Here is a 70611-nt window from a genome sequence, read left to right on the forward strand (position 1 = left end):
GACGAGGTCTGCTGCACCATGTGGGTAGCTCCCTGGCCAGGGATTGAACTCTTGCTGCAATGGCTGGGGACAGCTCCACAGTGCTCAACCTAACCCCTTGCAGTACCAGGGAGTCCTCTTATTTGGTTTTTTTTTGAACATTCAGGTTGTTCTTGTTTGGGGCCCCCTGACTTTAACCAACTTTTCCTCATTCAGTTTGATAAATGGGCTTTGGGGGCCCCTGGTGCTAACTGCCTGCCTGTATGTAGCGGCAGGAGGGCACAGAGCAGGATCTCTATGATCCAAGCAGACGGGATAAGGAGAAGTCCTTGCGCCCTCGGTGCCTTTTGCAGGCTTTTATTGGGATTTGCCAGGTACACAGCAGGCTGGGGTGCTGGGGGGCCGGGAGGCTGGCAGGCCTCCAGCAAGTCTTCACTATCTGGACTCTCCGGCCTTCTCTCGTGGCCATTTCTTTTCTTCTGCTCCTTTCACTCTTTCGTTCTCTTCTGCTCTCTGCTCTGCTGGCGTCCCCGTGACGCCGCCCTTAAAAGCCCAGTCTTAGCCCAGGTGAATCCCATCTACATGTGCCCACACCCTACTCCAGGTGCCCGCCCTCAGGCGTGCATTCAAGACCGCAAGGATCCACCATCAATCCTAATGGTGGGAAGGCAGAAAAGCCTGATACTTTTTCACTTACCCTGCACTGTACCCACCTGCCAGCTGCCTCACTCGTGTGCACATTGAAGACTTGTAAGATTGAATTAAAAGTGGGGGGATCCTAATGAGAAATTGCTTGGAATAAGATCAAGTCGACTGTAAACTCATAGAACTGTTTGGAGTCTGCGGGGACTGTAGTTTGGGCCATCTGGGGTCAGTGCGGGCTCTCCCTGGACTTTCCCCTGGCGAGTCTGGGTCCGAAGAGCTCACTGTAAAGTTTAGGTGTGCCTCTCTTGCGCTGGGGTGCAGAGAAGTGGCCCAAGCTAGCAGCTCTTGTCCAAAGCTCTCAATTCCACTTCTCTGGGAGAGGTCCAAAGGTCTGGGGAATTTCCTTTTCAAATGTACAGAGGGGGAGAGATGATTCCCTCATCCTGATCCTGGCCAGCCAGAGCTGATAAGGGACAGAGACCCTGAGCGACCGCGGGACACCAGGCCCCACAGGATCTGATTAAGACCCTGCAGACCAGTGACCTCATCCTGTCCTGCCCAGAGGTCAGGGTTTTAAGAGCCCCCCTTCCAGCCTTTGGAGTCCCCCTGATTCTCCCTCACTCACTTCCTGGTGAACTCTTGATTCTCGCCCTGGGTGGCTAGTTAATGGCCTCAACGTTGCCTTTTCTTTTTAGCTGTTGGTCTTATTTTTAACTGCATGTTTGTGTTTCAAGTGAAACCGAAAGTGAATTGTTCCCACTCATCCCTCCTGCTGACATCCTGCAGGAGAGGAAAAGAGGCCTTTTCTTTGCCTTTTTTGGTCAGTGTAGGGTAAAGAAAATGTCAAGCTTTTCTGCCCTTCCGCCATCAGGATAGATGATGGATCCTTGTCCTGAATGCATGCCTGATGGCGGGCACCTGGAATAGGGTGTGGGCATAGGTAGATGGGATTCAGCTGAGCTAAGACTGTGCTTTTAAGGGTGGCGTCACGGGGATGCCAGCAGAAGCTGAGAAAGAAGCCGATGAGAGAAGCAAAGAAGCAGAAGCAGAGAACGCCAGAGAGAGTGTAGATTTGCTGGGGGCTGGGAGGGCTGCCAGCCTTTCGGCCCCCCAGCACCCTTGCCTGCCATATGCCTGGTGAACCCCAATAAAAGACCCGCAAAAAACCACTGAGGACTCTGACTCCTCCTTTTCCCGGTCTGCATGGGATCAGAAAACCTGCACTGTGGCCTGTCCTGCCTTTATAGTCAGGGATTAGAAAGTTGGAATGCTGCCTCTAATCTTATGTATCCCAGTGTATTTGGCTGGTCTCTGTTGGGCTGGCTTCACCAGCCTGAGACCCCACAGCCAGAGGATCCCATGCAAATACCAGCAGGGACCCCACTTGTGTTTTGCACCCGGCTCCATAAAGAATGGCCCTGGCCCAGGTGTCAGGTGCTGGGGCCCATGTGCTTGTAAGGCTGCTGCCTTCAAGGAGTTTCAAGTGTTATGCAGAACAGAGGTGTGAATGGCTCGTTTTATTTTATCATAAATATTTATGCATACAAGAACTGGGGGTACAGGCCAGAGGTGTGGGGGTATGTGTGAGAGGATTCACCAGAGACAGAGTGGGGACAGAACAGGCAGATTTGCTGAAATACCCTGTTGAGAGTAACAGTGGGTGAGTCAGGAGAGGTCTGCAGTGCCATGTGGGTAGCTCCCTCGCCAGGCATCCCACTGGTGCTGCAGTGGCTGCAGATAGCATCACAGATTGTATCTTAACACCTTGCACCACCAGGGAGGCCCTCATTTTTTTTAAAGATTTATTTATTTATACATACAGGAAATGGGACATGGGTCAGAGGTGCTGGGTGAGAGGATTCACCAGAGACAGAGTAGGGAGCAGAACAGATGGATCTACTGAAATACATTGCTGAGGGGAGCAGCAGATGAGATAGGAGAGGTCTTCTGTGCCAGGTGGGTAGCTCCCTGGCTGGCCGGGGATCAAACTCGTGCTGCAGAAGCTGTGGATATCTTCACAGTGCTGTGCTTAACCCCTTGCGCCACCACAAGACCCCCTGAATGGCTCATTTTAATTCCTACATAAAATGCTCTGCTTTGTAAAAGTAAGCACATGGGTTGTATTTAATTTACAAGAATCCATGAAGGCTAGTCACCCAGCAAAGTGGGGTGGGATCCTGGGGAGGAGTGAGAATAAGGGGCGTCTTGGTAGAAAGTGCAAAGAAACAGAGGTAAGACAGAGCTTGCATACTCTGGGAACTCCAAACAGGTCACGTAGGGGTGAAGACTGTTCTGGAAAAATGGCAAAGGATGGACAGGAGGGTGATTTTATGTACAGGCTGTTGCAACAAATAAGTAACCTGGGGCGTGGGGCTTAAACAGAAAAGTGCTGTCAGTCTCGCAGTCCTGGAGTCCGAGTCAAGGTGTTGGCAGGAAGGGTTTCTCCTGATACCTTGTTCCGTGGCGTGCAGGTGGCCACCTTCTTCCTGTGTCCTCAACTGGTTTTCTCTGTGCACATGTCTCTTCTTATAAGGACGCCTTTCCTACCTAGACCATGAAGGTTGTCGTGAAATTACCATAATTCAGGCGTCCGTATTAAAGACCAGGAGACGAAGGATCATGACCCGCTGTGTCCCCAGCGCTTTATGCTGGGTTTGGCATGTATTGGTGATTGGTATCAAAAAAGAGAAAAAAAAAATTACATTAGAAAAAAATTTTCTCTAAAACCTAAGCACTGGGAAAAGTGTAAATAGAAAATAGCAGCATTTACTATTTAGTTTTTTTAAATATATATTCATGCATTCAAGAGCTGGGGTTTAGGCCAGAAGTGTGGGGTGTGGGGGGGGCAGGGGTAAGAGGATTCACCAGAGACAGAGTGGGGAGCAGCAGGCAGATTGAAATACACTGCCCACGCAAGGAGAGGGCCTGTCTCACCTGCTGCTCCCCTCAGCATGTATTTCAGTCAACCACCTGTCCTGTCCCCCGCTCTGTCTCTGGTGGATCCTCTCACCCCACCCCCCACACATCTGGCCTGTACCCCAGCGGGGGGTCACAGAGGTGCAACCCCTATGGAGAGCAAAACCGGCCACAGAAGAGAATGCTGTTGGCTTTGTTGTGCCTGATGAAGAAAAGAAAGGGGTGGTCGGCGCAGAACCGCGGCTCATCCTCCATGCAGCATTCCACCACCACCATGGCTGAGGCAGCTGCGGCCTCCGTGCCTTTCTCGTTCACCTCCACAAAACTCTTGTGCACAAACTTGGACAGACACAGGTCTGTCTCGGTTGATATCGCCGAAAAGTCGGCCTGGCTCTGCTGAAAGGCGTCCACTACTCCCAGATGCTGAAGCACAGATTCCATGTCGTAATCCTCTTCCAGTTTAAATTTTGGAAGGAAAACTTCAATGTCGGTACGCGTCATACGGTGTGGCTTGGTCCAGGTCATGAATTTCTTGAAAGTGAGATTTTTTTCCACCTGAAAGGTCAGAATCAGTGAGGTCACACAGGCATCCCTCCTCCTCTCGTGGGTGGCTGCTGACGGTCACCCAGGACCAGGGGCATCTGACACGCCAGGAATCTCTGAGCTCCCTACTTGTGCCATTACCTACAGGGGCTTTGTGCCCAGCTGGGGCAACCTCCAGCAACCTGACACACAGAGGTGGTCCAGTGTCCTGTCCTCTCCTTACCCAATTGCTTCTACGGCATTTCTCGTTGTAACACTTGCCGACGCCCAGAAGACTGGATTCTTTCTCTTTACTGCGCTGTTTTGAAGACCGGACACTGGCAGCAGGAAGAATGGCTGTAAAAGGGCTCTCAGGATAGCCCAACCCCGAAGGGCTTTCTGCCCAGATGGGCCACTGTGTGCCTTGTGGAGAGCAACCTCAGATACAGCAGAGGTGGGAGCTGTCCCCCAACGTAGAATCTATTCTGCCCTGGGTGACTTCTGGCTCCGCCTTCTAGTGCTGGCTCCTCCCCTTCCCTTTGTTGTGTCAGAGTTTCATTTTCTTGTTCACTGCTTCAGGTTCTAAACTGAAACAATGGTTCTTAGATATTCAATAATATTACATGAATTTATAAGCACTGTATATATTTCTTTAAATATATACATCTTAAAATTTTTTTAAAAAGTTTTATTTATTTTGCATGGAAGAACTGGGTTATAGGCCAGAGGTATAGTGGAGTGAAAGGATTCACCAGAGACAGAGTGGGGAGCAGAAGGGGTGGATCTACTGAAACACACTGCTAAGGCGAGCAGCAGATGAGATAGGAAAGGTCTGCTGAGCCATATATGGGTTAACTCCCAGGCCAGGGATTGAACTCAGGCAGTTGTGGTGATAGCCCTGAGACTTAACCCCCTGGCCACCAAGGAGGCCCTAAATATATACATTTTAAAAAATTATGGAATATACACTCAATGGAATATTATGCAGCTGTGATAAAAGATGAACAAGAGATATTTGGAACAAAATGGCTGAACCTCAAGGTGATTATGTTAAGTGAAATAAGTCAAAAAGTGAAAGACAGATAATTGGTTGGTTTCACTCGTTGGTGGAATATAAATAACCAAAAAAACATACACAGGCAAGGGTCCTCCCTGGTGGTGCAAGGGGTTAAGATGCAACCTAGGAAGCTCTTGGCAGCCACTACAGCACGAGTTCGATCTCAGGCCTGCCAGGGAGCAACCCACATGGCGCAGCAGACCTCTCCTGTCTCCCCGCTGCTCCCCTCAGCAGTGTATTTCAGTCAGTCTGCCCGTTCTGTTCCCCTCTCTGTCTGTAATTAATCCTCTCACCCCCACACCTCTGGCCTACACCCAGTTCTTGCATGCATAAATTTAAAAAAAGCATACTAAAGAGAAAGAATCCAGTCCTCTGGGCATCGACAATTGCTAGGATGAGAAATGCCACAGACTGTTGGATAAGGACAGGAAGGGACACTGGTCACGGGTCACTGTCTCTGCTGCTTGACTGCCCACATCACTCATGGACAGGTACACACAGGTGGAGGGTGTGCTGTGTCCTCCAAGGGAGTACACAGGGGGGCATCTGCGTTCATCTCACCGAGTCCAGGTCCATGACTTACGCTCCCGGTCAGCGTAAGGCAGCTCCAGCACCTGGGCGCGCAACTCCATGACATAGGCAAGGTTAAAGCTGGACTCCTGAAACATCATCTGCACGGGCCTTTGCTCCTTCTGATGGGAAAAACAGATGAGCGTGGAATGCAAGCTAGGCTGCTGAAAGAGGCTCTCATTCCTAAGTGAGCTCCAGTGGGCTCCAGTGAAGAACGTACCAGGCTCTAGCCCACACCTCCCGATTGCCCCCAGCTGCTCCCCAGCATCAGTACCAGGCATCAGCAAATAAATGGCTTTTTCCAGAAGAAAAAGCCAGAGTTTCCTCATTTAAAATGCCCTGGTAAGGGCGGGCCTCCTAGGTGGTGCAAGGGGTTGAGCACAACACTATGAAGCTATCCGCAGCCTGTGCAGACGAGTTCAATCCCAGGTCAGGGAGTTAACCACATGGCGCAGCTGCTTGTCTTGTCCACTGCTCCCCTCAGCAGTGTATTTCAGTCCATCTGCCTGTTCTGTTCCCCGCTTTGTCTCTGGTGAACCTCTCACCCCGCCCCCCACTTCTGGCCTGCAACCCCAGCTCTTATATGCATAAATAAAAAAATCTTAAAAAAATAATAAAATAAAACACCCTGGTTGCAAGTATAAAAGAACCACACATATCTTCATGCATTTGAACACAATCGTTCCAATTCTTACACTCTCATCCAAGGAAACTTTTTAAAAAAATACAGAAGAGGTTTAGCTCAGCAGAAATTAATTGAAGCATTAAATATTACATTTGCTTTTTAAAAGTTGATACAGCCCCTGTATTATTAAAACTTGAAATAGTTTCTGGGCCTCCCCGGTGGCACAGCGGTTGAGCGCTGGGTTGCAAAGCGGCCCGCAGCCTCTGCAGCACCAGTTCGATCCCCGGCCACCAGCGAGAGTCCCACATGTCGAGCAGACCTCTTCTGCCACGCCCGCTGCTCCCCTCAGCAGTGTTTTTCATCAGTCTGCCTGCTCTGCTCCCCGCTCTGGCTCTGGTGAATTCACTCACCCTCCCGCGCTTCTGACTGTACCCAGTGCTTGTATAAATAAATAAATAAATCTTTAAAAAAAAACAACAGAACTTTAGTTTCTAAAATCAGTGATAGAAAAAGTTCTCCCCCACCCTCCTTTGCAACTAGAAGATTAATTTTTTTCAGTTATTTAAAGTATACCTTATCCAAAAAAGGCTGTTTTACCTGTATGTTTCCTAGCTGCATTAAATGGGATTTTTTAGGAGTAGGGAGATCTAGCGGACTATTTAAATGCAAAGTTATACCTCAGCGTTGACACTAAGGAGATTGGCAGTTTTAATACAGAAAAACTATAAATCCTAAATGCACAACAGTGAGTTAATTCACAGCAGTTCAAGTCTATACTTATTTTAATTTTAAAAATACCTGATTAAAGACATACTTTTTTGTATCCTCTCCCGCTACTCCACCCAAAACACACACGTATCTCCTGTACACCTGTGTTTGCTTTCTAGCTAAGCAACATGGGCTTAAAGGAAAATCCTCAGTTTTCAGAACTTGGTAGCTGCCATGAAGGTCTGGAAGATTAACAGAGGTTGTAAGAGCAGTCATAAAATGCAAAATATCCTGGATAGCAAATTTTCATTTTTTTTAAAGATTTATTTATGCATACAAGAGCGGGGTTTTAGGCCGGGGGTGGGGGGGTTGGAGGGTTGGGAGAGAGGGGAAGTGGATTCACCAGAGACAGAGCAGGGAGCAGAATAAGTAGACTAACTGAAATACACTGCTGAGGGGAGCAGCAGGCAAGACATGAGAGGTCTGCTGCGCCATGTGGGTCACCTCCCTGGCTAGGGATCAAACTTGTGCTGCAGTGGCTGCGGACAGCTTCATCATGCTGCATCTTAACCCCTTGTGCCACCAGGGAGGCCCCAAATATTTATTTTTCCATTCAAGTTTCCAATTACTTTTGAATCTATTGTTTATGCTTTTACAAATAAAGATTTCTCCATTTAATTTCTTTTTTTTCATTTAATTAATTAAATTTTCAAGAACTCCCCCTCACCTCATTTATTTTAAAAGGCATTTCCATCGTGTTCTTTTTGTCAAACTCTTGATTCCACCTTCCTTTGAAGTAAACGGCGTTGACAGAACCAGCTTCGTCTGGGCACTGATGGAGTTACTCTGCAACAGGTCTTGAATTTTACCTTCCAAGAAAACCATAGTACATTCCGTTGATTTTTATAAGAGCATGATAAGGCTTATTGGCTGATTCAAGATTATCAGTCAAGAACCAAACACAGTTTTTAAGTTTGCGGTGTTTGGATTGTTAAGTACGGAAATCAGAAACAACATATACAAGTGCTACCCATGATTACCGGTAGCTGGAGACTAACCACAAAGGTGATGTTGGGGAGAGGTTCCTAGTCTACTCAAGGAAAACCATTGCACCGGGTCAGAGAACAAGTCAGGCAGGAAAGAGAGAGACAGAAGAGGCTTGTTATTTCACAGGGTTAAATGGGGCTGTGACCTAATGCTCCAAGGTAACCTCCAGGGCTGATGTTCCACAGTCACATGTGCACACGGAGGAGGCATGTTTCCAAAGGAAAAAAGTTGACCATGGAGAACATGGGGCATTGAGGAACATCTGGAAGTTTCTGGAAGAGATTTTATTTATTTGGTCCTCTAAACAAAACACCAGACGTTCCTGCAGAAGGCTAAAGGGGCAATTGAAAGATATTCCTTTTCTTTGCATGAAAGGTTGCACCTTTTCATCACTGCATCCTGACGGCTAAGTGGTGACCATTCCAAGAAGAAATGGGAAAATAACTACTAAGTCTTTAAGGAAAGGCAATCTCTTTTATTTTTTGTTTGGAAATCTAACATTTATTGTATTTAATGTTGTTTGTCACATATATCCTTGAGGCAACATTGGTTTACAGTTACAGGGCCACACCTCCTGTATGTGATCACACCACCCCCACCACCAAAACACACATAGTTCCCCACCCTAGACCACTGGGCCCCGCCAAGGCTGGGTGTGGAGAGGAGGCCCATCTGGTGAGATCATGAATTCACCCAACGTGGAACTGCTACAGACCCCAGGGAAGCAGAAGTCAGTAAGTCATTAAGCTGGAAAGCTGGCCTAGGCACTTGCTTTGACATCTATAGCCATCATCCGGGTCCTGGAGCGGGGAGGACAAACTTAAGTCTCTGTTGTTGGAAGCCTGAGCATCTGATCAGAATTTCAAGAGTCTGTTAAGGTTCATTTATTTATTTTTAAAGATTTATTTATTTTCCTTAGAAGAACTGGCCAGAGTTGCAGGGTGGAGGAGAGGATTCACCAGAGACAGAGTGGGGAGCTGAACAAACAGATGTACTGAAATACACTGCTGAGGGGAGCAGTAGGCCAGATGGGAGAGGTCTGCTGCACCGTGTGAGAAGCTCCCTGGCTGGGGATCAAACTTAGTCCTAGCATGAAGGCACTAAAGCTTACTCCCTAGGCCACAGAGAGGTGCTCTGATAAGGTTTAAATATGCCTTGAGGTGGGCCTCCCTGGTGGTGCAAGGGGTTAGGACGCAACCTATGAAGTTATCCACAGCCACTGAAGCATGAGTTCAATTCCCGGCCAGGGAGCTACCCACATGGCACAGCAGACCTCTCCTGTCTCGCCGCTGCTCCCCTTGTTGTAGAGCAACCCCGATACAAAACGGGGTGCCTGACTGTGGGTCCTCACCCTCACGCTTAAAAGGACTTATCAATGCTCTACTGCAGGCACACGTGAAATGTTAATAAAAGGTTTATTTACAAGGAAAGGGGAAATGAGGAAATGTACAGCTCTGGGAGAAAAGTGGGAGACAAAGTTTTAAATGAGTCCTACCCAATCCGCCGATCAGGTATCCCAAAATGGCTCTTTGAGAGCTGGCCGCCAGCCAGGAGCGGTGAAGCCAGGAGGCGAGCGTTCGCGAGCCAGAGAGAGCCCAAGGCCCACGTGTTTGGTTTTTTATATCCAACCTGGCTGCCCAACTCCACCCTCAGGTCCCAGCCACCCTCCCTTGATGGTGATGGGATTTGTCTTTCCCAGAGTCTTGATGGCTTTAGTCTGGAGTGGGGGTGGAGTCCACAAAGCCTGTATGGGATTAACTCAGGACATCATTTCCCCCTAACACCCTCAGCAGTGTATTTCAGTCTATCTGCCTGTTCTGCTCCCTGCTCTGTCTCAGGTAAATTCTCTCAACCCCCACCCCTGCACCTCTAGCCTGTACCCCTGTCCTTGTATGCATAAATAATCTCTAAAAATAAATAAATAAATACGCCTTGAGGTCCAGCCTGACTCTCTAGAGCAGCAGGGAACAGGGGAGCGGGACGGGAGGAGGAGGAGCTCAAGGGAGGTGAGAAGGCAGGGGAGGAGAAAGGAGCAGGACAGGAGGGAAGGGAAGGGGAGCAGCAGATGTGAGGACCCGGAGGATGACGGAGGGGGACGTGGCTTTCAGACCTTCAGTCTTTTCTGAGACCCAGTTGTTGATTCTCTCCCGGGACTGCTCGGCAGCTTCGACGAAGGGCAGCTGCTCCAGCTCCGCCAGGTAGAACTGGAGACAGGATTCCCGAAAGGCCTTGGGGCGGGAGGGAGTTCAGTGAGGCTGCATGTCCAGGTAAAATGCCAACAAGGTTCAGAAAATCCTGAATGTCCTGAGTGTACGTCTTATCACACGCTCGCCTCTTAGCCCACGGGCTACTGCCGTGAAGGAGTTTAGAAACAGTAAGTACTTAGCCGGGAATTCCCAGAACTGGAGACAGGAATTTTAGAGTCACATGTTAAATCCTTCAAGGCATAGTTAAGAATTACGATTACAAATACCAGTAACGCTGATTCTAAGTGTCAGTGCCCCAGAGTTTCTCTGGGAATGTATGTTCTGCATGCCTCTTATGATCCCACTGCTGTGACTTACGGAGAGGAATTCACGAGACTTTTCTCCAAAGAGCCGGTTGGCTGTTCTCAGCAAGTACTGGGTGCCGGGTCTGTTCACTTCAGTGAGAAGCGACTGGAAGCCCCGGTGAATGTCTTTCTCTGTGTTGAAACAAAGCGCCTGTTGAGAAAATAATGAAAGTGGGGAATAATGCTCTTCACGGCAGATTTTTACCTCAAATGCTCCACAGCATCTTCTTTTTCTCTTTTTCTTTTTTAAAATTTATTTATTTATGCATACAAGAGCTGGGGTACAGGCCAGAGGTGCAGGGGTGGGGGGAGGATTCACCAGAGACAGACTGGGGTACTGCACAGGCGAACTCTGAAACACACTGCTGAGGGGAGCAGCAGGTGAGACAGGACAGGTCTGCTGCACCAGAGCTCTGTAGCGCCCTGGCCAGGGATCAAACTCGGCCCAAACTCATGCCATAGAGGTGATAGTGCTGAGACTTAACAGGGAGGCCCTGTTCACTGTTCTCACATGTTTACTGGAGGTTTGTTAAACTAAGCTCCCCAGTACCCTTGCAGTCTGTTCAAGTAAATACAAGCTTTTGTGTCCATTTGTGTGTGACTCTGCTTATCCCCTTAATTGAGTGAACAAAATATAAAATTTGATGAGGACCCGCCTCCATCCCCGGTCCTGCAGACAAGAGAGCAAAACCATCTGTGCAGAACTAAGTGAGAACAGGTTCCACCCTGTATTGGTGCCAGGATTCACTGCCTGAAGCTAGAGTCAGTCTTTTCAAGCTCACTGCTCCCCGGGGCTGGAATCCTCACTTTAATTACCTAATAAACTCTGTAACTATCATCGAGATTTTATTTCCAGCTAACAGGAACCAGGAAGACCTGTTGGTTTATCAATAACTTGAAATAGATATGGATAATTATACTCACCAATGAATAATTACACTCACAAAGTCATTTGTTCCCCAACACAAGAGACCCTAGCTGTTTTGATTTTATATAAGTTCTCCAGACCAGAGCCATCAACACACTGGGAACAACAAATCCCATGATCACCAAAGGGAGGGTTGCGAGGACCTGAAGATGGAGTTAAGCAGCCATGTTTCTTGTTTGGGTATATAACCAGCCTTGTGGCCCAGGTCGCCCTTTTGACCCCACGGCACTGGGCTTTTAGCCACCTTTGGCAAGTCATTGGGATTCCAGGTCAGAGGAATGGGTAGGACTCTTTAGGAATTTATCTCCCTCTTTATCTCCCTGAGTTACTCATTTCTTCATTTCCCGTTCTCTTGTAAATAAACCTTTTATTAACCTTTTCTGTGTGCCTGCAGTTTAGGATTAATAAGTCCCTTTTAAGAGCACTGGTGAGGACCCACAGAAATGCAACCGGTTTCATATTGGGGTTGCTCTGTAACACTAGGACCAAATTTTGGTAGTTCTCAGTCAGGTTATACATTGCAGAGACTTCACCAAAAATGCTTCAGGGAAGGAGACTCCCTGTCTTGCACTTTGCATTTTGCTCCCCAGGCAGCTCCACTTCCCTGAATGAGCTACTATGGGTGGCTGCACTCACCAAGTACTCCCCCCTTCATTGACAGCCTTAGATCAGATGGCATAAAACTGAGAGACAGGACTTAGTAGCCAAACAGCCAGTCCCTCCTCTTGAGTGACAGGTGAGCTTACCTGGGCCATCTGGGCTGTAGTTTTTCCCTTTGTCCCAAGGAAGACCATGGCCAGGGCAGAGGAGATGCTCAAAGGAGAAAAAAAACACATTCTGAGAAGGCTGGTCTTGGCACAGTAGCTTTAGAAGGTGGAGGGCAAAGGTGCCATTGGCTTCAGTAAGAGCATCCATGGTGGAGGGTCTGGAACCAACAATAAAGAGAAAGTTCACGTCAATACATCTCCAGAATGTTACTGACCAAGTACATGGCAATTCTGAAATTGTATTTTTTTAATCTTTGTTTTTTAAAAGATTTATTTATGTATGTATATAAGAGTTGAGGTACAGACCAGAGGTGTGGGAGGTGAGACGATTCAGCAGAGACAGAGTCGGAACCAGAACTGGCAGACTGCCTAAATACATTGCTGAGGGTAGCAACGGGTGAGGCAGGAGAGGTCTGATGCACCATGTGGGTGGCTCCCTGTCCAGCCGGGGTTCGAACTCATGCTACAGAGGCTGTGGATAGCTTCGTAGTGCTCTGTTTAACCCCTTGTGCCACCAGGGAGGCCCTATCTTTGTTTTTTTTTCAAAGATTTATTTATGCATACAAGAATTCAGATACAGGCCAAAGGTGTGGGGGGGTGAGAGGATTCAGCAGAGACAGACTGGGAACCAGAACAGGCAGATCTACTGAAATACACTGCTGAGGGGAGTAGAGGGCAAGTCAGGAGAGGTCTGCTGCACCATATGGGTAGCTCCCTGGCCAGGGATTGAACTCGTACTGCAGTGGCTGTGGACAGCTTCATAGGTTGTGTCTTAACCCCTTGCTCCACCAGGCAGGCCCCTTTTTTTATCTTGAAGGTCATAAACATTTCCAGTTGGATGAAAGTCCATTTCCAGTATCTCTCCATCCAAAATAAGTCCAACTAAAACAATTAGCTAAGTGTGTTCATGGCAGCAGATCAAACCTACTGGGAGAAAGCAGTGGGCCTGGGTTGCTGGCACACACAGCACACCACCGCCTGGGAGTGCTCGGGTTCCATCCTTTCCCATAAGGAACAATCCTCCCACCTGAGCCGCTGCGCAGTGTCAGGGAAGAGGAGCAGAAAGAAATCAGGAGTGAAAGTTTATGGCTCTGGTGTCCATGACACAATCTCAGTTCTGTGTATGAAGAACAGAAAGTGGAAGAACTGAAGGTGGGGAAGTGGATCTCCTCCCCGTCCTTCCTGAGCAAAGGGCGGATTCTTTCAAGAGGTCAGTCAGAGGGCTTGGCCTCAGGCTTACAAGAATTTTTTTTAATTCCCTTTACTCTAAAAGAATGGAAGTTGAGGGTATTACCCAGAATTGGGTTTTTTTCAGAAATAGCCTTTCTGTTGGAGAAACCCTCTATACAACAGGCGTCATCCTCTCTTTATGTTGGGAGCCAGATGACATGAAGAGCCCCACGTCAGGCGCCATATATTGTCGTTTTTGGAGTCAGCGGGTTTGGAGTGTGGGGTCCTTAGGTTCACTCTGGGAAAGGTGTTGTAACAGGGTGGTCCCCAGGAAAGGGGGAGGTTCCCTGCCCCACCCAAGGGAGGGTGGAGCTGAGCAGGGAGAGGAGAAGCTGCAGAAGAGACTGAGGAAGGAAGGAGCAGGATGGAGCCAGGAGACCTGGAGGAGGCGCATGGAGCCTAGAGACATGTGAAGAAACTGCGCTTGTCTTTTGGTCGTGGACTGGGTGACACAGATGTGGGTGAGACCCATGGGGAGGTGACAATGGCAGTTTTTATCTTGATGTTAATTTTGCTCTTTTCCTTCCGGGCTTGTCTGGTTGTTTGTGACCCTTTTTTTGTGGGTCCCCACTGGAAGATGCTTTAGACTTGTGGCAGGCTTTGGGGCCTTGCTCTGGGCCGATCCCATATGGATGGAGTTTTACCCACGAGGGGACGGGTAACTCTGGATGCTTCATTTAGAAACTAGACTCTTTTTTTTTTTTTTTAATAGAGGCATGTTTTTATTTATTTATTTTTGTTTGTTTGTTTGTTTGATTTGTTTATACATGCACTGGGTACAGTCAGAAGCGCGGGAGGGTGAGAGAATTCACCAGAGCCAGAGCGGGGAGCAGAGCAGGCAGAAGGACCGAAGTACACTGCTGAGGGGAGCAGCGGGCGGCAGGAGAGATCTGTGCACCATGTGGGACCCTCCTCCGGTGGCCGCGAGCAGCCGGGGATGGAATGGCGCCGCAGAGGCCGCGGGCAGCTTCGCAACCCAGCGCTCAACCGCTGCGCCACTGGGGAGGCCCTAGAAACTAGACTCTTTGCCTTACCTGTATTATTTCCTAGTTTTATTAAAGTTCCTTCCCATTAAAGTCTCCTATGTTTTGTGTTGATGCGGCGGATGGCAGAACCCATTTAGAACAGGCAGGTTTGTGGGGTTTGGGCTGCCCCTCTCCGTGTCCTATAACAGATTTGGCGCCCAACGTGATTTAGGACAGAGCCATCCGTGGTTAGTCAGCCCACTGGGTGACACAGATGTGGGTGAGAACCATGGGGAGCTGACAATGGCAGTTTTTATCTTGATGTTAATTTTGCTCTTTTCCTTCCGGGCTTGTCTGGTTGTTTGTGACCCTTTTTTTGTGGGTCTGTTATAGGACAGGGAGAGGGGCAGCCAAACCCCGCAAACCTGCCTGTTCTAAATGGGTTCTGCCATCCGCCGCATCAACACAAAACATATGAGACTTTAATGGGAAGGAACTTAAATTAGGAAACAATACAGGTAAGGCAAAGAGTCCAGTTTCTAAATGAAGCACCCAAAGTTACCCATCCTCTCGTGGGTAAAACTCCATCCATATGGGGTCGGCCCAGAGCAAGGCCCCAAAGCCTGCCACAAGTCTAAAATATCTTCCAGTGGGGACCCACAGAAAAGGATCAGAAACAACCAGACAAGCCCGGAAGGAAAAGAGCAAAATCAACACAAGATAAAGGCTGCCGTTGTCACCTCCCCATGGGTCTCATCCACATCTGTGTCACCCAGTCCACGACCAAAAGACAAGCGCAGTTTCTTCACATGTCTCTAGGCTCCACGCGTCTCCTCCAGGTCTCCTGGCTCCATCCTGCTCCTTCCTCAGTCTCTTCTGCGGCTTCTCCTCTTCCTGCTCAGCTCCACCCTCCCTTGGGTGGGGCAGGGAACCTGGAACCTCCCCCTTTCCTGGGGACCACCCTGTTACAGGTCCCCACTGGAAGATGCTTTAGACTTGTGGCAGGCTTTGGGACCTTGCTCTGGGCCTATCCAATATGGATGGCGTTTTACCCATGAGGGGAAGGGTAACTTTGGATGCTTCATTTAGAAACTAGACTCTTTGCCTTACCTGTATTGTTTCCTAGTTTTATTAAAGTTCCTTCCCATTAAAGTCTCATATATTTTGTGTTGATGCGGCAGATGGCAGAACCCATTTAGAACAGGCAGGTTTGTGGGGTTTGGGCTGCCCCTCTCCCTGTCCTATAACAGTGTCACCACAGCTCCCCTTTCAGCAGCAACAGCAAGTTTCCCAGGCAAGTTTCCCCACGAGACAGAGACGTTACTTATATATAAAGGGCAGGTTTATTAGGGCACGGGACTAGGAGCAAAAGACACTTGCACAGACACAAGTGGGCAGGAAGAGCTACCCCGAAAGGGACAGGTTTGCTGAGAGGTCTGCATGGTTGCAGGCGGGCAGCCTTGAGGAGAGCTGCCTCCGCTAAGGGAGATGAGTGGAAAGTCCTGGTCTAGTGCAGGTCACAGGCGGGTTGGGAGGCTGCTGCCCTGTGGAGGGAGAGGGTTGGTGAAAAGAAGCACCTGCATAGTCACAGGTGGGCAGAGGGAGTGCTGCCCAGAGCCAGGGCAGAGACTGCACTGATACAGTCTTCTTCTGTTTGGGAGGGGCAACTCCTTGTGAGCCTGTGCTTAGTTGCTGATTTTGGATAACTTTGCAGAATCTGAAAGGGACATGATAGTCCACAATGGGCTCAATCTCCATATCTTTACCCTTGGGCCTGTGCTCTAGACACTCCCTACAGCTGTCTTATACCTGCTTGAGTCTTATGCTTTGTCATCTAGGCAACAGCAGCCTAAGAATTTGGTTTCCACAGCTGGGTCCATGGTTATGCTAATCCCTTGTACCCCCACCTCCTTGTGTGACCCAGGTTTCTGGTCTTGTGGTGCCTCCTTTTCAATTTTTTTTTCTATTCCTGTCCTCCAACACTTATATGAGTCCCTGTCTTCTCACCTTGAAGGCCCAGGCCTCTACCCATTCTTTAGTTCAAGATCAAATGCCCTCATTTTGCTGCATTGACTTTAGAATCTACATGCAACTAGAGTCCCCCTATGTATGTAATTATATGTGTTCTTTTCTCCTACCGGTTTGTCTGATAATAATTTGGTAGCTTGTCTAGCCCAAGAAGAACCCAGAGGGGAAGGGCAACTTTCCCTTCTGCTCCCACACTGACATTTATGAGATTCCCCATGACGTTTTCAATTATGCACCAGACCATGGTCAACTGGATGAAAAATATATGAGACTTGACTAGGACCCGGAGACAAATTTGGGATCTTTACTCATTAAGCCCAACTAGAACTACTCAAGTAAATTGTGCAGGAGAGGGAGTTCACCAGTCCTTGCAGAGCACAGAGTGAAAAGACAGAGAAGGGTCCAAGTGTTACAGGGCAGTCCCAATATAAAATGGGTTGCCTGGCTGTGGGTCCTCACCCACGCGCTTGAAAGGGACTTATTAATACTCCACTGCAGACACACACAAAAGGGTAATAAAAGGTTTATTCACAAGGGAAGGGGAAATGAAAAAATGTGCAAATCAGGGAGAAAAATGGGAGATAACATCTTAAATGCGTCCTACCTGTTCCACTGACCTGGAAACCCAAATGACTACTCTGAGGGCTGGCCAAGAGCCACAAGCCTTGAAGCCAAGAGGAGGGAGAGAGAGAGAGAGAGAGCCCAAGGCCCATGTATGTGGTTTTTATTTATTTTTTTTAAGATTTATTTATTTATTTATTTATACAAGCACTGGGTACAGTCAGAGGCACGGGAGGATGAGAGAATTCACCAGAGCCAGAGCGGGGAACAGAACAGACAGACTGAGGACACACTGCTGAGGGGAGCAGCAAGCGAGACAGGAGAGGTCTGTGCACCATGTGGGACCCTCGCCCGGTGGCCGGGGATCGAACCAGCGCTGCAGAGGCTGCGGGCAGCTTTGCAGCTCAGCGCTCAACCGCTGCGCCACTGGGTAGGCCCGTGTCTGGTTTTATACCAAACCTGGCTGCTTAACTCCACCCTCAGGTCCCAGCAACCTTGTCTTTGCTGGTGATGGGATTTGTCTTCCCAATGTCTTGGAAACTGACCCTTTCAGAGGACCCGCTTATGTCTGTGCGAGTGTCCTTTACTTCTCTTTTGGTTTGTTGTTGTTGTTGTTGTTGTTGTTAAAGAGTTTTTTATTTATGCATACAAGAGCTGGGGTGCAGGGTAGAAGTGCAGGCTAGTGAGAGAATTCACAAGAGACAGAGTGGGGAGCAAAACAGGCAGAGATCAATCCCTGCTGGCCAGGGAGCTACCCACATGGTGCAGCAGACCTCTCCTGACTCGCCTGCTGCTCCCCTCAGCAGTGTATTTCAGTCAATCTGCCTGTTCTGTTCCCCCCTCTGTCTCTGGTGAATCCACTCACCGCGCCTCACTACCCACACACACACCTCTGGCCTGTACCATAAATAATAAATCTTTAAAAATAAATAAATAATAAATAAATCAATAAAAACAATGTACTGTAGTGCTCAAATACATATGAAAACAAAAACATCTAGACTAGCAGAGGAGAAATGGAAGCATATTGTTATAAAGTTCCTGTACTAGAAGTAGAGTGATAAAATATCATTTGAAAGTAAGGGACAAGTTAAAAATGTATACTATACACCCAACCACTATTGTAACAAAAGAGAGATACGGCTGCAAAGTAGATAAAAAGAAACAACAAAAAGTGCTCAAGAGTAACAAGGGAAGAAGTAAAGATGTTTAACACAAAAAATAGAAAACAAACAGTAGGATGATAGACTTCAACATGATCACACTTACAGTTATTGTCAGGGGAGAAAATGAGGGTGACGCCAGTTTCAGAGATTGAAGACTTCACCAGAGACAGAGTAGAAAACAGAACAGGTGGATTTACTGAAATATCCTATTAAGGGGGGGGGGTCCTCCCAGGTGGTGCAGGAGTTAAGTCTCAGCACTATGACTATGTGCAGCCACTGCAGCATGAGTTTGATCCCCAACCAGGGAGCTGATCCTGTGGTACCAGAGACCTCTCCTGTCTCTCCTGCTGCTCCCCTCAGCAGTGTATTTCAGTAGATCCCACTGTTCTGCACCCACTCTGTCTCTGGTGAATCCTCTCACCCACCACACGCACTCACCTCTGGACTGCACCCCAGCTCTTGTATGCATAAATAAATAAAATAAATCTTTCAAAAAAAAATGCCCCAGACCCTCACCCATGGTTCCAATCTTATCAACAAGGTGTTGCACTGATCAGTCTCCGGGATGCAAAATCATACCTCAGTCAACAGCCCCCGGGCGTCCCCATCTTACCTCTGATGTGTACCCATTGTCCCTGGGCCATCAAGGGGGCTGCTCTTGTTTAATTTGAAGGGAGCCTTGTAGGGTCTGGTATTTTACATTCTGCTCGGTCATACAACTGATTAACTGGGCCGTTCTGCCTTGCATTGGAGGAGAGACCACATGCAACCAGAATGGCAGCCAGGCAGGCCATTCAAATAGCAGACCCAGGCCTCCCCTGGTGGCGCAGTGGTTGAGCACTGGGCTGCAAAGCTGCCCGCAGCCTCTGCAGTGCCGGTTAGATCCCTGGCCACTGGCGAGGGTCCCACATGGCGCGCAGACCTCTCCTGCCTCCCGCTGCTCCTCTCAGCAGTGTACTTTGGTCCTTCTGCCTGTTCTGCTCCCTGCTCTGGCTCTGGTGAATTCTCTCACCTCCCGTGCTTCTGACTGTACCCAGTGCTTGTATAAATAAATAAATATATCTTTGAAAAAAAACCCAAACTAATAGCAGACCCACTAATCTCCCCATCCAGGGGTGCCAAGCAACCATCCTGAAGGGCCCTCATTGTCCACTAGACTGGATGACACCCCCATCCCCTGGGTGTGATGTGCTTGGTGCTCTCAGCTCATGCAGTGAACCATGAAAGTTGGGGCATTGGCTATGTACCCCAAATTCCATCCTTCCTAGCTTTGGGTATCCCCATGAGTCCCCCTTCTGCCAGGGGGGGCCCAGTGTAATCAATTGTGATGCTTCTCATTCCCCGGGTGATTATCCTAGCTGCTGGTTTCTCAAGACACCAGGGCATGCTGATACCACATTACCCAAGTCAGTGTGTCTGGCTCCGTGGGGATGAGCCATCCCACCTGGGGGCGTTCTTCTGTGCACAAACCTGCTTTAGCTCCTAGAGGCTCAAATCCAGGGCTCCCCATTGACTAGAACACCTGCTTCCTGATGCCAGGAGAGGACAGGAGCCAGGGACAGCATTTGGTTTTGGACAGTAGTTTTATTGGTGACGCTATATCTGCATTAAAAGTCAGATGATTAGGGCCTCCCTGGTGGCGCAGCGGTTGAGCGCTGGGTTGCGAAGCTGCGCGCGGCCTCTGCGGCGCCGGTTCGATCCCCGGCTGCTCCCCGGCCACCAGAGGAGGGTCCCACATGGCGCGCAGACCTCTCCTGCCGCCCGCTGCTCCCCTCAGCAGTGTACTTCGGTCCTTCTGCCTGCTCTGCTCCCCGCTCTGGCTCTGGTGAATTCTCTCACCCTCCCGCCCTTCTGACTGTACCCAGTGCATGTATAAACAAAACAAACAAACAAACCAGCAAACAAATAAATAAAGCATGCCTCTATAAAAAAAAAAAAAAAAAAAAAAAAAAAAGTCAGATGATTAAACTCTATTTGACCATATATTTCAACAGCATCTAAGGGGAACACAGTCTGCCTAAGAACAGGATGCTGCCAGAGGGGTTGTGACAGATCAGGAAGATGAATGGATGGTTGGCAATGAAATCTTCATCTGGCTTTGCCAGTAACCTCATGACTATGACAGCTGTGGCAGCTGCTGACTCTGTGCCCTCCTCACTCACCTCCTCAAAGACTTGTGCATAATTTTTTATTCGAAAATTTCCCTTGCTGCTGTCATGCTGGACAGGTCAGCACCATTCATTGAACAAACTTTCTTTGCTCTAGTGCATATTCTTTGCTCCATTGTCAAAGATTAGTTGACCATAAATCTGTGGGTTTATTTCTGGATTTTCTATTTGGTTCCATTGGTTTGTGTGTCTGGTCTTGTTCCAATACCTTGCAGTTTTGATGATTATGGCTTTGTAGTATAGTTTGAGGTTTGGGAGTATGATACCTCCATTCCCTTCTTTTTTTTTTTTCAGGAGTTCTTTGGCTGTTCGGGGTTTTTGGTGCTTCCATATTGTGTCAGCTCTTAAAAGGCAAGCTAGCCAGACCTATATAGAGAATCCACGCTCTGTATATATACCAAACTCTCTCTCCCTAAGGAAATTTAGCACCTCTTTCAAAGTGGAAAGAAAAGTCCCGCCAGAACAGCAAGAAACAGAGTCAGCTCCAAACAGCACCCTTGATGACACTTAGTGAAGATGTCCTTGCTACCTTTCAGGTACCAAATGGAGTTCAGACCCCAAACTCCCCCACAAGGCTGAGTGGACTCACCAAACACCTTGATGATTCACAAATGTGTGAATGAAATATTTCTTGACCATTGTCCTAAACTCTAGGCTTACACAATTTTTACCCCCTGTATGTTAACATAGAATGTTTAAGCTTGACTGTTAATGTAACTGGTGGGGAGATGATGTTGACTTGCATCATCTGGTCTGAACTGCCAGGGTTTGCATTTCACAGAACTGCATAGGACTTGAGGTGTGAAGTAATTCCGCATCCATCAAAACTTCCTCCCTGCTCTCATGCAAGTTTCAGTTTGAAAAGGGAAGGAGAAGACCCTTTATAAATGCAAAAGGGCAAAGAAAACCACAGTAATGTGTTGTACAAATGCTCTCCACAGGTTAAAAAAAAAAAGTTTAAACCTGAGACTGTAGCTGCCTGTGAGTATGTGGGAAGAAAGAACCAACATGTGTGGGAAGCGTGTGGGAAGCGTGTCATAGTTATGTGGAAGTCCCTGGAGGAAATCATCTGTTCCTTGTCCAGTATGTCTCACAGCACTAGAGACCCATGTCCAGGCTTCCCTAGGAGGCTAAAATGACAAAGTCAGGAGCTGCCTGGGAAACTTGTTGAATGTTGATCTGCATGAATAACAGTCACAGTGTTCTACGTTTTTTAAAGATTTATTTATCTATGCATACAAGAGCTGGGGTACAGGCCAGAGGTGTGGGGGGTGAGAGGATTCACCAGAGACAGAGTGGGGAGCAGAACAGGTAGACTAACTGAAACATATTGCTGAGGGGAGCAGCAGGGAAGACAGGAAGTCGTTGCACCATGTGGGTAGCTCCCTGGCAGGGGATCAACTCATTATGCGGTATCTGGAGATTTCTTCATAGGTTGCATCTTAACCTCTTGCTGCAGGGAGCCCTGTTCTGCATTTTTATTTCGCCCTGACATGAATGTTTGTGCTCCAACGACGTAGGAATCTGGGTCCGAGGCCATTCTATTTTGGAGGACAGTTTTGCTCATTTCAGTGTTGTTGACAGCAGGCCCCGCTGCAGAGCTGGGAGGCAAAGACAGCTCTCCTGCCCCTGGCTGGTGGAGGGAGCTACTGGAAAGGCAGTGACCATTTTCTGTCCAGCCCCAGAAGCTGTTTGTGGCAATGCAAGCAACAGCAGGTGGGGGCATTTCACTGCCCGCCAGTAGTGACCACACTGGCACTGAGGCTGCAGGCAGAGGTCAGAAGGGGTGGTGGGCGACCCTGGTTCAGGGCCACAGGGAGGAGCATGGGGCCCCATGGGGCCAGCTGCAGCCCTGAGGCTCCTCCAGCTACAGGCAATGAAAGTGCCCAAGCCCCAAATTGCTACAAAAGTCTCACTCTTTTGAAGTTCTTAGGTCGTCTCCCACCCTCTCCTCTCCCTGACACATTCCTGCCCCCTTCACAGTAAAGCTGGGGCTCAGCTGCCCTGGCCCAGAGAGAGGGGCTTCTTTGAAAGGAAGGCTGGAGCCAAGTCTGCGTCTCATGTGTTACAGGATATACCTGGATCCCTGTGGATGCAGGGACATGGACTAGAGGTCCGGCAATTGTGTCCTTAAACTCATTGGAATGAGATTTAGAATAGGTTCTGAGCGGGGCTCTTATTAGCAAAATTCACCAGGAAAGTTAGAATGTGGACGTTTTAGCACCTTAGGGGCCTGGAGCTCTTCCTCTGTGATTCCCCCTGCCAGTGGGGCAGACAGATCAGTGTTTGCATGTGAATTTATCCAATTTCCCTCTTATGGAATGTGCTTTTGGGGTCAGAACTAAGAACTCTTCACCTAGTGCTGGTCATGACCATGTTCCCTTGCGTTACTCCAAGAGTTTAGGGTTCTACATCCTTCACATAAAGCCACGATCCACTTGCAGTTTCCCTTTGTGTGAGAGGCCTTGGGGTCAGTCCCAGTGCCCAGGGTGGGGCTGGGGTGGAGCTGCAGGAGCTGGCAGGGCCCTCACTGGGGAGATGCAGCTGTACCCGAAATAACAGAATGAAGTGAGAATGAAGACTATAAATGAGGTCATTGGGGACTCTCTCACTGGTGTGGACTGCAGACATGAAGTTCTATCTATTAACTAAATCATAGTATCTCAGGTTTCCCTGCACAGATGACTTCTTTGTCAAGAATCTACTCATCTGGGATGTTTGTTTGAACTTGATGCTTTCAGAAACAACCTCTGGAATTTTTCAGTATAAAAGGAGTAATATCAATACCCTGCCAAAGTAAATGGATGTGTAGACCCTACAGGGTTGCACTTACAAAGGAAATTAAACATTTGGTTTTGGATAGTAGTTTAATTAGTTATGTTATTATCTGCATTATCAGTCAGATATAAAACTCTAAGAATGACCTTATATTTCTGCAGCCTCTAGGGGAACACAATCTGCCTGAGAACAGAATGCTGCCAGAGGAGTTGTGATGAATCATGATGAACAAATGATCGGCAGCAAAATCTTCCCCTGGCCCCCGACTGCAGGTCTTGGAAACAAGTGCTCTGGCCTCTGAGCCCTCCTCACTCACTTCCACAAAGGACTAATGGATAATTTTTATACAAAAATATCTCTGGTTTCTGTCATGCCAGACAGATCAGCCTTGCTCCTGCTAAAGACATCTTCCAACCCATGTGACACAGGTGAGATCGTAGGTCTCTTCCAGCTTGAATTTGGGCAAGTGGACATGGACATCTCTATGACCCATATTCTCAGGCATGGTCCACTCACACAGGTTTTCCAGAGTCAACTGCTGCTCGATCTGGAATTAGAATGTGCAAAGAGAAAACAATTTTATATAGGCAAAATACCAAAGCATTATACAAATAACAGACTCAGACCCTCATTGCTAATTTGTTTAGTTCATATTGTGTGCCAGTGCTTTCCAGCATTTGTGGTAATGAGAGAGTGATGTATTCCAAGTTATCAAGAGCCTAAGTAAGAGAGTTCATACATCAATCCATCAACCACCCACCCACCAGTCTCTCCATCCACTCACCTGTCCATTGATACACGGGCACACCATTCATACATGCACCCAGCCTTACAAGCACCCTCACAACTACCCCTTCTCTACCTACTCGTCCATGACTCAATAACACCCTGCCATACTGGATCACTCTGATGGACCCTGCTGGCTATAATTACCATGAATGTGATATTACATATTATCTAATAGGTCAAGTGGTACAAGGGAAAAAAAATAAATGTTTTCTTCTACTACTTCTAAAAAATTTATTCTGAACCCCACTAATTATTGTGGTAATCTGTGAACCACACAGAGCTGAAATAATCTCTAACATGTTCAGCTCAGAGGTAAAAATAGAAAAGATCCTAATTCCTCATCTAAAATGGGGTTCACGGAGGATGTCATCAACATGGTGGCAAGGAAACACACGAGAAAGACCTCCCATAAAAAAAAAAAAAAAGTTAATAGGGAGGAAAAGCGGCAGGTCCCTGAGAGAACTGGGACACGGAAGGTAAACAAACGGGTGACTCTGGCAAACTGCACCAAGAAGAAAGTTGCCATAAAGAGGACTAGAAGAGAGGAAAGCTCAGAACCCTGCTACACTCCCCCACACACAAGGTCGGCACTCTCCAACCAACAGAAAGGAGATTAAAAAAAAAAAAAAAAAAGCTAAAGGAACCAACAAGAACAAACTACACATCAAGAGGGACTGTGAGTGGAAAGGAACTCTTTCGGCCACCGCACCCTGTGAATTGGAACTTTGGAGAACCGTTCAGGATTCACCAGGGAGATGAACAGCTCTGGGCACCATTGGAGAAAAATAAAGACTCCCAGGAGACCTACAAACAGCCCAAGGCCAGCTGGTAAGCTTGTGCGGAAAAGCAGCATGCCTGAAAAGCATATGCAGATCGGGGCTGCCCAGATCCCCTCGCCTGCGACCTAGGCCTGCGGGGACACACGCGGGGGCCCTCATTGAGGTGAATGTCCCTCACTGAGTAATCAGAAACCAGGCGCCCGGACTCGGGAGCAGGGTGCAAAAGGCGCCATTTCTGCGGACACTGAACTGGGCTACAGTCTGCGTCCTAAACCTGAGGGCTTTGGGAACTGAGACCCAGGGCACGAAATTCGGGGCGTGGGATCCCCACAACGGTGGGGTACAAGGCAGACACAGCACCCCCACGCTGTTGAGGCTCTCCATGCCACTCCCACTCTGTTCCTCTGACCCACAGGATTAAAAACAGTTCCTGAAGGACACTAGGAAAGATCTCTGGCACCACCTAGCAACCAGAAAAAAATCACCAACACCCTATAGTTGGAAACAAAAACACCCTCAGGCGCTGAGAGAGGGTGGGCCATGCAAACAGAGGGGGGAGGAGGGGTGTAAGGAGGGAAATAAGGCATGGAGCAAGACCCCATCCTGGAACTGAGAGCTAGGCACAGGATCCGGGGTGTGGGACATGCCATAGCTGTGGGCACTGTACAGGGTGACAGTCAGTGTTTTGAATCTGATAGCCCTGGAACTGAGACCTAGAGTGCAGACTTCAGGGCATGGGATCCACACAGCTGCGGGCACAACACCTGGTGAAACAGAGCAGACACAGCATAAGAGCTTGAATAAGAGCCCCTGGCTTGAAAAGAGCCCCTGAGTTGATGTGCTCCCCTGCACCCCTATTCCACTACTCAGAGAACCACTGGGAAAAAGCACAGGTCAGCAAGTACGGGTCTCTGGTGTCACCTCGTGACCAGAACTAAATCACCAACTAGCTGACTCTCTGTTGGAACTGAGTAAATACAGAGGGAGGGAACTGTAAGGGACAGTGCCCAGCAACACAGCATCAACACCCTGTGGAGTTTTGGCCTACCAGTGCTGGTTTCAGTCTGGTAAACAGTTTCCAGCACCCCTAAAGGAACACTCCAAAGAGATGCCCACCAACACCAGTGGCACAGCGTCCCAATGCATAAAACTAATTAGAACACAAACAACAGGGAGAAGAAAAAATATAAATAACCAAGCAAGCCAGCAGGAGGACACAACACAAAAAGAAACACAGTCACCAGAGCTCAACGATGACATGGAAGAACTTCTCAGTCTATCAGATAGAGAATTAATAATCATCCTGATTAAAAAGCAGAAAGAAAATGAAAAGGAAAAAAATGAGTTGAGACAAATAATCACTGAACAGAAGAATGAAATTGAGACCTTAAGAAAGGAAAGAAAAGAAATGTAGGAGATAAAAAGATTACTAGAAGAGATAAAGAACTCTGGGAAAAGCAACAAAAACAGGATTGATGAAATGGAAGAACAGATCAGTGCTATCAAAGATACAGAAATAAAAAGAGCCAAAAGAGAAAAGGAGAGAGAAGTGCAAATGAAGCAGTATGAGGCGACTCTTAGACAATTATTAGACTCCATGAAGAGAGGAAATGTAAGAGTTATAGGCATTCCAGAAGGTGAGGAGAGAGACAAAGGAACTGAGAAATTATTCAAGGAGATAATTGAAGAAAACTTCCCAAGCACAAAAAAAGGAGAAGAATATAGACATACAGGAAGCGAGAAGAACTCCCAATTACCATAATGAAAGGAAAACTACAGCAAGACACCTATTAGTAAAGCTTGCAAGAGTCCAAGACAAGGAAAAAATAATGAAACTGACAAGGGGAAGAAACAGATAACTTATAAGGGAAAACCAATCAGGTTGACTTCTGACTTCTCTGAAGAAACATTCGGGCAAGAAGAGAATGGAGGAACATATTCAGCAGACTGCAAGACAGCAAATGCCAACCAAGAATACTTTACCGTGCAAAGCTCTCCTTCCTCTACGAAGAAAAAATATGGACCTTCTCAGACAAGCAGAAACTCCAGAAATTCATTACAACTAAACCCCCACTCCAAAAAATTCTATAGGAGGTCCTAAAGCCAAAACCAACAGAGGAATGAACAAGAAGAACAGAATAAAGTGAGGAATAAAATCACAAAAAAGACAAACAAAATGGCAAACACAGATGCCAACATATCAATATTAACTCTAAATGTAAGTGGATTAAACTCATCAGTAAAAAGACACAGAGTAGCAGGCTGGATTAAAAATCAAAATCCAACCTTCTGCTATGTCCAGGAAACACATTTAACCACAAAAGATAAACACAGACTGAAAGTAAAAAGTTGGAAAACAATCCTACAAGCAAATGGACCAAAAAGGAAGGCAGGAACTGCCATACTTATATCAGATGAAATAGACTTCAAATTAAAAAAAGTAAAAAGAGACATCGATAGACACTACATTATGATCAAGGGGACAATACATCAGGAAGATATAATACTCATCAACAAATACTCACCAAATGGAGGGGCAACAAAATATATTAGATAATTATTATCAGTTCTGAAAACAGATATTAAAGAAAATACATATATAGTGGGAGACTTCAACACCCCACTCTCACCAATGGACAGATCAACAAGACAAAAAATAAGCAAAGACACTAGAGCCCTAAATAAAGACATAGAACTCATGGACTTAACACACATCTATAGAACACTGCACCCAAAAAAATCTGAGTACACATTTTTCTCAAGTGCACATGGATCGTTCTCCAGAATCGATCACATATTGGGCCACAAGACAAACATCAACAAATACATGAAAATCAAAATCATTTCAACTATCTTCTCTGATCATAAAGGCATCAAGCTAGAAACAAATCATGAAAAGAAAACAAGGAACCTTCCCACTTCATGGAGATTGAAATCCGCACTACTGGAAGACCACTGGACTAATGAGGAGATCAAAGAAGAAATTAAAAAATACTTTGAGTTGAATGACAAGGAGGACACCACTTTCCAGAATGCATGGGATGCACAAAAGCAGTAATAAGAGGAAAATATATAGCAATTCAGGCTCACATCAACAAACAAGAAAGAACTCAAAGAAACAACCTAATCTCACATCGCAAAGAACTAGAAAAAGAACAATTAAAACCCTAAAGCCAGTAGAAGAAAGGAAATTATAAAAATCAAAGCAGAAAAAAATGAATTAGAAATTTAAAAAAAAATCCAAAAGATCAATGAAACCAAAAGTTGGTTCTTTGAAAAAATAAAAATATTGACAAACCTCTAGTAAGGCTCACAAGAAAAAATGGGAGAAAACACGTATAAGTAAGATTATAAATGAAAAAGGAGAAATCACAACAGACTCAGTAGAAATCAAAAGAGTAATCAGAGATTACTATGAACACTTAATACACAAACTAATTCAACAACCTAGAAGAGATGGACAAATTCCTAGAACGATATAATCATCCAAAGCTGGACAAAGAGGAAATAGAACAACTAAACAGACCAATTACAAGCAGCAAAATTGAAGCAGTAATCAAGTCACTCCCCAAAAACAAAAGCCCAGGCCCAGACGGCTTCACAAATGAATTTTACCAAACATTCAGCAGTGAATTAGTGCCTATCCTACACAAACTTTTCAAAAAATTGAAAAAGAAGGAATGCTACTAAATACGTTCTATGAAGCTAACATTACACTAATACCAAAACCTAACAAAGACAGCACAAAAAAATAAAATTACAGGCTAATCTCCCTAATGAACACTGATACAAAAATCCTCAAAAAAAAATCCTTGAAACAGAATCCAACAATGCATCCATAGGATACTTCACCACGACCAAGTAGGATTTATTCCAGGGACACAAGGATGGTTCAACATCCAAAAATCAATCAATGTAATCCAACACATCAACAAAAAAGAAATATAAAAACCATATGATAATATCTATAGATGCTGAGAAAGCATTTGACAAAGTACATCACCCATTTATGATAAATGCCCTTGAAATTCTCTGGATACAAAGAACATATCTCAACATCATAAAGGCCATCTAGTGACAAGCCCACAGCCAATATCATTCTCAATGATGAAAAGCTGAAAGCATTCCCATTAAGATCTGGAACAAGACAAGGATGTCCACTCTCACAACTGCTTTTCAATATAATACTGGAAGTCATAGCCAGAGCAAATAAGACAAGAGAAAGACATACAAGGAATCCAAATAGGCAAGGAAGAAGTCAAACTATCACTATTTGCAGACGATATGATAATATACATAGAGAACCCCAAAAACTCCACAGAAAAACTAATTAAACTAATCAATCAGTTTAGTAAAGTGGCAGGATACAAAACCAATGCACAAAAATCAGTAGCTTTTCTATACACAAACAATAAATCTGAAGAAGAAGAAATCAAGAAAACCATTCCTTTTATTATTGAAACCAAAAAATCAAATACTTGGGAATAAACCTAACAAAAGAGGTAAAGGACCTATACAAAGAAAACTATAAAACACTGTTAAAAGAAATAGAAGAAGACACAAAGAAATGGAAAGACAACCCTGCTCATGGATCGGAAGAATTAACATTATCAAAATGGCCATCCTACCAAAAACAATCTACAGATTCAATGCTAGTCCAATTAAAATTTCAATGTCATTCTTCAAAGAAATAGAAAAAATATTGATGAAATTCATATGGAGCCACCAAAAACCCCAAATAGCCAAAACCTTCCTGAAAAATAAGAGAAGGGAATGGAGGCATCACTCTCCCAGATTTCAAACTACACTACAAAGCCATAATAATTAAAACTGCATGGTATTGGAACCAGAACAGACACGTGGACCAATGGAACTGAATAGAAAACCCACAAATAAACCCACAGATCTATGGTCAACTAATCTTTGACAAAGGAGCAAAGAATATGCACTGGAGCAAAGAAAGCTTGTTCAATAAATGGTGCTGGGAAAACTGGCTCGCTACATGTAAAAGAATGAAGCTTGACTACTACCTCACACCATGCACAAAAACCAACTCAAAATGGATTAAAGAACTAGACATAAGACCTGAAACCATAAAATATATAGAAGAAAATATAGGCGAAACGCTACATGACGTGCACCTCAAAGAAATCTTTACAGACACATCGCCCAAAGCAGTGATAGTGAAGGCAAAGATAAACAGCTGGGACTACATCAAATTAAAGAGCTTCTGCACAGCAAAAGAGACAATAACAAAAACAAAGAGAAACCCCACCGACTGGGAGAACATTTTTGCACACAACACTAACAATAAAGGACTGATCACAAAAATCTACAAAGAGCTGATGAAACTCAACAAAAACAAAGAAAATAATCCAGTCAAAAAACGAGCAGAAGAGCTAAAAAGAAACTTCTCCAAAGAGGAAATACAAATGGCCACCAGGCATATGAAAAAATGTTCAATATCACTTGAAATCAGGGAAATGCAAATCAAAACTACCATGAGGTACCATCTTACACCAGTGAGAATGGCACATATTAAAAAAACTAGCAACAACAAATGTTGGCGAGGATGTGGAGAAGAAGGAACTCTCCTGCACTGCTGGTGGGAGTGCAAACTGGTCCAACCACTATGGAGAGCTGTGTGGAGATTTCTTGACCTACTAAACATAGAGCTTCCATAGGATCCAGCAATTCCACTCCTAGGTATTTACCCAAAGGACACAGAAACATCAATTCCAAAGAGCACCTGCACCCCTATGTTTATAGCAGCACTATTTACAATAGCTAAGCTTTGGAAACAACCCAAATGCCCAAAAATAGATCACTGGATCAAGAAGATGTGGTACATATACACCATGGAATATTACTCAGCATTCAAAAAAGATAAACACACGCAATTTGCAGCAACATGGATGCCGCTGGAAGGGATCATGCTCAGCAAAATAAGCCAGAAAGGAAAAGAAAAGTACCGGATGGTCTCACTCATAGCAGGAATTTAGAAAACCTAAATAAGGGACCAGGAAAAAGAATAACTATAGGAAAGAAAAAATCAAAATCAACAAACAACTATGAACCAGAGACACACTTTGGGGGTGGGGGGGAAAGGAGGGATTGGGGTCAAAATCAGGGGGTTGCAAATGTATGGGGAATATAAAAATAAAAAAAAAATTAAAAAAAGTCTCCACTCTTGAGCTTAAGGAATGTTTGTTTCCCCCATTTGTTAAACACACCCCATTGTTGTTGTTCCCTGAGCCTGAGTAGTCGTGCGATTGTGTGTGGGGCTGAGGAACCCACAGACACGGACCTGGTCCCTAAGGGCCCTGTCCTCTGTGCCTTCTGTAGCCCACACAGCACACCCTCCCATCAGTGAGGACTGGCCTGCCGGCTGTGGTTTAGGCTCCGGGGAGAATGTGCTAGAGGCTTGTATGGACCCCTGTGCTCCCCCCACTTAGAGGACAGCGACAGCAGTTAATGCCAGTTCTTGGGACACAGCTCGTCTGTCGTGTCTCAGGGAGAGGCAGGTGCAGTTTTCTGACTATGAAGCAGAGTCTGCCCGGGCTCAGGGAAAGCAACGGTGCCACAAACCTGGGCTGATTTTAAATCAGCCACCAAGTGGGAGCCATGACCATGGATTTCTACAACAGGAGCACTGGGTCCCGCTCAGCCCACCCAGCCGTGACAACACAGTCACTGTCCTTTATTTGACAGGTGATGATGGTGACACCATCCCATAGCCCTGGGCTGCTGGGTGGGGCCTGTTGGGAGTGGTTTCGTCTGCTCCCAAATTTGGGTGCACAAGTGCTGGTAAGTCGATGATATTATATGACCCACAGGAGCCAAGTTTTCATGGAGCCTTCTCTGAGGAGGGCCCACTTCTGGGAACAGGAATCCCTTTTGTGCCTTAGAACCCCTTCTGTAAGGATTGCACCTGTGGACTGGTCCTGGCTGCAATTTGTTCAGGAAACACAGCACATTCCCCACTCAGGGTGTCTCAAGTGTGACCTGGCACCATGGGGACCCGCCATCCACCTGGGGGCGGCAGAGGGCATCTTCTGTGCACCGACCTGCTGTGACTAGGACACCACTTGCCGATGCCAGCAGAAAACAGGAGCCAAGGACAGCAAGGACCAGCTCAGAGTCTAGAGGTGAATCCATTTTCCACACCAGGGCTGTTCCTGGTGACCGTCCACCCCTCTGTGTCCACACCTAAGACTAAAGAGCCAGTTCCCAAAGGGTTCACCAGCCTGGACTCAGGATCAGTAAGCACAGCTCAAGGGCGAGGACCCCTTCCTTTTCCAGCCACACGGTGGCGCTGGCGAGCCGGGAGGGACTGTGGTCCCCACTAGCCCCATCTACAGGGCAGGCATTGGGGTAACTTCCCCTACCCCTCTCCAGGGGCCACCCCAGGAATAGGGTGAAGCATTAGGAAGATGCCCACACAGGACAGGGCTCAGGAGCACCTCATTTCTAGAAACTTGGGAGCAGGGTGCTCATTTATGCCAGTAGGCCTGTTACTTAGTGTCATGATGAACTTACAGAGAGGAGTGGAGAGAGCATCCACCCCTTGGCCCCCAGGGAAGTTGTCCCCACACAGAGGCTCCACAGGGATGAGTATGTCCTAGGGATGCTGTATGGAGCATCTCAGGTCTCTGCTCCTCCCAGAGCCCCAACAAAATCCCTGGGAAGAGGTGCTCTCCCCACGGTTGTCTGCCACACCCGTAGTCTCCACAGTCACAGACACCCCCAACTCAGAGGCTGGCCCACTAGGAGGTGCCCAGAGATGCCATCAATTTGCCCTCACAGGAGGCTGGTCCTGAACCCCGGGCCCATGGGGGCCCTTCCTCAGGGCGATTTGTACAGGAAGATGCTGTGCCAGGTAGGCAATGAGTGCCCAAGCCCCAAATCCCTACAAAAGCTCTCACCCTTTCAGGTTCTTAGGCCCTCTACTGCCCCCTTCTCTCCCGGGCCCTCTCCCACCCCCACACAGTAAAGCTGGGGCTGCCTTGGCCTAGAGTGAGGGGCTTCTTCGAAAGGAAAGGCTGGAGCCAAGTCTGTGTCTCGTGTGTTACAAGGATAGGCCCGGGGGCCCTGTGGACGCAGGGGCAGGGACTAGGGGTTCTGGCAATTGTATTCTTGGTTTTATTGGAATTAGGTCTAAAATAGGTTCTGAGCGGGGCTCTTATTAGCAAAATTCACCATGAAAGTTAGAATGTGGACGTTTCAGCATCTTAGGGGCTTAGAGATCTTCCTCTGTGATGCCCCCTGCTGGTGGGGCAGACAGATCAGTCCTTTCCATGTGAATTTATCCAATTTCCCTCCCATGAATGTGCTTTTGGGGTCAGACCTAAGAACTCTTCACCTAGTGCTGGATCCTGACCATGTTCCCTTGGGTTACTCTAAGAATTTATGGTTCTACATCTCCCATGTAAACCCACGATCCATTTGCAGTTTCCCTTTGTGTAAGGGGCGAGGGGGTCAGCCCCAGTCCCCAGGGTGGGGCTGGGATGGAGCTGCAGGAGCTGGCAGGGCCCTCACTGGGGAGAAGCAGCTGTACCTGGAATAACAGAATGAAGTGGGGACAGCTGGAATATACATGGGGTCATGGGGGACTCTCTCACTGGTGTGGACTGCAGACATGAAGTTCTGTCTATTAACTAATCACAGTATCTTCATGTTTCCCTGCACAGATGACTGTTTGTCAAGAATCTACTCATCTGGGATGTTTGTTTGAACTTGATGATTTCAGAAACAACCACTTGAGTTTTTCAATAGAAAAGGAAGAAAATCAATACCCCGCCAAGGTAAATGGAAGTGAAGACCCAACAGGGTTGCACTTACAAGGGAAATTAAACATTTGGTTTTGGATAGTAGTTTTATTCGTGAAGTTATATCTGGGCTATCAGTCAGACATAAACTCTAAGAATGACCTTGTATTTCTACGGCCTCTAAGGGGAACACAATCTGCCTAAGAACAGGATGCTGCCAGAGGGGTTGTGATGAATCATGAAGATGAATGGATGGTCCGCAACGAAATCTTCCACTGGCCCCAGACTGCAGGTCCTGGAAACAAGTGCTGTGGCGGCTGCTGCCTCTGTGCCCTCCTCACTCACCTCCACAAAGGACTTGTGGATAGTTTTTGATACGAAAATATCTCTGGTTTCTGTCATGCCAGACAGATCAGCCTTGCTCCTGCTAAAGAGATCTTCCACACCCATGCGAGCCAGGTGGGGTTTGAGATCATAGGTCTCTTCCAGCTTGAATTTGGGCAAGTGGATGTGGACATCCGTATGACCCATATTCTCAGGCTTGGTCCACTCACACAGTTTTTCCAGAGTCAACTGTTGCTCAATCTGGAATTAGAATGTGCAGAGAATACAATTTTATATAGGCAAAATACTAAAGCATTATTTAAATGACAGACTCAGAACCTCATTGCTAATTTGTTTTGTTCATGTTTTGTGCCAGTACTTTCCAGCATTTGGGATAATGAGAGAGTGATGTGTTGCAAGTCATCAAAGGCCCAAATAAGAGGGTTTCATCACATCCATCAAACAACCATCCACCAGTCTCTCCATCCACTCACCTGTCCATTGATATATGGCACGCCATCCATACACACACCCAACCTTACATACCTACCCCCTCTCTACCTACTCGTCCATGACTTAACAACATCCTGCCATACTGGATCACTCTGATGGACCCTGAAGGCTATCATTACCATGAAGGTGATATTACATGTTAGCTAATTGGTTAGTGGTGTAAGGGAAAAATATAAAAGTTTTCTTCTACTTATTCTGTTGTATTTATTCTGAACCCCATTAATCATTGTGGTGATCTGTGAACCACACAGAGGTGAAATAATCTCTAATATATTCAGCTCAGAGGTAAAAATAAAAAAGATCCTAATTCCTCATCTAAAATGGGGTTCATTATGGCACTTACATTATAATATGGTCATCAGCATTAAATGAGTTGGGACATAGTTAGGGCTCTGTAAATGTCAGATGCCGTATGTCTTGGGGCTTAAACAAACAATTTAATAAAACAACCCTCAGTCTGTCAAACTCTAAAGAGAGCTTGCTGAGCTGCCACTGACCAGCATTACATCTAGTTTGGTCTTCACATGGTCCCCACCACGTTCACTGACAATCCCTGAAATTTTAAACATAGGACCCCCAACTAGTAAAGGTGATGGGCTAGATTACAAAAGATTGGGAAAGTGAGCGACATCAGTAAAGGCATAATAAGCAGTGACCACTCTGCACACATGGGAGGACTCATACAGGAAAGGAGAGAAAAAGACAAAATGCAGGAGCATCACCTTCTCCAGCCCTGTGGACTCGTCCTCCATGTCATCGGGCAGCAGGATGACCATGCTGAGCTCCCCACCCTTGTATGGCAGTTCCAGCACGTGGCACTGGAGCTCCTGGATGTAGCCGAATGGAAGTTTCTTCTTCTGGTACATCATTTTCACTATCTTTGTGTCTTTCTGAAAGGTTGGAGGACAAATCGCTCATTATTATCTGCACTCTTGTAGAGCAAAGAGGACGTTTTCTCTTGTAGAGCAAAGAGACCGTGCATGGGCTCACCGTATTCAACCTGAATGGGGCGTCCCTGGTTTCCTCTTTTCTGAATTCGTCCTGCCAGGTGCCTTTGAAGTAGATGGCATTCACCAGCACAAGCTTAGTCATGCTATGCACCATACCTGCAGCCAACAGTTCTGGAATCTTCCCTAAAAAAAGGTACAGCAATTTTTTTTTTTTTTTTGTAACTCCACACCTCCAAACTCCAACTCTGTACTGATTTTGTTCAGCACTGAAATGCAATTCAAATGTATCTTTTTCATTTCATTTCTATTTAACATGGTACTAAGGTAAGAACACCCTGGGCATGTTTGACTGCACCAACTAACTAGGGTGATAGAATGACGCAACCATCCCCCAGGGTCCACACTTCGATACGAGTCTAACATGCTAACAGGTGGTAGACAAGAAAATGCCCCTTTTCTGGAGTGTGATCGCAAGGAGTCTTGTTAGTGAATGGCCATTCTGTTGCAGGACTAAAATACGAAGTCTTTCATGACAACGTTTTGAGTCACTAGTAAGCCAGTCCTTCTTCAAATCCGCTAGGTGGCAGCAACCTTCAAAATATGCAAAGGCAGGATGGTTCCTCCACTGAATTGCAGGCTCCATCAAGCAAACCCTCACACATGCCGGGTGTCTGTAGATGCCTCATTTCATTCCATCACCAGGGGAGAGACGGATGCTCAGCTGGATGCCACGTCCACCCACCACACCTGCCCCTAAGCCAGAATGCAGGAAAGAGGTTCATGACCCAGAAGTGTGTGAGCCCCGATTCACAATCTCAGGTGTATTAAATCATTTGGACTTGGCCTGATATCCCCTTCTATGCCCCCAATCTTTATTCCCTTTATTGTCCAGGTAATATTAGCTTTAACTTTAAAATGTTGTGGGAGAAAATATTTAGCTGCTTTGGTAGAACCGTGTCCAAGTTTCCACTGCAAGGAATTTCTATGTTTGATATCTATTCAGCACTGGAAATGGGGGTACACCCCCTGAGTGAAGTCAGGAGCAGGAGGTAGGGAGAGGGTGTCGAGAGGGCACCCCATGCAGGTGGGAAGCTGAAGACACAGAGGCAGGACCCTGTGCTAGGACCACACTGTCTCCACCCTCTTACCTTCCGTTTGTCCTTTGACCCAGGCATTGATCACCTTCCTGGCACCTTCACAGGAGCCCTGGAAATCCACACTGGCCAGCTCAGCACCATACAGTTCCTGAGTTGACGCTAGGAACTCCTATTAAAAAAAAAAAAGAAATGTTATGAATGTCTCTTACTGTATACAGAAGTTGTTTTCTAAGATCTTTAGAAGCAATAGAAATTGACCTCAAAGGCATGCATTTCCTTATAATGTAAAGATTCTAACCATTTTTTTAATATGGGAAAAAATACATAACATGATATTATTCAATGTAACCATTTTTAAGTGTAAAGATCAGTAAGTTTAGCATTGTATAAAATACCCAATCTTTCCTAACACTCATAAATAATGAATACTGACTGCACTTGGAAGTGAATGATGGTGTCACTCTTGCCTTAACCAGTCAGGACTACGCTCTTCACCGGGAAGAACAGCATGAAATCACAGCCCTTAAAGAGAACATCGTCTGTTACCTATTTCCATTCTTTATTTTTTCTGAATATTTATAAAAATTAGAAGTGACTTCAAAGACTTCATTTTGCTGGGGGAAACATGCATTGTCTTATGAATTTTATAACATGAGGCAGAGAGTACTTACAGGGAGGAAATTATAGGTTTCCTCTCCGTATAACCTATTAGCCAGTTTCAGCACATAGGAGGCGTCAGGCTTGGTGACAGCAGCGATCAGACTCTGAAATCTGGAATGAACCTTCTCAGCTGCATCAAAATGAAGAGTCTAAAATGAAGAAAACATTTTCTATAAACATTTACTTTGAAATTATAAAGTGATTTCCAGGTGTTTGCTTCCATCAGAGGAATGTGTTGTCATTACTAAGCACTGAGGACCCCAGGTAGCACCTTCTGAGTCTTTCATTGGAGAACAAATGATGGAGAACCCTAAACTGACAGCTTTGTGAGACCTAATCATCCCACATTAAAAATGTTTCTTTATCACTTTCTTGGGTTATAATTCTAGTTCCACAAATATGAGTGTTTAGGTAAATAAATATTTCTACATGTCTTCCTTTTCCCCAAGAAAATAATAAATGGTGTGTTCACATGTACATGCAACTCTAATTTTGCATGATTATATAATTTTGTCAAATATAATTTTTCTGAAAGTTCTGAGAAATAAACAGTAAAAGCAGAAATCATCACCTCTGCAGGAACACAAAGATATTATGGGTTGAGGGGTTTTCTTTAACTACCCTTGAGCATCAGTAACTCACTTATATAAAAAACACTTCTTTAAACATAACATTTAGGAAATGTTTAATTCCCCATATATGAACTGCAAATCAAGAAGTATTTTATAGTTCTATGAGGCCTGAGCTGTGCCCCGCTTTTAAGACAGAGAAGAGCAAACCCACACAGTGCACAGGTCCAGGTATTCACAGAGTGGGATGCTTGCCTAGTGCTGTGAGCCATCTGTTTTAATGGAAACGGAGCAGAAGGCTCTTAAGGCCATTTTTGCTAAGTCAGACAGCCCCTGGGTAGCCTCAGAATTAGAGGCTGATGTGACCTTTTAAGAAGCAAATCCAAATTAGTACCAGTTAGCACTAGTGGGGTCTTGGAAACTTGAAAAGGCTTTTCTATCTGTGGTTCTGCAGATGCGGGTCTCATTCACTTAGAGATGTTTCCATTAAATGGGGTCATAGAGGATTTGCAACTGGTAAGGTCCATCACCCTGACCCCAGGGCTGGCCGTCCTGGCTGCAGGTGAGTGTCAGGTGTCACTGGGGTGGCAAAAAGCCCTTCTCTGCGGCCTCTCCTTTCCCTCGCTGTCAGGGAGAGCCAGTGTCCCTCTCTCAGAAATAAGATACACCTGGCACAGGTGCCCCCCACACCTATAAGGGGACAGAAGGTGGGTATCACCCACCTTTCCTGCTGGAAGAGTCACCCAGGGCTTCACCCTCCCCTGAAGCCACATGTCTCAGTCTCTCTGTTCTCCGAGGGCCTCCTGCCCACAGGGCCCAGGATATCAGAACCTACAGCCACACCCAGCACTGGGCACAGGCGGGGCCTCAAAATTCAGAATTCCCCTGTCTCCTTGTCCCCCTCAGCAAGCCAGTCCACCACTTACACAGCAGTGCATTTCCGGTGTCATTCTGCTCAGAATTAATTTCCATGACAGGCGCTCCCTGTTCCCAGCAGGTCTGCCGATTCCCAGAAAATAGGCTGAGGCCACAGAGCCTGGTAGCAGCCAGAACAGCAGAAACCTGCATTGCCCGAGGGGTCCTGGCCTGCTGCTCCCCCATCCTCAGCCAATCACACCACAGAGCTGGCACCTAGTAGGTGCTCATTAAACAGGGGACAAAGGGAAAGCCCACAGCAAATGGACTGTGCCCGGGGCTTGTCCTGAAAGTCTCCCCCACAGTGGGGCTCTGAGCCCAGAAACAGATTTTACAGGTGCAGGGAGAGCCCCAAGGCCGGCTCTCCACATCCTCGGCACAGACTCTGGCAGGGAAGGGGTCTCTCTCTGTGTCTGCTGACCTTGGACACCTGGGCCGCAGTGTTGCCTCTGGTCCCCAGGAAGACCATGGCCAGCGCCGAGGAGATGCTCAGGGGAGAGAAGAAGAGGTTCCCACCGGGGCTGGCTTCACTCAGGGTGCGGAACAATTCCAGGGCCAAGGCGGAGTTGGCAGCGCTGAGCTGCTCCATGGCGAGGCTGCAACACAGACCCGAGCCTGCCTGGAAACTCGCAAGTAGTAAGGAGAAGGAGGGAGGTCCTGGGAGAAAATGAAGCAACCTGATCTCAGGCCTGCAGTCGCCAAGCCCGGCCTTCCTCCCCTCCCCACCCGCCTGGCCCAGAACTCCAGGGTGCAGAGGACCCCAGGCTGCACCGGGGTCCTGAGTTTGGTGCACAGTGCAGGCAGCATGGGGAGCTCCCAGGGGAGCACCGAGTCTCCACCCAGCCAAGGAGATCCGGGCTTGGGAAATGGGCAATCTCAGCATGGGAGCCCCTGCTGGCCTCTGTTGCTCACCCCGACTGCATACAGCGCCTCTGTTTCCAGATCCTACCTGCTGCTGTGCTGGTTGGATGCTGAGGAAGGGCGGAATCTGTGCTGAAGATCCCCTTGCAGAGGATCTTATAGTTGTGCAAAGGGAGTGCCCTGGCACCTGGCAGCCCTCCCCCAGGGGCATTTTTTAAATTTATGTATTTATGCATACAAGAACTGGGCTGCAGTCCAGAGGTACGGAGGTGTGAGAGGATTCACCAGAGACAGAGTGGGGAGCAGAACAGGCAGATCTACTGAAATACACTGCTGAGGGGCCAGCGGGGAGACAGGAGAGGTCTGCTGCTCCATGCGGGTAGCTCCCTGCCCGGGGATCAAACTCGTGCTGCAGGGGCTGCGGATAGCTTCATAGGTTGCGTTTTGTCCCCTTAAGCCACCAGGGAGGCCCTGTTCTGCATTTTATTTCCACCTGACATGAGTGTTTGTGCTCTAGTGACTAGGGAATCTGGGTCCTGGGCCATTCTGCTTTGGTGAACAGCTTTGCTCATTTCAGTGTTGGTGACAGTGGGCTCTGCCACAGAGCCGGAGGCAAAGACGGCTCTCCTGCCCCTGGCTGAGCAGTGGGAGCAACTGGAGAGGCAGTGACTATTTTCTGTCTGGCGCCAGAAGCTGTTTGCAGCAATTCAAGCAGCAGCGGGTGGGGGCATTTCACTGCCCGCCACTAGTGACCGTATAGGCGCTGAGGCTGCAGGCCGAGGCCAGCAGTGTGGCAGGCGGCCCTGCCTCAGGGCTGCAGGGAGGAGCATGGGGCCCCACGGGGCCAGCCCCAGCACTAGGCTCCTCCAGCTGCAGGCAGTAGAGAGGCCCATGGAAGGTGCTGGGTGCTGGGTCAGGTGCCGGCTGTGAGCTGATTGGCAAATGGTCCAATAGTCAGTGGGTTGAGAACGGTCCAATCAGCCTGGTAGGTGGGCGCCCTGACAGGAGACGAGGCGGGGCAGGCGCCAGCTTGGGACACCCGCACTGGGCCTGATGCTCTTCCTGGCCTCCCGGGAAAGAACACTGCTACGTTCTTGACCTCCAAAGGGGAAGGAAAGACAGCAGCTGACTCCGAGGAAAGAAAAGAAGCTAAAAAGGTTTGTAGAGACACCAAAGAGCTTCTCAGAGGCCGGGGTGGGAGTCTGGAGGCCACTGCCCTCAGGCCTGCAGCCGGCCCGCGCCCAGTATCTCAGTGAGCTGCCTGGTGTTGGTGAGCCCACGACTCACAAACAGCTGTAGCGCTGGTGACGGGTGGTGACCGACACTCCGTCCGGGCCACCTCTGGGAGCTGGTAACTCCTCCTGCCCGTCCGGGACCACCTCTGGGTGCGGCTGCTCCATTGCTGTCTGGTCCAGCGTCGGGTGCTGTCGAGGGAGGCGCTGCTGGAGGCATCCCAGGGGCCCGTCTTGGGACTGGACAGAGGACTCCTTTCTCCAGGAATCCCTTTCGGTAAGGAGGACCCCTTCTGTGAGGGCTGCGTCTGGGGCCCTCGCGTGTCAACGTGGTCACTGCTGGATGACCTTGACCTGGTTTCCACATCCTCCATGTTGACAGGGGAGGCCACACTGTCTGGCATGAAGGGAGAGTTGGGAGGGTGTTTCTGCCAGACCAGGACCCCGATTTCATGGTCTGGCTCCACGCTAGGCTGGTGGCTTCAGCCGACACCAGGAAACGGGCTGAGTGGTTCCCTGTTGCGTCAGCCGCACAGCGCTGAAGGAGAAACAGGTATCGTGGCTTGGGCAGCACAATGCAGGGGATGCTGAAGAAGCAAGAACCTGGTCTTTTTAGTGACAGAATAATCCTACAGCTTCAGTTAAGTGGGGCGGGAGGACAAGCAGGAAGGGTGGGTCAAAATGGAAAATGTGCTTATGTCATCTAGGGCTTCAGGGGGAGGTGAGTCTGCTGACCAGGTATTTTTTTATCAGTCTGAGAATCAGGTGTTGTAATCAAAACCATCCCCCAGGGCCTTCCTGGTATCCCAAGGGCTTAAGTGTCAGCACTATGAAGGAATCCGTAGCCACTGCAGCACAAGTTCAATCCCCAGCCAGGGAGCTACCCAATGGCAGAGCGGACCTCTGCTGTCTCACTGCTGTTCCCCTCAGCAGTGTGTTTCAGTAGATCTGCCTATTCTGTTCCCGACTCTCTCTCTGGTCTCTACTTGCACCTCTGGCCTGCACCCCAGCTCTTGTATACATAAATAAAATAAGTCTTTAAAAATAACAAAACTAGGGCCTCCCTGGTGGCGCAGCGGCTGAGCGCTGGGTTGCAAAGCTGCCCGCGGCCTTTCCAATGCCAGTTCGATTCCCAGCTGCTCCCCGGCCACCGGAGGAGGGTCCCACATGGCACGCAGACCCTCCTGCTGCCCACTGCTCCCCTCAGCAGTGTACTTCGGTCCTTCTGCCTGCTCTGCTCCCCACTCTGGCTCTGGTGAATTCTTTCACCCTCCTGCGCTTCTGACTGTACCCAGTGCTTGTATAAATAAACAAAAAAATAAATAAATCTTTAAAAAAAAATAACAAAACTATCCCTCAGACTCTCGCCCATGGTTGCAATTGTATCAACAAGGTGTTGCACTGATCAGTCTCTGGGATGCAAAGTCATACCTCAGTCAACAGTCCTGGCATCGCTGTCATACCTCTGATGTGCACCCATTGTCCCAGGCCATCAAGGGGGCTGCTCTTGTTTAATTGGAAAGGAGCCTCATAGGGTCTGGTATTTTACATTCTGCTCTTCATATAACTGATGAACCAGGCTGTTCTGGCCTTGTATTGGAGGATGGACCACATGCAACCAGAATGGCAGCCAAGCAGGCCATTCAAATAGAAGACCCACTAAACCTCCCACCCGGCAGTGCCAAGCAACCCCCCTAAGGGCTCATTGCCCACTGAGTAGATGACACCCTATGTTTGGTGCTTTCATCACATGCAGTGAACCACGGAAGTTGGGGCAATGGCTATGTAGCCCAAATTCCATCCTTCCTAGCATTGGGTATCTCCATGGGTTCCCCCTCTGGCAGGGGGGCCAGTGTAATCACCCTCATTCCCCTGGTGATTATCCCGGCTACTGGTTGCTCAGGAAACCCAGGACATGCTGATACCACATTACCCAAGTCAGTGTGCTTTAAGGGTGACCAGGCACCATGGGGACCCGCCATCCCACCTGAGGACAACAGAGTGCGCTCTATGTGCACTGACCTGCTGTGGCTCCTGGGGGCTCACAACCAGGGCTCCCCACTGACTAGGACACCAGCTTCCAGATGCCAGGAGAGGACAGGAGCCAAGGACAACAGGGACCAGCTCAGACTCTTGCAGGTGAAACCCTTGTCCCCACCAGGACTTATCCGTGACCCCACCCCTCTCTGTCCACACCTCAGATAAAAGAGCCAAGTCCCAGTGCAAAGGGCTGACCAGCCAGGCCTCCATGGGCCCAGACCTGGCGAGGGCTCCTTCCTGTTCCAGCCACACGGTGGCGCTGGCGGGCAGGGGATGACTGTGGGGATCTTCCCCTCCCTGTTTCAGGGGCCACCCCAGGAATAGTGGGGAGTGTTAGGAAGATGTCCACTCTGGCAGGTAACACGTGATTTCCAGATGCTGGGGGACAGGGTGCTCATCTGAGGGAACAGGCCTGATTCTTAGTTGTACCATCGAGCCAGCAGAGACTGGGTCTGTGAGCACCAAGCCCATATTTGTGGGGATGTGGGAGGGCATCACCCCCCGGCATGGATTCACCTCTTATCCCCCAGGGATTTTTCCCCACGCAGAGGCTCCACTGGGAGCCCTGAACTAGGCCAGCGGCTACTGCTCTAGGGGTCATCTCGGGTCTCTGCCCTCCCAGAATCTGGAATAAAATCCCTGGGAAGAGGTGGTCTCCCCAAGGGGCGTCTCTACCTGTCCCGTGACCTCCAGAGTCACATACACCCCCAACTCAGAGGCTGGCCCAGCTGGGAGTGCCCAGAGCTGCCATCGCTTCACTCCTAGATTTGCCTTCTCACAGGAGCTGGTCTGACCCCCGACCCATGGGAGGCCCTTCCTCAGGGCGGTTTGTACAGGGAGATGCTGTACTAGGTGGACAATGAGTGCCCAAGTCCCAGATCCCTACAAAAGCTCTCACTCTTTCAGATTCTTAGGTACTCCTCACCCCTGCCATCTCCTGCACCCCTGTTCTCCCTGACCCTCGCCCGCCCCCTTCACAGTGAAGCTGGGGCTGCCCTGGCCTAGAGTGAGGGGCTTCTTTGAAAGGAAAGGCTGAGCCAAGTCTGTGTCTCGTGTGTTACAGGGATAGGCCCGGGGGCCCTGTGGACGCAGGAACAGGGATTAGGGGTTCTGGCAATTGTGTTCTTGATCTTATTGGAATTGGGTCTAAAATAGGTTCTGAGCGGGGCTCTTACTGGCACAATACACCGTGACCGTTAGAATGTGGGTGTTTCAGCGCCTTAGGGGCCTGGAGATCTTCCTCTGTGATCCCCCTGCTGGAGGGGCAGACAGATCAGTCCTTTGAATGTGAATTCATCCAATTTACTTCCTATGGAATGTGCTTTTTGGGTCAGACCTGAGAACTCTTCATCTAGTGCTGGTCCTAACGATGTTCCCTTTGGGTTACTCTAAGAGTTTAGGGTTCTGCATCTCCCATGTAAACCCATGATCCACTTGCAGTTTCCCTTTGTGTGAGAGGCGAGGGGGTCAGTCCCAGTCCCCAGGGTGGGGCTTGTGTGGAGCTGCAGGAGCTGACAGGGCCCTCACTGGGGAGAAGCAGCTGTACCTGGAATAACAGAATGAAGTGGGGACAGCTGGAATATACATGGGGTCATGGGGGACTCTCTCACTGGTGTGGACTGCAGACATGAAGTTCTATCTATTGACTAAATCACAGTATCTTCATGTTTCCCTGCACAGATGACTGTTCGTCAAGAATCTACTCATCTAGGGTAGATTGATGCTTTCAGAAACAACCACTGGAGTTTTTCAATAGAAAAGGAGTAAAATCAATACCCCGCCAAGGTAAATGGATGTGAAGGTCCAACAGGGTTGCACTTACAAGGGAAATTAAACATTTGGTTTTATTTATTTTAAATATAGGCATGTTTTATTTATTTATTTGTTTGTTTGTTTGTTTATACATGCACTGGGTACAGTCAGAAGCGCGGGAGGGTGAGAGAATTCACCAGAGCCAGAGCGGGGAGCAGAGCAGGCAGAAGGACTGAAGTACACTGCTGAGGGGAGCAGCAGGCGGCAGGAGAGGTCTGCAGGCCTGATGGGACCCTCCTCCAGTGGCCGGGGAGCAGCTGGGGATCGAACTGGCGCCGCAGAGGCCACGGGCAGCTTCGGAACCCAGCGCTCAACCGCTGCGCCACCGGGGAGGCCCGAAATTAAACATTTGGTTTTAGAGAGTAGTTTTATTAGTGAAGTTATATCTGCGCTATCAGTCAGACATAAACTCTAAGAATGACCTTGTATTTCTACAGCCTCTAAGAGGAAGGCAATCTGCCTAAGAACAGGTTGCTGCCAGAGGATTTGTGAGGAATCCTGAAGGTGAATGGATGGTCGGCACGGAAATCTTCATTGGACGGCATTACTGTGACAGCTGTGGCAGCTGCTGCCTCTATGCCCACCTCACTCACCTCCACAAAGGACTTATGGATAACTCTTGATACGAAAATACCTCTGGTTTCTGTCATGCCAGACAGATCAGCCTTGCTCCTGCTAAAGAGATCTCCCACACCCGTGCGAGCCAGGTGGGACCTGAGATCGCAGGTCTCCTCCAGCTTGAATTTGGGCAAAAGCAAGTGGACATCCACATGAATATGCATATTCTCAGGCTTGGTCCGCTCACACAGTTTTTCCAGAGTCAACTTCTGGATCTGGAATTAGAATGTGCAAAGAGAAAACAATTTTATATAGGTAAGTACTAAGGTTATTTGAATGAACAGACCCGAATGTCAGTTGCTCCTTTGTTTCCTTCCTCTCTTGGGCCAGTTCTTTCCAGCAATTGGGACGATGAGAGAGTGTATGTTCCAAGGCATCCTGGGCGCCAGTACAGGGCAGTTGCACATCAGCTAAAACAAACAACCACCATCCATCTCTCCATCTACCCACTTGTCCATGCATCCACCCACAACCATCCATACACCACCCACCCAGAGTACAGCCTCACCCTACCCATCTATCTACCCACTCTTCCAGGACGCAGTAATACTCCACCCTATATACTGAATCACTGTGATGGGGCCTGCGGGTTATTATTACTGTGAAGACTATATTACATGTTAACTAAATGGTTGAGTGGTGTAAGGGAAAATTTTCTTCTATCTATTCTATTGTATTTATTCCAAACCCACTAATCACTGTGGTATTCAGTGAACCACACAGAGGTGAAATAATCTCTAATAGATTTAGCTCCTAGGGAAAAATAGTAAATATCCTACTTCCTCATCTGAAATGGGGGTAATAACAGCGACCTTTATTCTAACATTGTCATTAGAATTAAATGGGTTGACACAGTAAGGACTATGTAAGTGTCCACTGTTATCACTGCTGTTTTATTACATGATGGGACTAGAACAGAACCATCATTACCCTTCTTCTATGCTCTTGGTCATCCCTTTCATGAGACTCCTTAAAATCAGAGAACAGATGAAGTCGGAAATCAACTGAAAGAAGCACATGCTGATTTTTGACATCCTCTATATATGTAAATAGGTACTACATTAGATGCCTTCCAGAGAGCAAACTTGGAGAGTAGGAATTGGCGATATAACACAAAAGGATAGAGACACTGAGAAAAAAACATAATCTCGAGGTTTTTCCTAGTTCCAGGCCTGGCAAGAGATTCCATAGCCTTCAAGTTCTTATAATAGAACTTCATACAAAGTTCACAGTAGGAAATGGGCTTAACCCTCAAGCTCACTTGTCTCAGGAGACTTCTTCTATGATAGAGTTACTGGGAATTGAATTCACAATCTGTGTGCCTTGTAAGGAGATCGGAGAGTGTCATAAAAGGAACTAAGAGCATAAGATGAAGGCTTATGCAATATGATAGGGGTTTCAATTTTGAACAAATTCATTTTAATGAAGCAAGCCTCAGTCTCTAAAGTTTAATTACAAGAGTTTGCATGAGCTGCCAGTTACAACATTACGTCTGGTGTAGGTCTCCACATGGTCCCCACAAGTATTCACTGGGAGTTTCTGAAATTTGAAATGAAGGACTCCCAGGTAGTAAATGTGATGGACTGGATTACAAAAGAATGGGGAAGTGAAGTGATTCAATAAGCACATAACAAGCACTGACCACTCAGCACACACGGGAAGACACATACAGGAAAGGAGGGAGAAGGACTAAATGCGGGAGCATCACCTTCTCCAGCCCTGCGGACTGGTCCTCTATGTCATCGGGCAGCTGGATGACCATGCTGAGCTCCCCGCCCTTGTACGGCAGTTCCAGCACGCGGCACTTGAGCTGTGGGGTGTAGTTGAATGGCAGTTTCTTCTTCTGGTACATCATTTTCACCTCTTTTGTTTCTCGCTGAAAGGATGGAAGTAAAAACACTGTTATCTGCATTCATGTAGAGCAAAGAGGACATTTGCTCTTGTAGAGCAAAGAGACCGTGCGCGGGCTCACCGGATTCAACGTGAATGGGGCGTCCTTGGCTTCCTCTTTTCTAAATTCATCCTGCCAGGAGCCTTTGAAGCAATTGGCATTCACCAGCTCAAGCAGAGTCATGCGATCCTTCACACCTGCAGCCAACAGTTCTGGAATCTTCCCTAAAATGATAAAGTGAGTTGCTTTTTTGTTAATCCACTTCTCAGCACTCCAAATCTAAACGGACATTAGATCAGCACAGAAATGTATTTCAGTGCAGCTTTTCCATTTCATTACACTTAAGCATGGTGTCGAGTGAAATCCCTGCAGTGTGTCTAACTACACCAACTCACCAGGCTAATGAATGACACGCCCACCCCGCTAGAGCCTGTACTTCAATACAAGTCTAATGTGCAGAAGAGCAGAAAATAGGAAAATGTCCCTTTTCTGGAGTGTGATCACAAGGAGCCTTGTTTGTAAATGGCCATTCTTTTCAGGATAACACTATATATAGTCTTGCATGACAGGGTTTTTGAGTCACTAGTAAGTCAGTCCTTCTGCCAATCTGCTGGTGGCATCAACCCTCAAAATAGGCAAAGGCAGGATGGTTCCTCCACTGAATTGCAGGCTCCACTAATCAAATGCTCACACACTCCCAGTGTCCATAGATGCCTCATCTCATACCAGACCCAGGGAGAGACAGATACCCAGCTGGACAGCACATGCCACCCATCACACCCCGAGCCAGAATGCAGGAAAAGGTTCATGACCACTGGTCATGAGTGGATAAGCTCTGAGTCAAAATCTGAGGGGTTTGTTTCATGCTAGTGGTGTATTAAATAATTTGGACTGGCTGGATTTCCTCTCCCACTACCCCAATTTTTGTTCCTTTTATTCTATAGTCATTTTAGCTTTAAATTTAAAATGTACTTTGAGGAACACGGGGGAAATATTTAGCTGCTTTGGTTAAATCATGTCTGCTGTTCCACTTGATGGATCTAATTTTTTTTATTTATTTATTTTGTTCATGTTGCATGAGCTGGGGTGCAGGCCAGAGGTTCAGCACCCCAGGTTCATCAGGTTTCTGGATGAAAGGATTCACCAGAGACAAAGTGGGGAGCAGAACAGGCAGAATGACTGAACTACACTGCCGAGGGGAGCAGTGGGGAGACAGGAGAGGTCTGCTGTGCCATGTGGGTAATTCGCTGGCCAAGGATCAAAATAGTGCTGCAGTGATGGGGATAGCTTCATAGTTCTGAGGCTGAACTCCTTGTGCCACCAGGGATGCCTGGAATTTCTATGTCTGATAGCTGTACCCCACTGGAAATGGGGGATACACGCCAGGGGGAAGGAGTGCAGGGGAGGTAGGGAGAGGCTGTAGAGAGGGGATCCCATGCAGGTGGGCGGGTGGAGACACAGAGGCAGAACCCTTTGTGAGGACCACTCTCTGTCCACCCTCTTACCTTCCGTTTGCTCTTGGACCCACTGGTTAATCACACTCCTGGCACCTTCAGAGTCGCCCTGGAAATCCACACTGGCCAGCTCAGTGCCATACAGTTCCTGAGTTGAAGCTAAGAACTCCTAGTTAAAAAAAGAAGACAATAAATGTTATGAGTGACTCAGTATCTACAGAAGTCATTTTTTAAGATCTTTAAACAATAGAAATTGGGGGCAAGACAAAGTGGGGAGCAGAACAGGAAGACTGACTGAAATACACTGCAGAGGGGACCAGCGGGGAGACAGGAGAGGTCTGCTGGGCTGTGTGGGTCGCCTCCCTGGCCGGGATCAGTTTTGTGCTGCAGAGACCGTGGACAGCTTCTCAGCGCTGTGCTTAACCCCTTGGGCCACCAGGGAGGCCCTGTTTAGAAAAATTTGAACTGCCTTGATTTTGCTGGGAAAGCACAGTGTCTAGTGAGCAGTAGGACTGAAGCAGAAAGTACTTACAGGGAGGAAAATACCGGTTTTCTCTCCGAATAACCTATTAGACACTTTCAGCACATAGGGGGCGTCAGGCTTGGTGACAGCGGCGACCAGACTCTGAAATCTGGAATGAACCTTCTCAGCTGTGTCAGAATGAAGAGACTAAAATGAAGAAACATGTTCTATAAACATTTGCTTTGAAATTATAAAGTGATTCCCAGGTGTTGGCTTCCATGAGGGTAATGTGTCGTCATTACTAAGCACTGAGGACCCCAGTCTATTACCTTGTGAGTTTTCTTTGGAGAACACACGATGGAGAATCCAAACCTTACAGCTTTGTGAGACCTAATCATCCCACCTTAGAGCCAGCTTTTATGTCAGTTTTTTGGGTTATCATTCTTGTTCTGCAAATATGAGTGGTTAGTAAACTAAATATTTCTACAAGTCTTTTCCCCAAGAAAATCATAAATGGTGTGTAAACATGAATCCTCAAATCTAATTGTATATCATCATAAAATTTTATCCAGTACTATTTGACTGAAATTTCTGAGAAATAATCCTGAAAACTAAGAATCATCGCCTCTGCAGGAACACAGATATGGCAGATTGAGGAATTTTTTTTCTAATTACACTGTGAGCAAAAGTAACTCACTTATTTAAAATACTTGTTTAAACATAACATTTAACAAAAGTTTAATGCCCCACAGATCAGTTGCAAATCAAGAATGCTTATGGCTTTTGAGGCCTGAGCTGTTTCTGACTTTGAAGAAACCAAAGAGCAAACCCACACAGTGCACAAGGCCAGGTTATCACAGACACGGATGTCTGCCTCACGCTGTGATCCACCTGTTTTAATAGAAACGAAGCAGAAGGTTCTTAAGACTATTCTTGCTGAGGTCACAGAGTCCAGAAAGGCACAGAATAGAGCTGAGGTGACCTTTTAAGAAGCAAATTCAAATTAGTACCAGTTAGCACTACTGGATTCTTGATAACTTTAAAAAGCTTTTCTATCTGTGGTTCTGCAGATGCGGGTCTCATTCACTTAGAGATGTTTCCGTGAAGTGGGGTCATAGAGGCTTTGCAGCTGGAAAGGCCCATAAACATGACCCCAGGGCTGGCTGGCTGGGCTCAGGTGAGTGTCAGGTGTGACTGGGGTGGCAGAAAGCCCTTCACTGAGGCCCCTCCTTCCCTCGCTGTCAGGGAGAGCCAGGGTCCCTCTCTTGGAAAGGAGGCACACCTGACACAGGTGCCCCCCACTTCTATAAGGGGAGCAGAAGGTGGGCATCACACCCTTTTCTGGCTGACAGAGTGACCTGCAGTAAGTGACCCAGGGCTTTCCCCTGACTGCAGTCACATGCCTTTGGCTACCTGTTCTCCCCAGGCCCTCCTGCCACAGGGTCCGGGACTTCAGAACCTACAGCCACACCCAGCACTGGGCACAGGCAGGGCCTCAGGATACAGGTCCCCTGTTCCCTTGTCCCCCTAAGCAGGCCAGTCCGACAACTTCCACTGGAATGTATTTCCGGGGTGTCCATCTGCTCAGAAGTAATGTCCGTGACAGGTGTTCTCTATTCGGCAGGCCAGCAGGCTTCAAGCAAAGCTGAATAGCGAAATGCTGATTACCAGAGGACAACTGAGACCACAGAGCCAGGTCTGGCAGCCAAAACAGCAGAGGCCTGCCCTACCCCAGGAGTCCTAGCCAGCTGTTCCCCCATGCTCAGCCAATCACACCACAGTGCCTGGCACCTAATAGGTGCTCATTAAACAGGAGACTCAAAGGGAAAGCCTGCAGCAAATGGAATATGCCTGGGGCTTTTCCTGAAAGTGTCCCCCACAGTGGGGATCTGAGCCCAGAAACAGATAATTACATGCGCAGGGAGAGCCCCAAGGCTGGCTCTCCCCATCCTCGGCACAGACACTGACAGGGGAGGAAGGAGTCTCTCTCTCTCTCTCATTTTTTCTGTTTCTGCTGACCTTGGACAGCTGGGCCGCAGTGTTGCCTCTGGTCCCCAGGACGACCATGGCCAGCGCCGAGGAGATGCTCAGGGGGGAGAAGAGGGTCCCACGGGGACTGCCTTCCTTCAAGGTGCGGAACAGGGCCAGGAGCAAGGCAGAGTTGGCTTGCATGGTGAGGCTGCAACACAGACCCGAGCCTGCATCTTCCTGTGCAAAGGCCTTTAGAAACTGCATTTCTACAGCCACATCCTCAGCCACAAAAACCCATCCTGAGCCCCGACCCCGCCCCGGACCTGTCACTTCCTCTTTTCTTTTTTCCAGGAGGGTCAGAACACTTTCCCAAGTGCACAAATGTGGCACCATCGATGGCCTGAGAAGCGATGGTCCCAGTTTTTTATGGGTCTGACCCTGCTGCTGGAGACCAGCTGCAGCTAGAAGTCACGTCTGGGGTCTCAGAGAGGAGAGGACGGCATAGGTGAAATTTTTCGGAGGGCTGAGGGGAAGTGGAGCGAGGTAGGAGTGAGGTAGACACAGACACCTTCTTTCGTGCAAGTATCTCCTGCTGAGGGTCTCAGCGGGTCTTTATTTATACCTTAAGGTGAGCAGAACAGAGACAATCATTACATATTTTCTCATGAACATACAAAGACCCTCTTGATCTCATACTACAGAAGGACACTTCTTTAATCTGATTAAGAAAATCAACAGGGACAATTACGCTCCTTGGTAGGACTCTTTTTCTAACATAATCAATTGTCTAAGCCGGTACCATGTTCAGTAACAATCAATCATCCTGTCAAGCCTTCCTGATTTCGGAGTGGACATGAACGTCCATTGTTATGCTATTTACTAAAATCAGCCCATTCCCTAGCACTCAGTTAATCTAGCCTGTTTATCAATTACTTCAAAGTGATCTAAAGTAACTCATCAATACTGTTCAGTTCTACAGAAATCTAACTTTTAACTAGAAATACCTAACCTCCACACAGCCTGCGAACTGTTGGCCTTTCACATACACCAGGAGATGTACTGTTGCCACAAACACGTACCCCCCAGGTTAGGCTATGGTTTCCAAGCACAGCTGGTTCAGGGCAGCTTGTTCTCCATAGTTCTCAGGGCCAGGACATCTATCCTAACTGTATCTTTAACAATTTTTACTTCTTTTGTGATAGTTCATGCTATGAGCCAATTGTCACCTGGGTCTGAATTCGGTTTTTACAGGCCAATTTATAACTAACTTACCTTTGCACTAACCAAGAACGAAGAGGAGACAGGCATTGCCATGGAGACTCCCTAGTTCAGATCTTCTTGGGAAGTGCAAGAACTCCCCTCTTCTGGGAAGTACAACTTCCCTCTTCTGGGGAGCACAGGAACTCCCCTTTACTCAGGAGTCTCCCCCAATGCACGGACCTTGTCAAGAGACAGCATGGGTAGCGCAACCTGCCGCACCCTGCAGCAGCTGAATCAGGAGGGACGTGTCTCTAGTATAAGGAAGTTTCTGCTCCATAACCACAGCCACCTCCTATGCATTAAAGCAAATTTCAGCAAAGCAGGTACAGTCAAGTGCACCTTTGAGGCACCGGCCCTAGTGTTGGGAGAGGGTAAGCTCCCAAGGCCAGCAGCTGCTGTAGGAGTTTGAGAACCCATCTGGCAGGGCAGCTGCAAGGGCTAATGTCACTAGATCTTCTCTGTCCCTCCTGCGGAAGGCAGAAGACCACTTAGGATGGTTAAGCACCCGGTCACCCCAGTGTCCCTGCTCTGAACCCCAGTTTCCCCAATTTTTGGTCAGGATGATGCAAGGTATGCTGGCTGCTTGGCATCCAAGTAATGCAATGAATCCTTTCTGTGACTGATGCATAAGCACTAGATCTCACCGGCCTCCTTCCTCTTTCTCTACCACAGAGAGAAGTGGCTTCAGGCCCTGGCTACCTGGACATTTACAAACAGCTGTGGAGGGAGTTCAGAGAGAAAGGAAAAGCAATCTGATCTCAGGCCCTCCAGCAGCCAGGTCCTGACCATCCTCCCCAGCCAACCATCCTGGCACAGCAACCTGGCCTGGAAGCTGTTCCAAGGACCCGAGGACCCCCGGAGTTATATGGTTCAGAGGGTCCTGACTCTACCCCACCGGGAATGCTAGGCGGGGGCTGCTGCTGATCTCAGGCCCTGAGCCCCCGATCCCCCTGCTGGCCTTTCTACTCACCCCACTCCCTGCAGCGCACCTGCTTCTTGTCCTACCAAGTTCTTGGCTGGATGGATCCTGCAGATGTGAGGTCTGTGCTGAAGGTCCAGTGGGTGCCACCCTTATAAGTGCAGAAGGGGAGTGTCCTGTACACTGGGCACCCCTTCCCTGGTCGATTTCCATGTGTCTGCAATGCCTGGGTTAGTCATGACTATGCAGCTCAAGACCAGCTCCACACAGCGCCCTCCACAGGGGACCAGCACTTTCTGAGTTCTAGACAGCTGGGATCTCTGACAAGGACCTATGGACAGTTTCTTAAAAGGGGTAAATGAATGAGTTGACATTTGTCACCTCTTAAAAGACAAGCTAGCCAGACCTATATAGAGAATCCACAATCTATATATACTCCAAACTCTCTCCGTGAAGGAAATTTATCTTTCTTTCAAATTGGAAAGAAGGGCCCACCAGAACAAGAAACAGAATCAGCTCCGAACAGCACCCTTGATGGCACTTGGTGAAGATGTCCTTGATGCCTTTCAGAAACCAAAGGGAGTTCAGACCCCAACCTCCCCTCACAAGGCTGGGAGCACTCACCAAACACCAAGATGATTCACAAGGTGTGAATGAAGTATTTCTTGACCATTGTACCAAACTCTAGGCTTACCCAATTTTTAACCACATATGTGAAATGTCTATGGTTGAATATTAATGTAACTACTGGGGAGAGGATGTTGGCTTGGGTCTTCCCTTGAACTGCGGGAGTTTGTATTTCACCAAATTGTGTAGGACTTGAGGTGTGAAGTAATTCTGCATCCATCGAAACTTGCTCCCTGATCTCATGCAAGTCTCACTTTGAAAAGGCAAATGAGAAGACCCTTTATAAGCAAAAGGGCAAAGAAAACCACAGTAATGAGGTGTACAAATGGGCTCCACAGTTAAAAAAAAAAGTTTATAACTGAGATTGTAGCTGCCTGTGAGTTTGTGGGAAGAAAGAACCAACATGTGTGGGAAGCCTGTCATGGTTACAGTGAAGTCCCTGAAGGAAATCTGTTCCTTGTCCAGCATGTCTCACAGCACTAGAGATCCATGTTCGGGCTTCCCCAGGAGGCTAAAATGAGAAAGTCAGGTGAGGAGCTGCCTGCAAATTTGAAAGTTGAGCTGCTTGAACCAAAGACACAGTGCTCTGCATTTTTTTAAAGATTTATTTATGCATACAAGAACTGGTGTACAGGCAGAGGTGCGGGTGGTGAGAAGATTCACCAGAGACAGATTGGGGAGCAGAACAGGCAGAACTGAGTGAAATACACTGCTGAGGGGAGCAGCAGGCAAGACGAGAGGTCTGCTGGGCCATGTGGGTTGCTCCCTGTCCAGGGGTTCGAACTCGTGCTGCAGTGGCTGTTGATGGCTTCATAGGTTGTGTCTTTCCCCTTGCGCCCTGTTCTGCATTTTTATTTCCCTTTAACATTTATATTTGTGCTCCAATGACTTAGAAATCTGAGTCCAAGGCCATTCTACTTTGGAGGACAGCTTTGCTCATTTCACTGTTAGTGACAGTGGGGCCCCGCTGCAGAGCTGGGAGGCAAAGACGGCTCTCCTGCCCCTGGCTGGCGGTGGGAGCTACTGGAAAGGCAGTGACCATTTTCTGTCCAGCCCCAGAAGCTGTTAGTGGCAATACAAGCAGCAGCAGGTGGGGGCATTTCACTTCCCCCCACCAGTGACCACACTGGCGCTGATGCTGCAGGCCGAGGCCAGCAGTGATGGCGGATGGCTGTGGTTCCCAAGCACACAGCCCCTGGTTCAGTGCTGCAGGGAGGAGCATGGGACCCCACGGGGCCAGCCCCAGCATGGTGGCTCCTCCAGCGACAGGCAATGGAAGTGCCCAAGCCCCAAATCCTACACAGTCTCTCACCCATAGGTTCTTAAGTCTCTCCTCACCCCTGCCATCTCCAGCCCCTCCTCTCCCGGGCCCTCTCCTGCCCCCTTCACAGTGAAGCTGGGGCTGCCCTGGCCTAGAGTGAGGGGCTTCTTCGCAAGGAAAGGCTGGAGCCAAGTCTGCGTCTTGTGTGTTACAGGGATAAACCGGGGATCCCTGTGGACACAGCAACAGGGTTAGGGGTTCCAGCAATGTGTTTTTGATCTTCTTGGATTTAGGTCTAAAATAGGTTCTGAGTGGGGCTCTTACTGGCACAATACACCGTGACAGTTAGAATGTGGACGTTTCAGCGCCTTAGGGGCCTGGAGATCTTCCTCTGTGATGCCGCTGCTGGTGGAGCAGACAGATCAGTCCTTTGCATGTGAATTCATCCAATTTGCTTCCTATGGAATGTGCTTTTTGGGTCAGACCTGAGAACTCTTCACCAAGTGCTGGTCCTGACTATGTTCCCTTGGGTTACTCTAAGAGTTTAGGGTTCTACATCTCCCATGTAAACCCACGATCCACTTTCAGTTCCCCTTTGTGTGAGAGGCGAGGGGGTCAGTGTGAAGTAATTGAGGTGTGAAGTAATTCCCAGTCCTGGGCTGGGGCTGGAGGAGCTGGCAGGGCCCTCACTGGGGAGAGGAAGCTGTGCCTGGAATAACTGAATGGAGTGGGGAGACCTGGAATATAAATCTGGTCATTGGGGCCAATCCTCAGCTGTCTCGTCTCCTTGGGGCTCTGGCCCCCTCAACCTTCCCTCTGTGTCTCTTCTCACTCTCTCGTTGGTGTGTGTTGTGGACATGAAGTTCAGTTGTATTCTCTGCCACTGTCCTGAACACCCCCTTACCCAATGATCCCCTGCACCCCCTTGTTTATTAATGTCGCCCAGTGCCTCTTTTACTTTGTCTTATTGTCCACTAGCTAAATCCAGTATTTTTTATTTCATTGCTTTTCTGCTCACATTTCCCTGGACTCGCTCCATTGCTCCATGACTGCCTGTCAAGGCTCCTTGCAGTGAACATATTTATATTGCACAGTGTGGTCTCACCCGGCCCCCTATGGACAGGCATTTGGCTGTTGCAGGGACCACGGGCTGCTGTTGTCATGGGCTGGAGTAAACACTGCTCAGCATATGGCTATTTGGTCTGATATTGGATCACTCTGATGGACCCTGACACATCACTGCTTGACTGCTTGACACATCACTCATGGACAGGTACACACAGGTGGAGGTATGCTGTGTCCTCCAAGGGAGTACACTACACAAGGGGGCATCTGCGTTCGTCTCACCGAGTCCAGGTCCATGCCTTTGGGCAGCACAATGCACAAGCTCAGCTCCCAGTCGGCGTAGAGCAGCTCCAGCACCTGGGCACGCACCTCCGGGACATAGGTGAGGTTAAAGCTGGACTCCTGAAACATCATCTGCACGGGCCTTTGCTCCTTCTGATGGGAAAAACAGATGAGCGTGGAATGCAAGCTAGGCTGCTGAAAGAGGCTCTCATTCCTAAGTGAGCTCCAGTGGGCTCCAGTGGAGAATGTACCAGGCTCTAGCCCACACCTCCGATTACTCCCCAGCTGCTCCCCAACATCAGTACCAGGCATCGGCAAAATGAATGGCTTTTTCCAGAAGAAAAAGCCAGAGTTTCCTCATTTAAAATGCCCTGGTTCAGCGGGCCTGCTTGGTGGCGCAAGGGGTTGAGAACAACACTATGAAGCTATCCGCAGCCTCTGCAGCACGAGTTCTTACATAACCTGCTACACTGGCCACAACTGTCGATGCACACTGATATATTCTCTTATACTAGGGCATCCTGCGGGCAGGAGTTTAAATGAACATGTGGCTAGAACACAGGAGAATGAATTTGTTACAAATGGGAGAGGGGAGAATCCCCTAATGAAATCCCTCACACCAGCCCCCACCCAGACTTAATATTCCTAGAGCAGATTCAGCCTCTTCCAAAAGTGGGGTCTCAGGCATCTAGAGTTTCCTAATCAGCACCCCTGAGGTCACCTGCATGGGACAATCCCCCTGCCTTCCCCTGCCCCCCAGGTCAGGAGGTAACTTTACCTGAAATCATCTTTCCTTTTTGCTAATGACCTTGTCCCACTCTCCTTTTGCCTATAAATACCCTCCATTTTGTGTAAGCTCTTACGGTATCTGCACAGGATGCTGCCTGATTCATGAATCATTGAGTTAAAACAATTAGATCTCTGGAATTGTGTTTTGTTCCTTAGCAAGTGGAAGGGCTGGAGTTACAGGAAAACAAAACCAGAGATGCAGTTTACGCAGAGATCCTGCTGAGACTGCCTGCAGGACAGGTATTTGAGTTGAGACAGGGAACTACAGATGTAAATAAGTGGTTATGAACTATAAACTCTTTTCTGTTTCTTTTCTGAATTTCCACATACTTAGTCCTCACAGCAAAGGGTGAGGGGGTGGGGTAGTAAATTGGGCATCCTATTTCACAGATAAGGAAACTGAGGCTCTGAGAGGTTAAGTAACTTGTTCATTTACTATATAGAGGCAGGTGGGGGCAATGAAGCCAGGTGGGACCATAATCAGGTAACTGACTTGAGGGACAAGTCAAAACTGTGCCTGGAATGGGGACACGCAGTGCTCCAAATGTCCTTTTACTAATTAGCCACAAAAAACATGAATACATGAGTAAAAGGCCACAAGGACACTTGTGCACTGGTGAGCAACCACCCCAGACTGGTGAGGTTCATGTTTTGTTTTGTTTTTTAAGGATTTATTTATGCATGCATGCAAGAGATGGGGTACAGGGCCAGAGGTGCAGGGGTAAGAGATTCACCAGAGACAGAGTGGGGAGCAGACCAGGCAGATCTACTGAAATACACTGCTGAGGGGAGCAGCAGGTAAGACAAAAGAGGTCTGCTGCACCATGTGTGTAGCTCCCTGGCTGGGGATAGAACTCCCGCTGCAGTGGCTGTGAATAGCTGCACAGCGCTGAGACTGAACCCCTTGTGCCACCAGGGAGGCACCCCCTAAGCACTTTCATACAACACGATATCATATGGGTAATGAAACCTGGGAGGAAAGCAAAGCCATAGGTGACATATGACACAGCCACATGACATACATATGACCTGTCACATGACCCACATACAAGTCATATGGCCCATACATGACAACTACACGACATACGACACAGCCATAGAGGCTGGTGGCGGGAAGCAAAAGAGAGCCCGAGTTATTCCACAGTCCTTCCACACACACGTCCAGAGCCCGTGTTCTCACTGCCGTTTTTGTTCATTGCTAACTGCTCATGCACAGAGCAGCTTCAATTTCCTGAACAGGGCACTGCTGCTGGGTGTCTTTCTAATTCTATTACGTGATGTTTCCCTGAATCTGTGAGCCGCTTAGACAGAGCCAACCCATCTCTCTGTTGAGCTGCATGGAAAGATTTCCTGGATGAGCACCCGCTGTTCTCTGGGGAACTGCAGAGCAGCATGGAAGGAGCTCTCTTGTTCTTGTTTGAGGGGTGATTTCTGTGAGCAGAGATGGACATTCCCCATGTTTTCCTGTGGCTTCTCACTGACGCACATCACAGACCACTGACTGTGATGCACCCACTTAGCACCCACTTAGAAGGCCTGACAGTCCCTTTGGAAAATCTTAGGGTTTCCTCTCAGTAGGTCATGTGTAATAAGCTCGTGACTGATAAGAAACGATAGTTATGAACTTAGCAACACTCAGAAGTCGGACGAAGACCCTGAGAAGGCTTTCCTCACACCAGCCAGCCCTCCAGCCGGGCCTCCAATGGTCCAGAGTTAGTGGGTACCGTAAGTGAAAGGGCTAGGTGCTACAAAGCTGCGCCTGCAAGTGGGGGCTGTCAGATGCAAACAAGGTGCCCAGGACACCCACCTTTCTGCTCAGATTACTACAAATTCACAGCCTCCTTTACATTTGATAGAATAATTTGCTAGAATGACTCAGGACTGAGAAAAGTCCTTTACTTGATGTTACTGGTTCTTCATAAAGGAAATAACTGCATAGAACAAGGTGTGTGTGGGGGGCCACAGAGTTTCTAGTGTTCTCTGGCCACCCCTAGCACCCCCATACACTCACCATCCTGGAAGCTGTGGGAACCCCACCACTGAGGGCTTTTGACATAGGTGTGATCAATGATTCATCCTGAAAAGCCTTCTTCACAAAGCCAGTGTGGCTATAATTTCACCATGTAACATGTTCTATTTATTTATTTAATTTTTAAAAAAGATTCATTTATTTATACAAGCACTGGGGTACAGGTAAGAGGCGCGGGGGCCTGAGAGAATCCCCCAGAGACAGAGCAGGGAGAAGAACAAGCAGAAGGATCGAAATGCACTGCTGAGGGGAGACACTTAAGATCTACTTTTTTTCTTTCTATAAATTTTTTTTTGAGGTGACAATGGTTTATAACACTGTATGATTCATGTGGTAAATTAGGTTCACGAGAAGCTGGTTAAGGGAAACAGGTTCCCACATACTTAGATATATACGATGACACCCCACCCACCCCTGACCACCCACAGTCCTTCACCTTAGACCACCGGAGCCCAACCTGGCTTGTTCTGGCCCCCAGTACCCCCTCCAGTGTCCTTAGTTCTTTAGTCCTATTTCATTTTTTTTTTAAAGATTCATTTATTGATGCATACGAGAACTAGGGTACAAACCAGAGGTGGGGGCAGGGTGAGAGGCTTCACCAGAGACAGAGTGGGGAGCAGAACAGGCAGACTGACTGAAATACACTGCTGAGGGGAGCAGCGGGGAGACAGGAAAGTTCTGTTGTGCCGTGTGGGTAGCTCCCTGCCCTGGAATTGAACTTAGGGCATAGAGGTGATAGTGCTGAGACTTGACCCCTAGGCCACCAGGGAGGTCCTTTTAACGTTTTAAAAGGACAGGTTTATTCGGAAAAGGAGAAAGGAGTAAAGACACAGGTGGATGTGCAAAGGGAAAAGTTTGTGCAAAGTAACCCCTGCATAGATACGGGGGTGGGGATGGGGTGGGAATGCTCCTTAGCTCACTTCTGCCTCCTATGCAGGGGAGGTGAGGCCCTGTCCTGAACTTCCTCACCCGGCTGGGGTGCTGAGCAAGCTCTCCAAGCTGCCTGTACATCACGTGGTCTAATGTCACAGGTTACTGCTTGGCGTGATGCTCTGTGCACCCACATCTAAAGCACCGCTTCCTGACCGCCTGTTCTTGTGGGTTAGAGAGAGTTTTTTTAAAAAAAAAAAAACACCTGAGCTGTGACAGAACAAGTTTGACTTCTGTGTGAGAGGTCAGGACCCTGTCCTGGGAGTTGGGGGCAGGAGGGTCTCGCTGTCTGCAGAGCCCCACGGGGCATGTTTGATACTGAGTGTGCTTTGGTGGATGTGGACACCCTCCGGCCATGCTCCTCCTCCAGCGAGTCACAAAGCTTTGCTGACTGCAAGATGCATGAAGACAGTTAAATGTGACCAGTTCTCAAGGGCTATAGATTTGTTAGAGAAGAGAGGGCCTCCATGAAGATGCAAGGGGTTAAGTGTCAGCGTTATGAAGCTATCCACAGCCACTGCAGCACGAGTTCCATCCCCGGGCAGGGAGCTACCCACATGGTGCAGGAGACCTCTCCTGTCTCACCCGCTGCTCCCCAAAGCATTGTGTTTCAGTCAATCCACCTGTTCTGCTCCCCACTTTGTCTCTGATGAATGCTCTCATCCCCTGTACCTCTGGCCTGCACCCCAGCTCTTCTGTGCATAAATAAATGCATCCTTCAAAAAAATAAAGAAAAAGACAAAACCAGCAAGCTGACCACAGACTGAGGCATCCAGCTGGGGAGGGGGTGTGTGACTGTGGTGCGGGATCACGGGTCATAAGGTGGTGAAGCATGGTGAGCGGGGATAAGCAGCCTGAGGACCTCAGTAACAACCTTTTGCTCAGTTCTTGGTATGCAACTCAGTCCCTGATAGGATTCTCAGAGCATAGACCGCCATGAGGCAGGATGGACTTGTGAGAGGGGCCCCATGACTGCTGACCCTTTACTCACCCTTGGTATGAAACTATATGACTCACCTCTCAGGATGTAACCACGTCCTATCTGACCATGTACAGCTGCCCATGCAAACCCACCCACAACCTTGTAGAAACTGAAGGTGTATAGAAGCCCCACTGCTACAGACTGAGTCAGCACCGGTGCATTCAACCTGCTTCTTCTTAGCCCTGGTGTCCACGTGTCCTTTGTGCCATGTCACATTAGCTGAGTTGATGTCTCACACTTGACATTTGCCAGTACTTGTTGACATGCGTTCAAGTACATGAAACATTTGGGAGCAAACCTGACCCATATTCAGTTTAGCTGCTGTGGCTCAGTGTCCAGACAAGATGGCACCTCCCGGCCACAGGCCTCTAGGCCCTGCTAGTGCTACATCCCCACTGCCCTCTGACAAGTATTAACCATAAGCGAATTCTCTAGAACTTTTTTTTCAATTTTATTTTTATAATTTTTATTTATTTTTAAATGTTTTTAAGGCTTTAATTTATGCATACAAGAACTGGGGTACAGGCCAGAGGTGCGGGGGGTGAGAGGATTCACCAAGACAGAGCGGGGAACAGAACAGGCAGACTGACTGAAACGCACTGCCGAGGGGAGCAGCAGGGGAGACAAGAGAAGTCTGCTGTACCATGTGGGTAGTTCCTTGACCTAAATCAATCTCAGTTCATGGAGGAGGCTAACCCCTAGGCCACCAGGGTGGCCCTATTTTAAAATATTTACTCCAGCCCATTCTGATCTAACCAGATAAACGGGAAGGAATGAAGACAGTAATATGGTAATAATATACTTGATTACCCCCTTGCAGTCCGGTGGATCCCACCGACCACTGTTCTTCCTGTGGGTCTGGCTTTTGGAGACTCCTGGCTTGGCTCAGTTGCCTGGATCCAGAGGCCTGGAGGATAAGGGAGGGGCAGGAGGGGAGCCCAGTGGCCTCAGACAAGCCAAGGCCATGATAAACTGGGAAACTTATCCCAACTAAGGCTGAGTGTCAGTCTCCAGAGCAGAACTGATGAGGCTCAGGGGAGATGAGGGGCCTCCAAGTTTCTTCTAGGCGGGACAGAATTCATGCAGAGTCAGTATAGGGGAGTTAGAACTGAAGCTTTCTCGTAGGTGGTGGGACACACTCAAGAGTGAGTGTGGGCACATTCAGAGGCGGGCACCTGAGGGCTTAAGGCTGCTGATAGAAGAAATAGTCGTTTAGCTTTGGGGGCAGGGGCTCCTGATGGGATCCTGACTGGGTCTTGACCACTTTAAAAAAAAAAAAAGAAAAGATTTCTTTATTTAGAACTGGGGTGTAATCCACTGTGGAGGGGGTGAGAGGATTCACCAAAGACAGTGGGGAGCAGAACAGGCAGATCTACTGAAACAGTGCTGAGGGCAGTGGCAGGTGAGACAGGAGAGGTCTGCTGCACCAGGTAAGTGGCTCCCTGGCAAGCCTGGGATCCAACTTGTGCTATAGTGGCCAGAGATAGCCTGATAGTTCTGTGTTTAACCCCTGCACCACCAGGGAGGCCGCTTTTGTTAAGCAAAAGGAGCAGGAATTTACAGATGAGAGAATGGGATTTGGCCATTTTGTTAGTGAAAGAAGGTAGAAGTCTCCCAACTGCTGGCACCTGGTGGGGAGAAACTAAGGGGCTGTGACAGGGTCTAATAGGCTCCACAACTGTTTTCCAGAAATGCTGCATCCGGAAGGAGGGGCTGCAGCCTTGGTGCTCAATTCCTGTTTGACCTCAGACCTGGCAGGGGCGGGCTTCCCCCAGATGCAAACAGCTAAGCCCCTCACCCCATACCCCAACCCCCAGCCCCAGGGAGCAGGTAGGCCAAAGAGGCAGAGAAGAGGGCTGAAGAGAAGAGGGGAGCAGAACAGGTGGATCTACTGAAATACACTGCTGAGGAGAGTAGCAGGGGTGTCAGGCTAAGTCTGCTGCACCATGTGGGTTGCTCCTTGGCCAGCCAAGGATGGAACTCGTGCTGCAGAGCCTGCCCAGAGCAGACAGCTTCATGGTGTTGTGTTTACTCTTCCCTGCGCCACCAGGGAGGCCCATATTTAACCTGTTCTTATTTGACAAACATGTATCAATTTTGTGAAGGAATATGGTTCTTCTGTTTCTTCCCAGCTGATTTTTTAAAGAATTGTGAGTTGCCTCTTGCAGAGGGAACAATCAAACTCTCCAAGCTCCTTATGGTTGAGAATCATTTCAAAGGCCCTGGTAAAACTCAGGAATTACTGTTAGATGCCAAGAGCAAATTTGACTAATTTGACTTGTAGATATGAACATAACAGGGTTGAGAAGTTAAGCCTTACATTAGGTTACATTTGTAAATGGCAGTTTAGTTTTTTAATATTTTTTTATTATTTTTTATTACTTAATTCATCACCATACATACCCACAATTTTTGTCCCTAGAAAGACACTTAAGATCTACTTTTTTTCTTTCTATAACTTTTTTTTTGAGGTGACAATGGTTTATAACACTGTATGATTCATGTGGTAAATTAGGTTCACTATAAGCCTGTTAAGGGAAACAGGTTCCCACATACTTAGATGTATACGATGACACCCCAACCATCCCTGACCACCCACAGTCCTTCACCTTAGACCACCGGTGCCCAACCTGGCTTGTTCTCACCCCCAGTACCCCCTCCAGTGTCCTTAGTTCTTTAGTCATATTTCATTTTTTTTTTTTTTACAGATTCATTTATTGATGCATAGGAGAACTAGGGTACAGGCCAGAGGTGGGGGCGGCGTGAGAGGCTTCACCAGAGACAGAGTGGGGAGCAGAACAGGCAGACTGACTGAAATACACTGCTGAGGGGAGCAGCGGGGAGACAGGAAAGTTCTGTTGTGCCGTGTGGGTAGCTCCCTGCCCTGGAATTGAACTCAGGGCATAGAGGAGATAGTGCTTAGACGTGACCCCTAGGCCACCAGGGAGGTCCTTTTAACGTTTTAAAAGGACAGGTTTATTCGGAAAAGGAGAAAGGAGTAAAGACACAGGTGGGTGTGCAAAGGGAAAAGTTTTGTGCAAAGTAACCCCTGCATAGTTACAGGGGTGGGGGTGGGGTGGGAATGCTCCTCAGCTCAGTTCTGCCTCCTATGCAGGGGAGGTGAGGCCCTGTCCTGAGCTTCCTCTCCCGGCTGGGGTGCTGAGCACGCTCTCCAAGCTGCCTGTACATCACGTGGTCTAATGTCACAGGTTACTGCTTGGCGTGATGCTCTGTGCACCCACATCTGAAGCACCGCTTCCTGACCGCCTGTTCTTGTGGGTTAGAGAGAGTTTAAAAAAAAAAAAAACCACCTGAGCTGTGGCAGAGCAAGCTTGACTTCTGTGTGAGAGGTCAGGACCCTTTCCTGGGAGTTGGGGGCAGGAGGGTCTCCTTTGTCTGCAGAGCCCCAGGGGGCATGTTTTATACTGAGTGTGCTTTGGTGGATGTGGACACCCTCTGGCCATGCTCCTCCTCCAGCGAGTCATGAAGTTTTGTTGACTGCAAGATGCATGAAGACAGTTAAATGTGACCAATTCTCAAGGGCTGTACATTTGTTAGAGAAGAGAGGGCCTCCATGAAGATGCAAGGGGTTAAGTGTCAGCGCTATGAAGCTATCCACAGCCACTGCAGCACGAGTTCCATCCCCGGCCAGGGAGCTACCCACATGGTGCAGGAGACCTCTCCTGTCTCACCTGCTGCTCCCCAAAGCAGTGTGTTTCAGTCAATCCACCTGTTCTGCTCCCCACTTTGTCTCTGATGAATGCTCTCATCCCCTGTACCTCTGGCCTGCGCCCCAGCTCTTCTGTGCATAAATAAATACATCCTTCAAAAAAATAAAGAAAAAGACAAAACCAGCAAGCTGACCACAGACTGAGGCATCCAGCTGGGTAGGGGGTGTGTGACTGTGGTGCCGGATCACAGGTCATAAGGTGGTGAAGCATGGTGAGCGGGGATAAGCAGCCTGAGGACCTCAGTAACAACCTTTTGCTCAGTTCTTGGTATGCAACTCAGTCCCTGATAGGATTCTCAGAGCATAGACCGCCATGAGGCAGGATGGACTTGTGAGAGGGGCCCCATGACTGCTGACCCTTTACTCACCCTTGGTATGAAACTATACGACTCGCCTCTCAGGATGTAACCACGACCTATCTGACCACGTACAGCTGCCCATGCAAACCCACCCACAACCTTGCAGAAACTGAAGGTGTATAGAAGCCCCACTGCTACAGACTGAGTCAGCACCGGTGCATTCAACCTGCTTCTTGTTAGCCCTGGTGTCCACGTGTCCTTTGTGCCATGTCACATTAGCTGAGTTGATGTCTCACACTTGACATTTGCCCGCACTTGTTGACATGCGTTCAAGTACATGAAACATTTGGGAGCAAACCTGACCCATATTCAGTTTAGCTGCTGTGGCTCAGTGTCCAGACAAGATGGCACCTCCCGGCCACAGGCCTCTAGGCCCTGCTAGTGCTACATCCCCACTGCCCTCTGACAAGTATTAACCATATGCGAATTCTCTAGAACTTCTTTTTCAATTTTATTTTTATAATTTTTATTTATTTTTAAATATTTTTAAGGCTTTAATTTATGCATACAAGAACTGGGGTACAGGCCAGAGGTGCGGGGGGTGAGAGGATTCACCAAGACAGAGCGGGGAACAGAACAGGCAGACTGACTGAAACACACTGCCGAGGGGGGCAGCAGGGGAGACAGGAGAGGTCTGCGGCACCATGTGGGTAGCTCCCTGACCTGAATCAATCTCAGTTCATGGAGGTGATAGCACCGAGACTAACCCCTAGGCCACCAGGGTGGCCCTATTTTTAAATATTTACTCCAGCCCATTGTGATCTAACCAGATAAAGGGAAGGAATGAAGACAGTATTATGGTAATAATATACTTGATTGCCCCCTTGCAGTCCGGTGGAGCCCACTGTCCACTGTTCTTCCTGTGGGTCTGGCTTTGGAGACTCCTGGCTTGGCTCAGTCGCCTGGATCCAGATGCCTGGAGGATAAGGGAGGGGCAGGAGGGGAGCCCAGTGGCCTCAGACAAGCCAAGGCCATGATAAACTGGGAAACTTATCCCAACTGAGGCTGAGTATCAGTCTCCAGAGCAGAACTGATGAGGCTCAGGGGAGATGAGGGGCCTCCAAGTTTCCCCTAGGTGGGACAGAATTCATGCAGAGTCAATATAGGGGAGTTAGAATTGAAGCTTTCTCGTAGGTGGTCGTGGTACACACTCAAGAGTGAGTGTGGGCACATTCAGAGGCGGGCACCTGAGGGCTTAAGGATGCTGATAGAAGAAATAGTCGTTTAGCTTTGGGGGCAGGGGCTCCTGATGGGATCCTCACTGGGTCTTGACCACTATTTAAAAAAAAAAAAAAAAAGATTTATTTATTTAGAACTGGGGTGTCATCCAGAGGTGCACGGGGTGACAGGAGTCACCAAAGACAGTGGGGAGCAGAACAGGCAGATCTACTGGAACACACTGCTGAGGGGATGGCAGGCGAGACAGGAGAGGTTGCTGCGCCATGTAAGTGGCTCTCTGGCCAGCCTGGAATCGAACTTGTGGTGTAGTGGCCAGAGATAGCCTGATAGTTCTGTGTTTAACCCCTGCACCACCAGGGAGGCCGCTTTTGTTAAGCAAAAGGGGCAGGAATTTACAGATGAGAGAATGGGATTTGGCCATTTTCTTTTTGAAAGAAGGTAGAAGTCTCCCAACTGCTGGCACCTGGTGGGGAGAAACTAAGGGGCTGTGACAGGGTCTAATAGGCTCCACAACTGTTTTCCAGAAATGCTGCATCCGGAAGGAGGGGCTGCAGCCTTGGTGCAAAATTCCTGTTCCACCTCAGACCTGGCAGGGGCGGGCTCCCCAGACACAAACAGCTAAGCCCCTCACCCCATACCCCAACCCCCAGCCCCAGGGAGCAGGTGGGCCAATGAGGCAGAGAAGAAGGCTGAAGAGAAGAGGGGAGCAGAACAGGTGCATGTGGATCTACTGAAATACACTGCTGAGGGGAGCAGCGGGCGAGACAGTCAAGGTCTGCTGTGCCATGTGGTAGCTCCCTGGCCAGGGATTGAACTCTTGCTGCAGTGGCTGGGGACAGCTCCATAGTGCTCAACCTAACCCCTTGCACTACCAGGGAGTCCTCTTATTTTGGTTTTTTTGAACATTCAGGTTATTCTGGTTTGGGGCCCCCTGACTTTAACCAACTTTTCCTCATTCAGTTTGATAAATGGGCTTTGGGGGCCCCTGGTGCTAACTGCCTGCCTGCATGTAGCGGCAGGAGGGCCCAGAGCAGGATCTCTATGATCCAAGCAGACAGGATAAGGAGAAGTCCTCGTGCCCTCGGTGCCTTTTGCAGGCTTTTATTGGGATTTGCCAGGTACACAGCAGGCTGGGGTGCTGGGGGGCCGGGAGGCTGGCAGGCCTCCAGCAAGTCTTCACTATCTGGACTCTCCGGCCTTCTCTCGTGGCCATTTCTTTTCTTCTGCTCCTTTCACTCTTTTGTTCTCTTCTGCTCTCTGCTCTGCTGGCGTCCCCGTGACGCCGCCCTTAAAAGCCCAGTCTTAGCCCAGGTGAATCCCATCTACATGTGCCCACACCCTACTCCAGGTGCCCGCCCTCAGGCGTGCATTCAAGACCGCAAGGATCCACCATCAATCCTAATGGTGGGAAGGCAGAAAAGCCTGATACTTTTTCACTTACCCTGCACTGTACCCACCTGCCAGCTGCCTCACTCGTGTGCACATTGAAGACTTGTAAGATTGAATTAAAAGTGGGGGGATCCTAATGAGAAATTGCTTGGAATAAGATCAAGTCGACTGTAAACTCATAGAACTGTTTGGAGTCTGCGGGGACTGTAGTTTGGGCCATCTGGGGTCAGTGCGGGCTCTCCCTGGACTTTCCCCTGGCGAGTCTGGGTCCGAAGAGCTCACTGTAAAGTTTAGGTGCGCCTCTCTTGCGCTGGGGTGCAGAGAAGTGGCCCAAGCTAGCAGCTTTTGTGCAAAGCTCCTCTGCAATTCCACTCCTCTGGGAAAGGTCCAAAGATCTGGGGAATTTCCTTTTTCAAATGTACAGAGGGGGAGAGATGATTCCCTCATCCTGATCCTGGCCAGCCAGAGCTGATAAGGGACAGAGACCCTGAGCGACCACGGTACACCAGGCCCCACAGGATCTGATTAAGACCCTGCTGACCAGTGACCTCATCCTGTCCTGCCCAGAGGCCAGGGTTTTAAGAGCCCCCCTTCCAGCCTTTGGAGTCCCCCTGATTCTCCCTCACTCACTTCCTGGTGAACTCTTGATTGTCCCCCTGGGTGGCTAGTTAATGGCCTCAACGTTGCCTTTTCTTTTTAGCTGTTGGTCTTATTTTTAACTGCATGTTGGTGTTTCAAGTGAAACCGAAAGTGAATTGTTCCCACTCTCCCCTCCTGCTCACATCCTGCAGGAGAGGAAAAGAGGCCTTTTCTTTGCCTTTTTTGGTCAGTGTAGGGTAAAGTAAATGTCAGGCTTTTCTGCCCTTCCGCCATCAGGATAGATGATGGATCCTTGTCCTGAATGCATGCCTGATGGCGGGCACCTGGAATAGGGTGTGGGCATAGGTAGATGGGATTCAGCTGAGCTAAGACTGTGCTTTTTAAGGGTGGTGTCACGGGGACACCAGCAGAAGCTGAGAAAGAAGCTGATGAGAGAAGCAAAGAAGCAGAAGCAGAGAACGCCAGAGAGCCCAGAGAGAGTATAGATTTGCTGGGGGCTGGGAGGGCTGCCAGCCTCCCGGCCCCCAAGCACCCCTGCCTGCCATATGCCTGGTGAACCCCAATAAAAGACCTGCAAAAAACCACTGAGGACTCTGACTCCTCCTTTTCCCAGGCTGCATGGGATCAGAAAACCTGCACTGTGGCCTGTCCTGCCTTTACAGTCAGGGATTAGAAAGTTGGAATGCTGCCTCTAATCTTATGTAACCCAGTGTATTTGACTGGTCTCTGTAGGGCCAGCCTCACCAGCCTGAGACCCCGCAGCCAGAGGATCCCATGCAAATACCAGCAGGGACCCCACTTGTGTTTTGCACCAGGCTCTATAAAGAATGGCCCTGGCCCAGATGTCAGGAGCTGGGGCCCAGGTGCTAGTAAGGCTGCTGCCTTCAAGGGGTTTCAAGTGTTATGCAGAACAGAGGTGTGAATGGCTCGTTTTATTTTATCATAAATATTTATGCATACAAGAACTGGGGGTACAGGCCAGAGGTGCAGGGGGGTGGGGGGAGGATTCACCAGAGACAGACTGGGGGACAGAACAGGTGAACTGACTGAAACACACTGCTGAGGGGAGCAGCAGGTGAGACAGGAGAGGTTGCTGCACCAGAGCTCTGTAGTTCCCCGGCCAGGGATCGAACTCAGCCCAAACTCATGCCATAGAGGTGATAGTGCTGAGACTTAACAGCACTATCACTGTTCACTGTTCTCACATGTTTACTGGAGGTTTGTTAAACTAAGCTCCCCAGTACCCATGCAGTCTGTTCAAGTAAATACAAGCTTTTGGGTCCACTTGTGTGTGATTCTGCTATCCCCTTAATTGAGTGAACAAAATATAAAATTTGATGAGGACCTGCCTCCATCTCTGGTCCAGCAGACAAAAGAGCAAAACCATCTGTACAGAACTAAGTGAGAACAGGTTCCACCCTGTATTGGTACCAGGATTCACTGCCTGGAGCTAGAGTCAGTCTTTTCAAGCTCACTGCTCCCCGGGGCTGGAATCCTCACTTTAATTACCTAATAAACTCTGTAACTATCATCGAGATTTTATTTCCAGCTAACAGGAACCAGGAAGACCTGTTGGTTTATCAATAACTTGAAATAGATATGGACCTGCTCTTCCTCACCAATGAATAATTATACTCACAAAGTCATTTGTTCCCCAACACAAGAGACCCTAGCTGTTTGATTTTATGTAAGTTCTGTGTCATTTTCTAATAAAGCTCATGCAATAGTGATAGGGGGAATGGATGTCCTGAGCAAACTCCATACAGGCTTTGTGGACTCAACCCCCACTCCAGACCACAGCCATCAACACACTGGGAACTACAAATCCCATGATCACCAAAGGGAGGGTTGCAAGGACCTGAAGGTGGAGTTAAGCAGCCATGTTTTTTGTTTGGGTGTATAACCAGCCTTGTGGCCCGGGTCGCCCTCTTGACCCCACAGCGCTGGGCTTTTAGCCAGCTCTCAGCAGATCATTCGGATTCCAGGTCAGAGGAATCATTTAGATTAGAGGAATCATTTAGATTAGAGGAATCATTTAGGTCAGAGGACTCATTTAGGAATTTATCTCCCTCTTTTTCTCCCTGAGTTACTCATTTCTTCATTTCCCATTCTCATGTGAATAAACCTTTTATTAACCTTTTCTGTGTGCCTGCAGTTTAGGATTAATAAGCCCCTTTTACGAGCACGGGTGAGGACCCACAGTCATGCAACTGGTTTCATATTGGGGTTGCTCTGTAACACTAGGACCAAATTTTGGTAGTTCTCAGTTAGGTTATTTATTGCAGAGACTTCA

General features: G+C 48.2%; 3 protein-coding genes and 1 long non-coding RNA gene across 5 annotated transcripts; 1 reads left to right on the forward strand and 3 right to left on the reverse strand.

The window, feature by feature from the left end:
* Positions 1-3669: 3669 nt before the first annotated feature.
* On the reverse strand, positions 3670-12463 carry LOC119251897 (serpin B9-like). Its single transcript, XM_037519170.2, is given in 9 exon segments — positions 3670-4132; positions 5532-5556; positions 5703-5811; positions 7750-7835; positions 7838-7891; positions 10180-10297; positions 10634-10771; positions 12295-12378; positions 12380-12463. Coding segments are annotated over 9 exon segments (1140 nt in total). The 3' UTR covers positions 3670-3690.
* Positions 12464-31537: 19074 nt separating this feature from the next.
* Positions 31538-34593, forward strand: LOC119251899 (uncharacterized). Of its 2 annotated transcripts, XR_008553031.1 has the most exons (5): positions 31538-31586; positions 31768-31927; positions 33470-33583; positions 33733-34006; positions 34248-34593. It is a non-coding gene; the product is annotated as an uncharacterized LOC119251899 (long non-coding RNA). The 2 variants fall into 2 exon arrangements; XR_005126640.2 differs by lacking the exon at positions 34248-34593 and having other exon boundaries at positions 33733-34204.
* On the reverse strand, positions 33721-39164 carry LOC119251056 (leukocyte elastase inhibitor-like). The gene is made up of 6 exons (XM_037518561.1): positions 38997-39164; positions 37103-37240; positions 36483-36600; positions 35375-35517; positions 35107-35274; positions 33721-34132 (listed from the first exon to the last, which is right to left on the reverse strand). The coding sequence occupies exons 1-6, from the start codon at positions 39162-39164 to the stop codon at positions 33728-33730; spliced, it is 1140 nt and encodes a 379-aa protein (XP_037374458.1). The 3' UTR covers positions 33721-33727.
* Positions 39165-44948: 5784 nt separating this feature from the next.
* LOC119251057 (leukocyte elastase inhibitor-like) lies at positions 44949-56463 on the reverse strand. Its single transcript, XM_037518562.2, has 7 exons — positions 56332-56463; positions 50966-51154; positions 49016-49153; positions 48535-48652; positions 47111-47253; positions 46847-47014; positions 44949-45353 (listed from the first exon to the last, which is right to left on the reverse strand). The coding sequence occupies exons 1-7, from the start codon at positions 56461-56463 to the stop codon at positions 44961-44963; spliced, it is 1281 nt and encodes a 426-aa protein (XP_037374459.1). The 3' UTR covers positions 44949-44960.
* Positions 56464-70611: the final 14148 nt, after the last annotated feature.

Source organism: Talpa occidentalis, unplaced genomic scaffold (assembly GCF_014898055.3).
Source record: "Talpa occidentalis isolate TD23 unplaced genomic scaffold, MPIMG_talOcc4v2.1 talOcc4.2, whole genome shotgun sequence".
In the NCBI taxonomy this organism is placed as follows: domain Eukaryota; kingdom Metazoa; phylum Chordata; class Mammalia; order Eulipotyphla; family Talpidae; genus Talpa; species Talpa occidentalis.

Coding starts and splice junctions, on each gene's coding strand:
- LOC119251056 (XM_037518561.1), bottom strand. CDS start 39,164: ATGGAGCAGCTCAGCGCTGCCAACTCCGCCTTGGCCCTGGAATTGTTC. Junction 35,518..36,482: donor GGTCAAAGGACAAACGGAAG/GTAAGAGGGTGG, acceptor ACCTTTTTTTAG/GGAAGATTCCAGAACTGTTG. Junction 35,275..35,374: donor CCCCATTCAGGTTGAATACG/GTGAGCCCATGC, acceptor CCAACCTTTCAG/AAAGACACAAAGATAGTGAA.
- LOC119251057 (XM_037518562.2), bottom strand. CDS start 56,463: ATGATGTTTCAGGAGTCCAGCTTTAACCTCACCTATGTCCCGGAGGTG. Junction 51,155..56,331: donor AAGGCATGGACCTGGACTCG/GTGAGACGAACG, acceptor GCCTTTGCACAG/GAAGATGCAGGCTCGGGTCT. Junction 48,653..49,015: donor AAACCGGTATTTTCCTCCCT/GTAAGTACTTTC, acceptor TTTTTTAACTAG/GAGTTCTTAGCTTCAACTCA.